Source organism: Leptodactylus fuscus, chromosome 6 (assembly GCF_031893055.1).
Source record: "Leptodactylus fuscus isolate aLepFus1 chromosome 6, aLepFus1.hap2, whole genome shotgun sequence".
In the NCBI taxonomy this organism is placed as follows: domain Eukaryota; kingdom Metazoa; phylum Chordata; class Amphibia; order Anura; family Leptodactylidae; genus Leptodactylus; species Leptodactylus fuscus.
This window is the reverse complement of record NC_134270.1, coordinates 130330291-130402379: the sequence shown is the minus strand read 5'-3', so window position 1 is coordinate 130402379 and position 72089 is coordinate 130330291. Positions and strand designations below refer to the sequence as shown.

At 43.2% G+C, this 72089-nt stretch overlaps 2 protein-coding genes across 4 annotated transcripts; both read right to left on the bottom strand.

The window, feature by feature from the left end:
* Positions 1 to 12039: 12039 nt before the first annotated feature.
* DHX58 (DExH-box helicase 58) lies at positions 12040 to 27482 on the bottom strand. The gene is made up of 13 exons (XM_075277217.1): positions 27398 to 27482; positions 25858 to 26025; positions 24477 to 24681; positions 23291 to 23481; positions 23098 to 23214; positions 21867 to 21993; positions 21215 to 21406; positions 17329 to 17585; positions 16241 to 16390; positions 15971 to 16132; positions 15708 to 15895; positions 14866 to 14959; positions 12040 to 13146 (listed from the first exon to the last, which is right to left on the bottom strand). The coding sequence occupies exons 2-13, from the start codon at positions 26023 to 26025 to the stop codon at positions 12955 to 12957; spliced, it is 2043 nt and encodes a 680-aa protein (XP_075133318.1). The 5' UTR covers positions 27398 to 27482; the 3' UTR covers positions 12040 to 12954.
* Positions 27483 to 29928: 2446 nt separating this feature from the next.
* On the bottom strand, positions 29929 to 55375 carry KAT2A (lysine acetyltransferase 2A). Of its 3 annotated transcripts, none has more exons than XR_012716894.1 (19): positions 55125 to 55375; positions 53731 to 53854; positions 52835 to 52980; positions 51951 to 52040; positions 50696 to 50877; positions 50200 to 50391; positions 48380 to 48486; positions 47346 to 47456; positions 46062 to 46198; positions 44500 to 44708; positions 44268 to 44394; positions 43515 to 43625; positions 40095 to 40238; positions 37927 to 38041; positions 37813 to 37849; positions 36651 to 36714; positions 35160 to 35244; positions 32944 to 34064; positions 29929 to 32584 (listed from the first exon to the last, which is right to left on the bottom strand). XR_012716894.1 is itself a non-coding variant. In XM_075277216.1 (18 exons), exons 1-18 carry the CDS (start codon positions 55365 to 55367, stop codon positions 33871 to 33873), a joined length of 2418 nt encoding a protein of 805 aa, XP_075133317.1. In that variant the 5' UTR covers positions 55368 to 55375; the 3' UTR covers positions 29929 to 33870. The 3 variants fall into 3 exon arrangements, 1 of the variants encoding a protein (XP_075133317.1); XR_012716895.1 differs by having other exon boundaries at positions 29929 to 32579; XM_075277216.1 differs by having other exon boundaries at positions 29929 to 34064.
* Between the last annotated feature and the right edge of the window lie 16714 nt (positions 55376 to 72089).

The window sequence follows — 72089 nt, the reverse complement described above, 5'->3', positions numbered from 1 at the left end:
TTCCTGTTTTCTGCAGCAATCCCGCTATGTATGACCCTGCCATCAGGGGATGAAGCTACAAATAATGTTAACATAGTTAATTCTAATAGTGCTGTGGAGAGCTCTCAATTATGTATATACCAATCTAAGCTATAAAGCCAAGTACAATATAACAATTGTTATTAGCACAGGCGAATATACTGATGAGTACTTCAGTAAGTTCATCTAAAGGCTGGCCTGGTGGATATAAGATATTGTACTGGATATTGGCTGCCGCCATGTGTGCTGCCCATATGTAATGGAGACACTATCGATTGTTTAATACTCCACTGACACTGAGCTAACATGTGACTGTAAATGACAGACACTTACCAGGAACACTTTAATTTGTAATTCATTCAGCCTGGAGAGTCTTATCCTAGCAGTGTGAATAGATTATGATTGCAAATCAAGGAGTAGATGATACAGTGTCTACTGGCACGGCAAGGAAGTCAGTCTGCACCATGCTAGATAGTGCGAAACTGGAAGGTAAAGTGTACATATGGCAAGAGCTCCAGGACCCCCAGAAATCATGGTCATTTCCTTTGGCAACCTATCAAAACAAAAGGTTGTCACCAGCCTTGGAGAAAATCTGTACAATTGTTATTTATTTATGTTTACAAAAATGTTTCCCTTTGAATTGTCTTCCAATGTAAATATGTTTGTGGGAAACCCCTTTAAGTAACCTGACGCATCTTGCATGCTGGCACATTTGTACCCTTATGTGGGAATAGTAAGTCCACTTCACACAGAGGGATGACTGTAAAACACACATTACTGCATTATTTATCCCCATTGTAAAGCTTTATAGTCTGCCCATAACAGTGAAAGGTACTTGCAAGTGAATGGGACTGAGCTGCAGTATCAGGAGTGCTTATCTATACATCTGCAAATGGACCTTCAGTATGGAAGTCCTGTAGAATCCCCTTGAAGGTCCGCTCTACTGACTCTACAAGTTCTAATAGAACATATGACATGGGTTATCTCTGCAGCGAGGTTTATTTGTAGCCTGGGCACCTCTTATGATTCTAACAACAGTCTCTAATTGACCACCAATTGTTTTTTGGCAACCCTGCTGATCACAGTTCTGTACCCTTGGCTGCTGGCCCCATATGTAGACATCATCCTAACCTACCTTACAGTGATCTAACCAAATGGCTCTCCATGCTCTCACATGTCACTTTTACAATCCTTTACTGTGAAGTGAAAATGCATCTTCCCCATTATGGACACAGGCTATAAAGTTTTACAATGGTGATAAATAATGCAGTAATGTGTATTTTACAGTCATTCCTCTGTGTCAAGTAGACTTACTATTCCCACATAAGAGCATAAATGTACAATTAAAAAAATATGTTTGTATAGTTCAAGGGAGTCTGTCACCAGAGCCCAGTACATCAACCCAGCCCTGTAGATAGATAGGTTAGGGCAGAGGTCCCCAACCACCAGCCCATGGATCACCTGGTAGTTGGCTGCAGGGACCCTCAGGCAATCCCCATACTCTGGACTGTACAGTTATTGTACTTACAGAGCAGTGATGGGGTGGATGAGACCTCCTCTTGCACTGCCTGTGCACATAATTTATGTACGTCCCAGCAGTACCATAGAAAAGGGGTCAAGGTTCTGGGGGGGGGGGGGGGGGGGAATAGAAGATGCACACGGACTGTGTGCAAGAGGAGGTCCTGCCCAACCCATCACTGCTCTGTAAGTATAATATAATTATACAGTACAACATAGTATTGAATGGTATGTGGGGGAGGGGGACTATTACATGTGGGGGGCACTATTAGGTCACTATTACTGTAATAGTGCCCCTCATATGTAATAACATTACCTATGTAGGGGAGAGGTGATCTTAGGGCAATGTTATAGAAATAGTGCCTTCCCCCCAAGTAATAGCATTACTTATGTGGGGGCTATTACCTATGGAGGGGGGCACTATTAGACCACTATAATTATAATAATGCCCCCCATATTTAACAGCATTACTTATGTGGGGTGGAGAACTACTACCAGAGTGGGGGGTGCTGTTATGGCGCTATTAGTGTAATAGTGTCCCCTAGCGGATGCATAGCTAGGGGTTCAGTACAGTGGGGCAAACAAATCCAAGTGGGCTCCCAGCTCAGATATACCACATTATCACTATCCAGTGACTGTAAAGTGGTAGATACCGACTCTACACAGATCTGTGAAAACCATGTAAATAAATATAGTACAGGTACATGGCTGTGACTTACAGGTGACGTCTCTGACTGTGATCGATCATGTTTCCCACCTCTTCCATCGGGACCGCCATGACCCCTTCTACCAGCTATGACTTGCCTCTGTAAAGTTTACAACACAAACATCTTTGGCTCCTCACTTTTTCAGATACCTCACCCACATTGTCCTCGCGTACACAAAGCCCCTATCCTGCTAATATAAGCCCCATCCCCAGAATAAATAATACTGCCAGGTACATCTGCGTTGCAACATACGAGGCGTGATGCTGTGACGTCATCACATCCACCTGTGCCGAGAAGCAGACATCTTGTCTATGGTCTTGGCATCTTGTAAAGCAGGATGCATTTTAATTCTAAAGGTATAACAAGTATTAATGGAGGCTCCAGGGTGAGCCCCCACAGAGGGTCCCGTTGCCCATCCTACTATCCATCACTAGCTATGCCACTGATAGGGCCAATGATGTAGTGAGGTCTGACCTACTTACAGGTTGGGGATGTGTTACTTTTCACAGAATATATACATGTATTCATTATATATATTCGGGAAATACCAGCATTTCTGTAGGTATAACCGACATGTGGGGATTTACAAAAACGCAATGTTTTTCGAAATCGTAGCATGTTGGCTGGGGATATTTTTCTGCAATGTGTAGATGGGACAAGCCAGAATCCCATCCACTATGCAGGTACTGTCATTCGCAGTGTTTTTTACCGTGGCAATTCCACCGTTGCCATAACCCTGCGTATTCACAACATGGGGCCCTGGACTAAAGAAGATAAAGATAATTTTTTTCAAATCTACTACTTGTTTTAGCTTAAAAAATATAAAAAAACAAAGGTGTGAACAAGGCCTGGAGAAGTTTTACGTCTTATTCACACATCCACTTCCACAGTCTATGTTTTTCATGGACAGCACCCTACCCGGCTCATGATGGTTGATCTGATTTTCATATCTGTGAAAAACAGATCAATTTAAAAAAAAAAAAAAAAAAAAAAAAAAATTCTATATTTTGAGTGTTTCTAGGTCTGTGCAAAAATGAATAACGCATGGACGTCATGGAGCCTCAGTGAAAAAAAAGGATTTGCGCAAAAAAATACTGACGTCTGAATAAATACATTGGCATCAATGGGTGATTGAAATGCAGACATGTGAATAAGGCCTTAGAAGGGGTCATTTTTGAGACGTCAATGAGCTCAGGTCTGGCAGATGGGTTCCACAGAGACGGTTATATACTGTTGGTATATTCACTGAATAAATGGGATTTATAGAAACGAATAAGTTAATATAGTTTTTTATCGAAGAGGAGGTCAGATATGACTGTCCATAAGACTAGCTTCACATGAGCTTAATATGACCTGCCTAATGACGCCTACTAACAACATCATGGCATATATGATGCCGGTAGCGCGCGGGTTATTACACCTGCAGTCAGTTGAAGCTTTTTAGCAACAAAAAAAAAAAGCACTTGTATTATATGTGTGTGTGAACAGAGCCGTGATTTATATTTTTAATACAGTTCAATTTTGTGACTGCAGAACTCTTTACCATAAGCTCCGCTGTGTCTTCTTATCCTCTGTGCCACAGAACTCAGGCCGGATTGGATCTTAATCATGTAAGGTTACGTATTATTGTCTACGGTTCTCTACAAAGTCACACCAAGGGTTAACAAATCTTCTTTTCCCAATAAAATCTGCAAGAAGCTCACGCCAATTGTACAGAGGGATTTGTTCTGTGTTGGGGATAAACAGAGGCTAGAAGGATAGCCGTTCCCTCATTACGATACAGCCGAGCGCTACACAATCATATGTATAGTCACCAGATAAAGCCCTCAGCTCCAGCCGTCCGACCGGATTGACTCCATCTATTTCCAAGGGTTATTCATACATGAGAAAGACAAATCCAAACGGCAAACCTATCTGTGGCGATATCTTATGTTTACATATTATTATCGGACGTTTCCACGTTAGACTGTGTTCACACTGGCTTCTTTTTAGTACACTATTCAGATCGGAAGGATCAGAGGATCAAAATAACAGACTGAAAGGCTGACAGAATGACGAGTGCAGACAGAGGACATGGGGTCAAATTTATTAAGATTGGCGTATCGTCAACCATTCTTAATAGACAGCCCGACTGGCACAGGGAACGGGAGATTTACGACGAGGCTGCGGATGGGTGCAAGGAAGGGTCTGCGCCAAACATGCGCCTCAATATAATCTCTCCTAAGCAGAAAACCGGTGTAGAGGGAATGATGTATTCTCTCCATTCTGTTTGCATCCGTCATCATTCACTGCAATGTATAAAAGACGACAGAAGCCTCCTTCCATCTTGTATGTTATTGTTTTAGACAGAAGATAAAATCGTATGCGCAGGACTTTATCTTCTGTTTGAGAAGTAACAAGACAGAAGAAAGCTTCCATCTTGTATTGTACATTAAAGTGAATGATGACGAATACAAACAGAATGTGCTCCATCCGCACTTGTCATTCTGTCAGCTTTATAGTCTGTTCTGTGAACTTAAACTTAGACAATATTGTATTTACTGTATGAGATCATTCAGCACCCATTGTACTCGAATCGGACATGTCAAGGAGATACGGCATGGACCGCATGTGTCCCAAGTATGCATAAAGTAAGCCGATCTTCCCTATTACTTCAAGAGGTTTTCCTAGCATGTAAGATCGATGAGCATCAGTCAAAGATTGACAGGTTCTGACACCCAGGACTACCACAGGTCATCTGCTTGAAGCAACAGCAGTGCTCCATAGTGGCCATAGGACATCTGTTTGCAGCTCAGTCCCATTCAAGTGGATAATGCGGAGCTGCAATACCAAGCACAGCCGCTGTACAATGCAGTGGAGAGGCTGCAGTGCTTTATTGAACACAAATGTGGACTGGCATAGTGTTGGCATAATTCAGACACTAAACTAGTGATCCATAAGGACATGCTGGTGGCTTAAGGTGACAAGCACCATTTAGGACGGGGCCCCACGGGATGGAAATGCTGCAGTTTTCCCGTGGCGGAAATCCCAGAAGAAAAATTGCGGCATTTTACAGTACAGGCAAAGTGGATAGGATTCTAGTGAATCCCATGCCCACTTTGCAGTAAAAAACAACAACGTGCGGACATTCGACAATTTCCAAAACTGGCGCGGAACGTCAGGTGGGGCCTTAGCCTAAAAGAAGCTGTCCAGGTATTTTTTTTTTTTTTTTTTTTAGAAACAGCACCACTCTTGTCGATAGGCTGTATGTAGTATAGCAAAATGGAAATGAGAGCTGCTAAGACTACGTTCACGTTGGTGCACTTGTCAGCCGAAAAAAAAAATTCAGCTTTTTTGTCCGCCAGTTTCAGCTTTAAAATAAGACACCCAACAGACCCCATTATAGTCAATGGGTTCCAGTGGTCTCCATATGTATCCAGTGTTTTAGTGGTCTACCTGTCCGTTGTTCTGCCCTCCTGATGAGCCAGGTTGCGCCATTGTAAGTGACATAGCTGTCTGCCATGGTGTGTCACTTCCATTTCTCCATAGAAATAAATTACCATTAATTTACTTAATTTCTCTTTTGTTAAGTTAATAAAAAGGCTGTTTCATCATTCATGTCCATATGACCTCGCTCCGGACCCCCATATAAGCTAGAATGGAGAACCCCTAAGTAAGGCAGACGTCTTTTACAAACTCGCCCACTTGTCATATATTACATGGTTTCCACTTTCACCCTTAAGAGATGACAGCTCATAACAAGGGGATTCTGGGATATAGACCAATAACAATTATCTGATCAGTGGGGGTGGTAAAAGTCGCTGGCCCCTAAATCACCTAGAGGGGTTTTCACCCAACTTCCCCGACTGAACTTGGTGAGTCAGTGAATATCTATAACGGGGGTCTCAAACTCAATTTACCTGGGGGCCATTGGAGATAGAGCAGCCTGCAAAAGAAAATCACTGCAGACCGACCAGGGAACCTTTACAAGGCTCCCGGCTGTCATGCCAACGTGATGTCGGCCCTGGAGCATGCTCCGGGTGCCGGCGATCACTGGCAAAATGGCCTAGGCGCCTGAGGGGTTAATGCCTCCGATCAGTGTGGGCACCGACCGGGGGCATTAGTGCTGGGTGTCTACTGTCACAGTAGACACCCGGCAGCTATGGTGGCTGCCTGACTCCCGGGTGGCCGCCATAGTTAAACACCTGTTGCCCGCCGGGGGCCGCAAACTATCATCCCGAGGGCCGCGAGTTTGAGTCCCCTGATCTATAACCTTATTCAAGACGACTTGTCATTCGGGAGTCAGGGGAAAGCTACATGACAATCATCGTGAAAGGTTTATACGGTGACTATTTTGGATGCTGTCACCCAGCTTTTCCAAGAATCAGATATAAGAGGACAAACTAAGGATTTCTATCTACCTGTTGCTCTTTTGTATGTGTGTGCGGAGATCACATCACTCTCTATAATATACTCACTAGAAAAATTCTGCCTCAATTGATGCTGTCGCTTTCTTCTTGACCCTCATTCTGTAGAAGTGATGGATAGGTTGGTGATATGAAGGTGCTGGGGTGTCAGTGACTTTGAGAAAGGCCTCTGGAGAATGTAAGAGATTACCCAGCGCATTAACCTGTTAAATGCCAAATGGATGAGCATTGCGCTCAGGTTGTTGTTCTCTCTCTCCCCAAACCTCATCTACTTACATCAGACTGTAAATCAGCGCACGTTTCCAAGCGTAAGTCCCGAATCGTAAAGGTGACCCGGGATTAGCCGTCAGCTCAATTTTGCTGTTCTTGGCAGAGGCGCTTTATAAGCATCTGAAAATAGACTGTGGTAATCTGAAATCGAATGGCACAAAAATCAGCGGCAAAGCTGTGAATTTTTTGCCCGGGCCGGAGACAGTTTCTTGATTGCCTTCTCAGCTAAGCTGTCAGCAGGGAAGCCTGGGGGGAGTAGGTTGTGTTAGCAGAAGGAAGAAAGAATAACCCTCACGCTAAGAAATGCCGCTTACTGCAAGCTGCATATATATCTCCAATACGCTCCTGTAATAAGTGATCCAAAGACAGACAGACACCGAGCAGATCCCAAAGAGACAGATGGCAGAGGTCAAACTCACAATAGAGATCATGATGCTGATAATATGATGGATGTGTATGTCAATACAGAACTAGGCAGAATTGCCATGTAGGAATCTTAGAAAGGTGGGTGACAACTCTTGTAGGAGCTATAATACCAACTATATTAGAGCGATGTGAACCCTGGATAAAGACGTTATCTGTTCTTATAAACAGTGCCCTGTCTGTCCAATGGCTGTATCTGGTATTGCACCTCAGTCCCATAGAATTGAATGGGATGAGATGCATTGACAGACACAGCCATGGACAGAAGTGGTGCTTTTATATTATATATTAAAGATGAGGTTAATATTGAAGGATAGGGCATCAATATCAGATCATTGAGGGTCTGACAACTGGAACGCCCACAGATCAGCTGGCTGTAGATGGCTCCGTACACTGTACTGTACTGTAAGCATGCTGGGCAATTTCAGCTCAGCTCTCATTCCCATTAAATGTACAGTCCTATGAAAAAGTTTGGGCACCCCTATTAATCTTAATCATTTTTAGTTCTAAATATTTTGGTGTTTGCAACAGCCATTTCAGTTTGATATATCTAATAACTGATGGACACAGTAATATTTCAGGATTGAAATGAGGTTTATTGTACTAACAGAAAATGCGCAATATGCATTAAACCAAAATTTGACCGGTGCAAAAGTATGGGCACCTCAACAGAAAAGTGACATTAATATTTAGTAGATCCTCCTTTTGCAAAGATAACAGCCTCTAGTCGCTTCCTGTAGCTTTTAATCAGTATCTGGATCCTGGATGAAGGTATTTTGGACCATTTCTTTCTACAAAACAATTCAAGTTCAGTTAAGTTTGATGGTCGCCGAACATGGACAGCCCGCTCTCAAATGATCTGAAAACAAAGATTGTTCAACATAGTTGTTCAGGGGAAGGATACAAAACGTTGTCTCAGAGATTTAACCTGTCAGTTTCCACTGTGAGGAACATAGTAAGGAAATGGAAGACCACAGGGACAGTTCTTGTTAAGCCCAGAAGTGGCAGGCCAAGACAAATATCAGAAAAGCAGAGAAGAAGAATGGTGAGAACAGTCAAGGACAATCCACAGACCACCTCCAAAGAGCTGCAGCATCATCTTGCTGCAGATGGTGTCACTGTGCATCGGTCAACAATACAGCGCACTTTGCACAAGGAGAAGCTGTCAGGGAGAGTGATGAGAAAGAAGCCGTTTCTGCACGTACGCCACAAATAGAGTTGCCTGAGGTATGCAAAAGCACATTTGGACAAGCCAACTTCATTTTGGAAACAAAGATTGAGTTGTTTGGTTATAAAAAAAGGCGTTATGCATGGCGTCCAAAAAGAAACAGCATTCCAAGAAAAACACTTGCTACCCACTGTAAAATTTGGTGGAGGTTCCATCATGCTTTGGGGCTGTGTAGCCAATGCCGGCACCGGGAATCTTGTTAAAGTTGAGGGTCGCATGGATTCCACTCAGTATCAGCAGATTCTTGAGAATAATGTTCAAGAATCAGTGACGAAGTTGAAGTTACACCGGGGATGGATATTTCAGCAAGACAATGATCCAAAACACTGCTCCAAATCCTCAGGCATTCATGCAGAGGAACAATTACAATGTTCTGGAATGGCCATCCCAGTCCCCAGACCTGAATATCATTGAACATATGTGGGATGATTTGAAGCGGGCTGTCCATGCTCGGCGACCATCTAACTTAACTGAACTTGAATTGTTTGTCCAAAATACCTTTATCCAGGATCCAGGAACTGATTAAAAGCTACAGGAAGCGACTAGAGGCTGTTATCTTTGCAAAAGGAGGATGTACTAAATATTAATGTCACTTTTCTGTTGAGGTGCCCATACTTTTGCACCGGTCAAATTTTGGTTTAATGCATATTGCACATTTTCTGTTAGTACAATAAACCTCATTTCAATCCTGAAATATTACTGTGTCCATCAGTTATTAGCTATATCAAACTGAAATGGCTGTTGCAAATACCAAAATATTTAGAACTAAAAATGATTAAGATTAATAGGGGTGCCCAAACTTTTTCATAGGACTGTATGTTTAAATACTTCTTCGTGGCTGCTACCAAGTGCAAGTTTTGCATGTTCATATCAGCTAACGCGTTTTTTCCGCAGCGCTTTTCACAAATAGTGCACAGAGCGTTTCCATAGGTATAATTGACATGCTGCAATTTACAAGAATGCGACAACATGGGAAATTACAGTATTTCTGCTGCTGAATTTTTTCTGCAATGCTTGGGTCAGATTAACCTGAATGCCAATCCACTTTGCAGGTACTGTAATACGAAGTTTTTTGACGCAGTGTTTCTACCACAGCCAAAATGCAACACATATTCCCAACCTGGGGCCCCTGGCCTTAAAGAGGTATTCCCATGCGGTTTAATTTATGGTTACAGCCACACTGGGAGCTGTAGCTGTCTCAAGAATGGAGGATCCAATGTGTCATATCTCATAGTGAAAGGAGAGATAGCAGTCCTCCCATATAAGTGAATGGAAAGAACTGCGTATCTTTTACCCCGAAAAGCAGGACCTCCATCTATTGACAATTTATAGCATATCCTATATGGAAAGATACAGCCATAAACATCCACATAAGAATACCCCTTTAAGAAGAACACCTCCGTCACGAAATACTTGCAAAAAGGGGAGTGAAATTTATTAAATTTTTTTAGTGAATCCCATCCACACATTGCGAAAAATATGTGCGGTAGATACGCTGTGAGTTCCAAAAATGTTGCAGTTTTGGAAGTTGCAGCATGTCAAACTCCAGAGGTTTCCCTATAGGTGTAATGGAAGCAGAAAGTCTGCAGGGAAAACCTCTGCAGACTTTCTGTGAGAAGCACTGCGGGAAAAACTGCAACGCACTTTCACTGCATTTTTTCTCGCAGCGCTTTTTTGCTGCAGCCCGCTATGTGGGGTCTTAGCCTTGGGCATGAAAAAGTGCCAGAAAAACTACATGTGTGATCCCAGCCTGAAGAAGATTAACAGGAAGATATAAAAAGGTAGAATAGTTATAAAATAAATGTATAATATATTTACCTTCATGATTCTGTCTCCATGTTACAGCCACCTTACAGTCCTTACCCCCTTATGATTTACCATCTTCTGTATTTTGGAATATTATTACAATTGTGTTGACTTCACAAAAGACAAGATTTCCTATTTTATTACATATACCTCCTCAGATATTCTTGGTGAAGCCCTCATGTTCTTTGCGCTTTACTGTTTGTGTTACACTGTAACAATGTGTTTTCATTATCATTTGCTGCCCCCTACTGACATACATTGTGATATTGCAATGGCTGCCAGTAACTATATCCAAGTTTTTAGAATTTGCTTCAATTAACAGGGCAGCGGAAAGATCACTTGATCTGTAGACCAGCTGCTCAATTGGATATATCATGTATTCTGATATGTATCCCCTTGTATCCCCTTCAAACCTAAAGCAGTCATATTCTGCCAATATCTCCCGCTGAATATTCAGAGCAAAACATCATGTTTTCACATATATCATCTCACTGACAGCCTAAAGGAGCACAAAAAAGGACTACGATTTTGTTGTAAATAAAAATCTTTAGTTAAGACGCAAAGTAATAAGACATACAGTATATAACAAGAAATTGTGACCTGTTCCCTAACAACAGAACACCAGGGAGGGGCCATTGGATTTGACTAAAACATGACACATAGCCCAAGATCGCAGTGTAGCGCTGCCACCATTACAAGTAATGAACGTAAATGCAGTCAACTCACAACTCAGTAGTCATAAGAAATGCAAATCATATGGATTTCTTGCAATTTACATGTCATAGGAATGTGGCCACGTGGCATGTGCACCTGCCAAAGTGTCATGTAGTTGTAGACTACCATGACGGTAATTCAGATGATGTGTTCTCTAATTAAAATTGCTTCTTATGATAGTAAAGGGGATATCCAACTTTTTGAGAATTCTGTTCTATCTATAGAATAGGACATCAATTTTAGATTGTCAGGGGTCCGGTTGCTGGGACCCTCGCATATGATCTGTTTCCACATGACTGTGCGAGCTGCACGGCTCACTCAGTGTACTTTTCATAGCGGTGGTTGTGAGTAGAGATGAGCGAGTAGTATTCGATCGAGTAGGTATTCGATCGAATACTACGGTATTTGAAATATTCGTACTTGATCGAATACTACTAGCTATTCGCAGTAAATATTCAATTCAGAATCAGCGTTGAATGGCCGAATGCTATACAGTGTATAGCATTCAGCAAATCAACGCTGGTTCTGCAGCAGGCTCGTCCCTGCTAGTCAGGAGAACTGGCAGCTTGCTGTTACGAGGGAGCTTACTTTTTCTCATAGGAATGAATTGACCAGCGTTGATTGGCCAGTGTACAGCATTCGGCCAGTGAACGCTGGTTCTGCTGGAGGCTCGTCTGTGAGGAGGCGGAGTCTAAGATCGGACCACAGCAGTCTCCATTGTGGTCCAGTCTTAGACTCCCCCTCCTCACAGACGAGCCTCCAGCAGAACCAGCGTTGATTTGCCGCAGGCTTGTCTTTGCTAGTCGAGAGAGCTGGCAGCTTGCGGTTACGAGGGAGCTTACTTTTTATTAGTGCAACTGCAAGCGCTGTGCAGTTATAGCGCACGGACCCCATAGACTATAATGGGGTCCGTGCGCTTTAACTGCACAGCGCTCCTCTTAAACACTCTCCTCTCCTCCTGCTATTCATGGACTTGGTGACTCTCCTTTAGTCGAATAGTGGTTTCCCCTGAAACAAGCATTTTTTCCCATAGACTATAATGGGATTCGATATTCAATCGAGTAGTCGAATATTGAGGCTCTACTAGAAACGATTTTCGAATCTCGAATATTTCACTGTTCGCTCATCTCTAGTTGTGAGTATTGCGGCCATTACAGTGGTTGTGAGTACTTAGTGGTTCTGCCCCATTTATTACTAAGTGATGGGCCGAAAGATACAAAAAAACTGTAAAATTATTGGGTAGTGCAAAAGCGCCAACTCACATCATATAAAGTGCATTGAGTTTTTCAGTCGTAACATTCTATACGTTGACTATAAATTGCCAAAGTTTCCAGTTTAAAGTAAAATGTCCCATATTATAAAGGATAGTACTATAGATAAGTCATTCAAATGGAAGACATGCCTATAAATATAGTGCCTAAAAATCTTCATCCTCGCATTACTATGGCATAAATGCCAAAAGAGCTATGGCCGTACAGTAGATAGCCATCAGTTAATAACTATTGCAACCCAACCCCTGCACAAAGGCATACTCGGCTTGGCCTACGCATGTGGAGAAGAAGGAGGAGAGGGGAAGGCCTACTTACTAGATTTAAATGAGGCGCGTCCTCCACCAATACAGGGGATATGATGACTGGCATTATGTTTCTTGGACAATTCAACTACAAAGATGTTTAATATATACCCTACACCTACAGTATATTAATATAACATTATTTTTAGGACACTGACGGACCGTGCTTTATAAATTCATACCTCCTGAGATCATAGAAAGATTTACTATTATAATGTAAAACGATAAGAGAGGATTTCAGCGACAGGATGTTCTGAGCGTCGGATTGTCCATGTCTCCAGAGTAGGCCGATCACTCATCATCTGTATCTAAGAGGTGATCTTCACTGTATTCACTATAATTAAACTGCTCCAAAGGAAAGGGCACATCCTTCCATTTCTTGTAAGTTTTGCGGTTTTCCGGAGTTTGTAACACAAAGTTCTTGATGCTTATTATGGGAAGACTTGTCAGTCCTCTGTAGATCATCATCATACCCCAATTCGCCTGCAGGAGGGAAAGAAAATTCTTCTGTCATATAGAACCTTGTGTCAGAATCCCCCTTTGTCTGTACGCAGTAGAAAAGAGAAGGATCTGAGGGTTCGGAACCAGCTACATTCATACCACAACATTGAGAGAGGTCCTCAGGCGTCTATATCCACTGCTCTCTGAGTGAGGCGCGTGTGGCTTATCTGCCACCATTACTTCAATCTATAACTCAATGTCTATACACACAGTAGATTTTGCATTTTTCTATGAATACCTTAGCTAAACTGTTTCACGAGAGTACTAGGGAATCTTCCAGTAGGCCCAGATTCTGAACAAGTAATGCCCCCCTTCCCACTGGCTGCAGGGTTCAGTAGCAGTTGCCATGTCTGCATCTCATGTAGCCCCCTATACTGACTGTAACTAATGCCTACCAGTCCAAAATAGTGTACGTGCAGAGGCTATCTACCCCAGAGGACCTGGAGTGCATCCATACATATGCACATTATTTTATCTTGCTTTTTACCTACACAAATCTACGGTAATACTGTTTAACTTGACTTTAACATCACTTCCTGGCGCCGCCTTGAGTGGCTGCCTCGATACAGGGCTCCAAGCTGGGAGCAACCTTTATCTTTCCTTTTTCACTCTTTTTCTCTGTATCTTCAAGAATCCTGTAACTAAGCAAACTAGCACTATGAATTAGCAACTATAAATCGAATGGAAGATCCTGTGGAGTATTTTGTTCCTTTTGTTTCTATTGTTTAAGCATGGACAATGACTCAAGACCTGTGTGCACATGTGCCTGTTACCATCCCCCCAGGAGCTAAGGACAGCATGTCTCACCATGTGGCATGGAGGAGAAACCTACATGGAAGTGTGGACTTCTTCTTTTCAAGGAGATGATTTTTGGAGTCTATTGCTGATGTGTGAAGATGCTACAGCTGACTGGTATTTCTTTCTTTTACTGTGGACACGTGGGACTCTGTTACAACCTGGGAACCTACCATCACCCACCTACCCCATGTGTTTATGGAGGCTTGGCAAGAGAGCAGCACCCTGTCTACCTGGATGGCTTCAGACCTCTCTGGGCAGTAGAACACAGTGGTAAGAAGAAAGGAGGAGGGCTTGTGATGAAGGATATTTGGGGCATTTTTTTGTGGTTAATGGACAATAGCACTGATGCAAGATACCGAACTATCAGCTGTGAGCAGGAGATCTCACTACCTACCAAAGGAACTGCCACATGTTATCATGATAGCTGCATATGTCCCCCACCTCTGCAAAAAGACGTTTTTTTTTTGCCTGTTATATTTACATGCTGTGACCCCCCTCCTCATGTCCTCCAACCATGGTCGGGCTGTATTATTAACATCACTTCACACAGAGAACTAAATGATCCTGCAGTGTTTCTGTGTTTCTTTCTTTTTAGTTGCTATGATTCCTAGGATTTCTCTATCTGCCATGAGCTGGTATGTGTTTCTCTCTTGTTATATACTACTGCACCATCTATGAAACTGTATCACTGAAATTTCCCCATTGTGGGACTATTAAAGGAGTATCTTATCTTTATCTTATCTTTCTGTAGCATCATAAGTTTCTGTGCTGTGATGTTTCAGAAGACAACAAGAAACAATGAAAACCCACTGAAAAGAGTCAAGTTATCACATTATGCCTCATGTTAACCTTTGCTACATCGGTGTCTATATATCTGGAGATTTGTATGTTTCGATTTCTTACCTTGCAAAAGCGACATCGGATTTCACCTCCAGGAACCCAGTTCTCCATCTTCTTTCCCAAGTTAACAGGTAATGTGTATTCTTCATAGTACACTCTATTATGTAATAATAAATCAGGTAAAGTATATATAAGAATCATGTTTAGTTATAGGGCGATGAACTATATAGGAATGAATAGCTACTAGGCTAAGCCATATGACCATATGACTGTCAAATTTTGATATCATGAGAAACCATAGTGATACCTGGGTCATAAGACAGGGATCAGATAGATTGCAGTGTCCACCATTACAACACACTTGTATCATTATGGAGATATTGTTTATCAGCACACCTCAGCAATGAACATTCAAGTACTTCAAGAACTACTTTCCTCTTCACTTGACTCGTGCGGACACCGCACGGAAAACACACGGACCCCATTATAGTCTATGAGGTCCGTGTGCTTTCATTGTTCACCACTTTTTAATGCGTTTGGTATTCCATTCGGGGGAGTCCTCAAGCGGACTCCCCAAACGGAATACCGAACGCAGATGTGAACCAGGCCTTACTCTTTTATACACCAATTCACAGTTTCACTTAAAGGGATTGTACAGAATTAGAAAACACTTTTTTTTTTATTGTAGAACCAGCACTACACCTGCTAATCCCCATTCACTTCAGTGGCCCCAATACCGGGCACAATTTATGGAAAGGTGTGGTGCTATTTCTAGAAATAAAGAAGCCATGTCTGTGTAAGGATTTGATGTGTAACTGGATTTACGCTGGGCCCAAAAGCTCTAGTTCACTCATACACCCAGGGTTTGTTAGACAGTACACTATGGTTCCATATTATAAACTTACTTAAATGTGGGGTTAATGTTTACATGATGAGTATCTTCCACCACACGTATGTCATTCCCATAGGCGACGGCAGCAGAGCAGTTCCGACAGTCCAACCGGACGTCCAAGCTTGAGAACTTCCTTTTGCTCTCTGCTTTGGCTTGTTTCACCAAACGCTCAGTGAGAGATTCCCTTTGCAGATCTTTAATCTGTGTCAGAAATCCAGAATATTAATAGGATGATAGTGTTATGTAGTACAGTAGCCGGATGTAAGTGTTACTCACTTTTTCTTCATATTCTTCTTCTGGCAAATCTTGCACATACTTTATGGCGCGTTTCATCAGATCTTCCAAAGACTCATTGGTCATTTCTCTTCGGCTCTCTTTTCCTCCAGATTTGGCCAGGAAAGAGTAACAGCTATCCTCTGCTCTGGCTCGGCCTCTGGCCTAAGAACAACCCCATCAGAATTGTTAGTACAAATATTATGGGGTTGAGCATGACTATAAATTGCTATACCTGCAGACAGACAAACAGATTTACAACAAAAATCTTACCTGCACCATGGATATTTCATTAGTCATCAGGCCATACCGGACAACAATGTTGCATTCTGGGATATCCAAGCCCTCCTCAGCAACGCTTGTTGAGATGAGCAGATTCAGGGCACCTTGTCGAAATTTTTGAATTACATCCTTCTGTTCGTTCTGAGAATGTGAGCGGGAAATGAAGATTGGACAGTTAGGGCCCCTTCATACGGTGTAAGCGCACCGCTCATTTAGACACGTATACACGTGTCTGAGCGCGGTGCTTCAAAACAGAGCCCATTGATTTCAATGGGAAACACGCGTATATCGGCATATACGTGCGCTTCCCATTGAAATCAATGGGCTCTGTTTTGAAGCGCTGCGCTCAGACACGTGTATAGGGGCCCTTAGGCTGGATTAACATGACTATGACATTTATCATGGGCCTGATGTCGTGAAAAACAGACATGTTGGATACTGACCATTTGGCTGTTTTTGAAAAGCTATAACACGGACATTTTAAAACCCATGAATGTCTATGGATCTATTCACATGGCTATTTTTTATTTCTGTCTATAAGGACAAAGATAGAACATGGTAGTTTTTGAAAAAGAGTCCATTAAGAAATGGATATGTGGATGGACTCAGACATTCATGGGTTTTAAAACGGCCTTCACAGGCCATTATTTACTGTCGCATGAATAAGGCCTTAAGCCTAGGGGCAATGGTGAGGTTATCTAATCTGTGGTATTGTAACATCTACCCTACTGTGTTATAGGGGTATATGTAGACTAATATTAGCAGGAAATCTTGGCAACCAGTAGGACTTTAGCTTCTATGGGGGAAGGACATCTGACGAAGGCTTTTTATCCACAACTTTGAGTCACTGTTGGAGAAGACAACCAGGTTGTCCAAAACCCAGTGTAGAATACAGTATATTCGCTATAGAGGACAACTATCTAGATAGCGGTGTCTTCTGGTTGGTGGATGTCAGGTTAGAGGTAAGTTGGTAATTGCTACAGCACAGAGAAACTTGGGGATAGAAGAGACTGTAAGATACATGCTGGAGTTGTATTTGCCTTTATGCAGTTTTCTTAAGATGCATCTGAATCTTTTACCTGGGTCATATGTTTACTTTGATTGCTGAACCCAGCTCCTGTTAAGGTCGCACACTTGATGTTTAGCCCTTTAAGAGAAGCATTGCTGTTGATCCACTGAAGCAGAGAGTGGGTACTTTGTCTTGTACGGGTGAAGATGATCCCATGGGAGCTGGAGGAGTTCTCGAAATGTTTCTTCAAAATTTCTTCCAGTCTCTTCAGTTTAGGGTTTTCATATTTCATGTTTTTACTCAGTTCTAAAAGTTCATTACAGTTATCTGTATGAGAAAAGTAGATGGGAGTATGAGGAATAATTATAAAGGCTGGAAGTATTATAGACTTTGATAAAACATGGTCAATAGCAGACTTTTCCAGACTGTCGGGAGTCCCATTGGGATCACATTATAATCTTGATGACTTTTAGAGGGCATTTTCACTCTTATAGAATCACTTTATGGACTTATAATGCTAAGTGGCCAGAAATATTCTAGCAATGTAAGCTGTCTCATACAATCTCAGCCTTTCCTAGCATCTCTCAGAGTATCCTCTTCCCACCCAACTTCCCCTTCTTGTTTCTCTGTATTTCCCTCCATACATCTCTATGCTGATGACACCGAATTATACACATCTTCCCATGACACCACCCCTGCACTCATACAGAACACCAGTGACTGTCTTTCTGCTGTATCAAATATCATGTTTTCGCTATATCTGAAACTAAATCTCTCCAAGACTGAACTACTACTGTTTCTACCATCTAATTATAGACCTGTCCCTGATATATCCATTGCAGTCTCAGGCCTTACTATAACTCCTAGGCAGTAGGCCCACTGCCTTGGGGTTATGTTTGACTCAGACCTTTCCTTCACCCCTCATATTGAATCACTCACACACTCATGTTACCTCCACCTCAAAAACATCTCCAGAATACGCCCTTTCCTTACCAGAGATACAGTAAAGACACTTACTATCTCTCTGATTCATTCTCGCCTTGACTACTGTAACTCCTTACTAATCGGTCTTCCCCTCACTAAACTCTCCCCTCTACAATCTATTCTGAATGCAGCGGCCAGGCTCATCTATCAGTCTAGACCAGTGATGGCGAACCTATGGCACGCGTGCCAGAGAGGGCACGCAGAGCCCTCCATGCTGGCACGCGTGCGGTCGCCCGGATCGCTCACCAACAGGGAATCCGGTACAGGATTCCCCGTTGATGAGCGATCACTGCCTTCAGTTGTATGTGCAAATGCACATACAGCTGAAAGCTGTCAGGGTAGGCCGCGGATCGCGCGACCGCAGCCTACACTGGCTGCAGAGTTTGACCTCTGCCCCGACGCGGGCGATGACGTCATCAGCGCCGCCAGTGACAAGAAGGTGGATGCCGGCGGCTCTTCAGGGGTGAGTATGAGAGTGGCTCACTGTGTATATGATGTTGGGGGGGGAGCTTATAATACTTGGTGGGGTGTATGATACTGGGGGGGAGTGTATAATACTGGGGGGGCTTATAATACTGGGTGGGGTGTATAATACTGGGGGGAGTGTATAATACTGGGGGGAGTGTATAATACTGAGGGGGCTTATAATACTGGGGGGAGTGTATAATACTGGGGGGGCTTATAATACTGGGTGGGGTGTATAATACTGGGGGGAGTGTATAATACTGGGGGGAGTGTATAATACTGAGGGGGCTTATAATACTGGGGGGAGTGTATAATACTGGGGGGGCTTATAATACTGGGGTGGCTTATAATACTGGGGGGTGTACTAAAGAGCATATAATACTGGGGGGGGCCTATTTATAAGCACACAATACTGTGTGTGGATGCCACTGTGGAGCATATAATCCTGTGGGGGGGGGACACCTACTGCGGAGCATATAACACTGGGGGGCTACTGTGGTACTGTGGAGAATATAATATTGTGTGGTGGGCCCACTGCAGAGCATATAATACTGTCTGGGGTCCCCTCACTATTTATATCACACAGTATCTGTTTTATAGCAGACGTGATATTAGTACAGGATGTAAGAATATTACACGGTAACTATAAAACAGATCCTGTGCGATGTAAATAGTGAAAATTAATTGTTCAAAGTACCAAATGCTGAGACCTTTACATTTCAGTACAACGTTGTTTGTATTATTGAAAGCTCTGTAAAGCCCCACATGACTGTAATTTTTGGTCAGTAACTGTCCGCAATTGTGGATCCGCATAGTATTAAGTCTATATTGTCGTGTTGGCACTCCGCGAAAATTTTGTGGGTTTTGGGTTGCAGTTTGGGCACTCGGTCTCTAAAAGGTTCGCCATCACTGGTCTAGACGCTACAGCGATGCCTCTGGTCTGTGCCAGTCACTACATTGGCTGCCTATTCATTATAGAATAAAATATAACGTTATCACCCTCATCCACAAGGCTCTCCATAATGCTGCACCTCCATATATTTCCTCCCTCATCTCTGTCTACCGCCCAACCCGTGTTCTCCGCTCACTCAATGACCTAACACTTACATCCTCTATTATCAGAACCTCCCACGCTCATATACAAGACTTCTCCCGAGCTGCACCACTTCTCTGGAATGCTCTATCCCGGACAATCAGATTATCTCCCAATTTCTACAGCTTCAAGTGCAAACTAAAGACACATCTTTTCAGACAGACCTATCACAATTCCTAATGTAAACCCTTCCGTACTATAATTAGAATCCCCAAAATTTAACCCTCCTCTGTCCCCGCTCCCACATTACCCCACATGATATGATGCCATCTCAGGCTAACTTTATATGTCCAAGCTCCATCCACATGTTAAAGGTCATGGCTGGTGACAGCTCATAAAGTTTTATGTTTGTGTAATGACAGTAACCTCTATTACAACATTGTCTGACCTCTGTATAAGCAATGCCGCCCCTGCTACCTCTTGTGTCACCCCCCTCTACCTCATAGATTGTAAGCTCTTGCGAGCAGGGCCCTCAGTCCCATTGTGTGAAATGACTTTCTTTGTAATGTATCTTTCTGTCTGTATTTGAACCCTACTACTTGTACAGCGCTGCGGAATATTTTATATTATTTCTGCCCCATCTAAGGAACCAGGAGAGCCATAATATAATAGGAGCGTCTATACAGTGATTGTACTGAATCTCCTGCAGGGTCACACTGCTCCTGAGCCTCCTGCTTGTAAGAGTTGACAGGGAGAAACCTTCCATAAGCAGGAGACAGGCTGAAGTTGAATCTCATAGGCATCACACACCAGGCGTGTGCATATGATTGACTGAATTTGGCTGATCAAACCATAGACATTTATTTTTTTTGTCAACTACAGTCAAAATTTTCTAACTTCGTTGATTGACCAAAGTTTGCATTTGATCATCACAGAAGACTGCATAAAAGATTCAGATAATGTTTGACCAAAAACAGCAGTTTTACACAACCTTATCCTGTGTGTATGAGCGCCTTTGGTTGGCTATGAGTCAGATAAGTGCACTCTGATAAGACTAAGACTAGGCAAGCCAATAAGAAATGTAGCCTGCATTAGTGGAACCATATGAGAGGGGGAAGAAGGAATCAAAATGGCCGATAACCCATTAATAAACCCATCACCGTTTACATGCCAAGTGCTGTGCAGATTATTCTCCGTATTCTTGATAGCGGTGGTTGTGGGTATAATGGCTGTATCTCTTTCAAGCCTATCACCCAAAACCATATACTAAACTATAGGGATGTGCGTAGGGGCCCACAGGACTTTATTTACTCCACTCATTGTCTATAAAGTTAAATAGACCAATGTTCTTGGGAAAACCTTTTTAACCATTTTCGGCTTTTACAGCGGATTCTCCCCCTGTGATGTCTTTGGGTCATATGGCATATTTGTAACATATCATACAATAATGTTATTATTGACTCCTAGTTCATACCATTGAATAATTCATAGAGGAAGACATCGGTTTCATCTCTAGACTGTTTCACAAATTTTTCCATAATGTAGTATTCCTCCAGAAATTCATAGGCATCCTTCATTCTTACTGTATCATGGAGGAAGAGGGCATCATTGTATTTGCGGAGGTGAATTGCACAAGTTCGTTTCCTCCTGTTGGAGGTCTCGGCCCCTGAAATACATAACATGGGAGGGTTATTATGGTAAAGGTCACCTAATATCCTACCTGACCGTGAATTTACAAACTACTGTAAAATCTAAAGTGTTTAAGACTTTTTAACCATTTCTCAAGGATGACTCCAATAGTGATATTGTAAGGGTAATGATAATCACTTCTCTGTTTTGACATATGTACCGGATCCTAGGAGGGCTCACGTTCTGGCCTCATCCTACAATTATTCTTGAAGCAAGAAAACGCCATCTTGGGAGCCTTCTCTGGGGCACTCATTAGAATATCATATAAATGTGAAGTCTGTCTAGTGCCAAATGCCCATTAATATTTTGCATTGTAGATTTAGACCGTATAGACTGGTTCATCACTGTAGACATTTTTACAGCACTGGCACCATATCAGCTAGGGACATTGTAAAAATGAATATATAGTACTGTATATACTGTACAATAAAACTCACCATCTTTTTCCATCAATACTACTGCCTGTTCGTAGATTTGGGTGCCGATATCTGTGATGAAGTCAAGATCACCAAGATACCGGTGTATGGTCACCATGAGCTTCTTCAGCTTATCTCCAAAAGGATCCTAGACCAATGGAAAACACTGATCAATTCTTAGGAAAGCTCACATATAGTACAATGTACGGCACAATACCTGGAAGGTTTATATTAAAGGGATCCTATCTTTTAAAACACATTTTTTTTCTACCTAACATGTCGGAATATCCTTAAAAAAGGCTATTCGTCTCCTACCTTTCCTTGTCTTCTAAACGCTGCCGTTCACCTGTAATCCCGTTTTTTCTCGATATGCAAATGAGCACTCTAGCAGCACTGGGGGCGGGCCCCAGTGCTCAAACAGCACTGGAGGTGTCCCCAATGCTGCCAGAGAACTCGCCAGCGCCACCTCCATCTTCTTCTGCAACGAGGTCTTCATCGCGTCTTCTTCCAGTGGTGGCTTGTAACTTCTAGGCCTTGGGCAAAGCTGAATGCGCATGCCCGTGGCCACAAAAAAAAATGGCCGCTTCCACAGTATTGTAAGCGGCCATTTTCTCGTGGCCGGCGGCCCACTAGATGGAGTTTTAGCCTACAGGCCGCTTTACATGGAGAAATGATCTGGCCAATTATTGAGAACAAGTGTCTGTAGAAACGCTCGTTCCCTACAATTGCCCCGTGTCAACCAAAATGAATCCCAGTGGTAAGTTCCAGAATGCTCAAAGTCAGAGTCAAGAGCGCCGGAGATCTTTCCCATTGATTTTAATGAGAGTCAGTCTGACATGTTTTTTAAGCGCTATTTTTTTATTCACCGAGCTGAAACAGCATTGAAATCAATATACGGCTGAAAAAAAAAGCAGCATGGGCCAGGAAACAGTGCTGAAATCAGTTTCTTTTTTTGTCAGCTTCAGCAAAAATAAATCAGTGTGAACATAATCTTAGACATCGCCTTTGGTATGGCATAGGTATTAGAGATGAGCGAGTACTGTGGGGATCAGCCGATCCGAACAGCACGCACGCATTGAAATGAATGGACGTAGCCGGCACGTGGGGGGTTAAGCGGCTGGCCGGCGTCAAAGCGGAAGTACCAGGTGCATCCATTCATTTCAATGCGTGCGTGCTGTTCGGATCGGCTGATCCCAACAGTACTCGCTCATGTCTAATAGGTATTACTATCATACTGGTAATAATGTATTACCTCAAGCCTTTGTGGGACCAAGTCATATTGTTTAATGGGCTGTTTAGCTTTGGCTTCAAGCCCTTTGATTGAAGTCTGGGGTGACATTATCTTCCGTGTGTCAAGATTTGCGCAGATCTAGAAAAAGATAGGCTTATCAGAAAGTCACATTGTAAGGCTAAACACCAATATAAACAAGGATACATGGCCTCACCATTAAAATATGGTCTACGGCATTCTGAAATGTGCTAGCGCCACCGGTCCCTGGGGAGGCAGTCAGTCCCAGAATTTGTGGTAGATTCCTGTGTCCGCTGAACTTTTTCTGGAGGTATATCTCCATCACCTTGTTATACACCGCATCCTTTTGGGTGTGGTGACACTCGTCTATGATGAGGAGGGTAAAATCTGTAGGAGAAGACATATATAGTCCTAAAGGTCTGGTGGAAAAGGAAGAGGTCTTCATTTCTGTCATTCATAAAACATATTCATTGTAAGGCTGAGGCCCCACTTTGCGGAAACGCAGCTTTTTTTGGACCAGACCTCTTCCCTTGTTTTACTGTTAACCTCAGACATTGAAGTGAGTCAGAACATCTGTTAACCCATTTAACCCCATTTTTTGATTTTTGTTTTTGTCTCCCCGCCTTCCCAATCCCATAACTTTCTTATTTTCCCATTCACATATGAGAGCCTAATGTTTGCAGGACAAATTGTACTTCATAAAGGTACCATTTAATATTCCGTACTGGGAAGCTGGAAAAACTATTCAGAATAGGGTGGAATTGGAGAAAAACTTTTTGCATGTCTTACTTACAGGCTGTTTTTATAGCAAAATGACACCTGTATCTGTATTCTATGGGTCAGTACTATTCTGGCAGGTAATATCAAATTTTCTGTATCTTCCATGTGTCAAGATTTTGTGTAGTTCTTTTTTTTACATTTTAACCCCTTAAAAATAATCCAAAACTTAAAAAAAAAAAGTTTAGACCAGGCATTTTCAGGCACTGGGAGACATAATGTGTATGTGCTTCACTTTATGTACTTTTATGTGTTCTATAGAAAGGGGGATGATTGGAACTTTCAATTCATTTGTTTATTTTTTTTCTATTTAAGAAAGAACTTTTATTACAGACTGCATAGAGCAGCCTGTAATAGAAGTGAATGCCAAACAAGCCATTAATAATGTCTGCGATCAGTGGAGACACGGCAGATATGGCGGATGCCCATCTCCAAAGTGCTTTTTTTAAGTGACCATTGACAGTCTATTGCACATTGCTCTACATATAGGAACGGAGCACAGAAGGTAGATATACAGTAAGTACCACGGCCTGGGGACTGGGAACAGCTGCTGAGAAGATCTGTCACCTCTGTGTTTCCTAGGTCTTGTAACAAGAAGTCCTCACCTGTCAGCTCCACATGCTTTTCTTCACTGTCACTCCGGAGCGCATTGTGCAGGATTTGTGCAGTGCAAATAACTACATCATAGTCCTTAACAAAGTTAGCAAAAAAGCTCTTTGTTTCGGAGTCTCCACTTATGGGAATAATCTTGAATTTGTCTTTGAGATGTGGCTGGAACTCCTTGCTGTAGTGCTGATGGACCAGATGCACCTGCCAGATGGAAGAGGAAACCTTACACATCTGAAATGGACCTGGTTCAAGTTTAAGTGGGCCATACACATTAGATTTTAGACTGCTGTACATAAACCTACAACGGTTCACCCCATACAGCCAACTATCATTGGTCAGAACTAAAATCTGTTGTACTGGATTTTTTCCTGCTGTGACCAGTTGTGTAAGGACTAGACGGACAGACCTGTGGGAGACTTTTGTGTTGTGGCCATGTTAGTACACTACTAAGGCTTGGTTTACATCTGCTTTAGAGACTCAGTCCTAGGGACTAACAAAAATTGTGCAGGACTCTTTTCTCTGCCACTTTCAGTTTCAAAACAGTGGACACTGGATGGACCCCATTATAATCAATGGAATCCGCTGGGCTTTGTGTGTAACCACTTATGTAGCAGTCCAGCTCTCCGTTGTTTGAGTCCCCCAATGGACCCGAACGCTGGAGAGCCTGGCCCTAGTGTGAATCCTGCGTAACACACACACACACAAAGTGTCTGTCATTTCCTGTTTTCAGCATTTTATTAGCACTGAATTACTTTCATCTGTTAATTTTCTAAGTGTCTGGGATAGTCGCACAGTTGGCCGTATGACTAAACTCTATTGTGTATGGTCAGCTTTAGGACCTAGTCACACGACAGGGTTGTTTTTCACAGACTTAATATACATTACAAAAACGGCAGTGCCAATCCGTTGAAAAGGGTTATTCGCATAACATTGAATAATGGCTGTTTTCAATGGTCCTTACATGGCTGGTTTAAAAACCCATGAGGGCCTATGGGTCTATTCACACGGATATCTTTATGTCTGTCAAAATGGATAAAGATAGAGCAGATCAATTTATTGATGGCCATGAATAAAACAGTCTGTCAAAACAAAGACGTGTGAATATACCCATAGACATTTATGGTTTTAAAAAGGGTCTTGTGATGGCCATTTTTTCACTGCCATTTGAGTATAGCCCTATTTCCATATATTGGGTCTATCAGTTGGGACTGTGTATGGTATGTTGACTAATGGTTTACCCGATATGGTATAAATGAGCTGAGTTTAAAGAGAAACCTGTCCGACCTGTCCAACCATTGCAGAATTGGTCACCACAAATAACATCAATATAGCAAAGGAGGGAAAGCTCTGGATTACAGGCCAGAAAATGTCACATACCTTGTTGACAATCATAGCAACCTTGGCATTTTTCTTCATCTCTAGGTGCCGCATTGCCACGTACAAAGCTGCCCTGGTTTTACCAGTCCCTGTTGGAAGCCATATTATGATGTTTTGACCTTCCAGTGCTGGGCCAATGACTTCCCACTGGTAGTCCCTCAGCTCCATCTGTAAAATATAATGCAAACATCGGGTTCTAGGTAATATTAATATACACTACAGATAGCTTATATATGGCCATGGCTATACACATTAATATACACTGCAGATAAGCTGTTCCAACAGTGACCCCTGCACCTAGTACCCTGTGTACTGCTTCTGGGCTCATGTATATGTGACATAGATAAATGACAGCAGACCGTCCATCATGGACTAGTTGATCACTACAAACAGGTATTTGCTTGAACAGGTCACTATGTACAACCAAACATCGACATTAAGAGGGTCGCATAAGATTAGGGAAATAAAAATTACTCTTATCCTAATAAACAGGACTGAGCTGCAATACCAGACACAGCCATGTGAACAACAGTGGCGCTGTATCTCAGCAAAATGCTGACGTTCTTTCTAATCTGAACAACCCCTTTAATAATAAACTATAACAAATTATTTTGGATGTATCTGCTATCAGTGGTACAAGTTCTGGACAGCCAGGTAGCGGTGGAATTATATGGCACATTGTTGGAAGACGTTTTGTAGGGATGGGACTAAACTGAAGTTCTACACTTGATGGTAGATTTCCATTTAGCGTCTATGGACAGCTTTAGCTTAAGGGCTTCTTGGTTTTAGCTGAAGTCTTCCATATTGTACGTGTACCCTAAAGTAGAATTTGACATCTGAAAGAGAATACCTCCTTACAGGGTTGTAAAATCTTAGAAAAACATCTTTCAGAAACAGCACCAGACTGTCCATAGGATGTGTCTGATACTGCAGCTCAACTCCAATGAAGTGAATGCGACTGAGCTGCAATACTACACAACCCGTACACAACTGCGGCACCTTTTATAAGAACACATCCATGTATTTATAATCCAGTACCACCTATTTTCCAAAACTTTTATATTGATGATCTATCTAATGATCTTTAGGGCAGGTGATCCATATTAGAGTAGGAGGAGGATCACTCTGGACACCCCTACTGATCAGCTGATTAAAGGGTAATGTTGTGGCCTCTTCTTAGTAACAGTGACCACAGTTCCCTCAGTCACGTGGTGTGGTGTGGCCTCAGCCTAAGGCAGGATTTACATGGCTGCTATCTAGATCACCACAGAATCTCTATGCTATATCCTTGTTATTACTTTACTATATAAGTGCATGGGACCTGTCAGTAGATCACCGAGATTTATAAGCAGTAGATCTCAACCTAAATGTAGAATAGATTCTAGACAGATCTATTAGCTGTATTATTTGCAGCGTCTCTACCCCATCTATACAACTCATACAATGTTCTAGTATGTAAACAACAAAGCAGATACATGACATATAGCGAGATACAATGTATTCAGTTCTGCGGCTGTCCTTTGTAATTCATAGAACTTACCTTTGGTTGGTCCCGGTCACAGTAGTGCTCTCTGGTATTAAGCTATGACTTGCCCCAGTCTTCAGTCTTGCGACCTCTCTGCTGAGGCCCGGCCTCTAGACTGGAGCCTGCTTCAGTTTCCTTCTCACTAAATAGAAAGCTAAGCAGGGGTGACACTAGGGCCTCTGTGAGGTACAGATACACATGGATAGTACACATTAGTCTATTAGCTGTCAATGCTATGACACCAGTCTGAAGAAACCCACCCAAAGCCCCCCCCTCACAGATGAAAAGCGAAACTGAAACAGAGATTTTCCTTCATATATAGTTTATGTTAGTGATAATGACGTAAATAGGAGGAAAAGCACGGGACTAATTCACATGAAAAATCTCACCTGTGTTCTTTCCATACAAGTAATTGGACTGGTCGCATATTAATTTCTTTAAATGGGCTCTATTAGCAAAATTATACTGTATGAGCCCCACATATGCGCGAATAGCCTTTAAAAGCCCCCCCCCCCCGTTTTAAAATAATATCCTAAAAACCAATGCGCAAATTATACTTACCCGTGCACGGTGGGCAGTCATGCACTGTTGGACGTCATCTTGCTGTCACACCTTCTTCCAGCGACACCCTCCTGTCCTGGCTCTTCGACGCCTTGATCTTCTGTTCTTCCGGAATGCAGAGGTTCGCGATCGTATTGCGCATACGCAGTACGCTCGCATAGTTCTAAGGAGAACTTAGACCTACTACAAAAATGGCCCTGGAGCGTGCGCTACTGCGCACGCGCAGGATTTGAACCAAACCCATCAGAATAAGAGAAGGTCAAGGCTGGGAAGAGCCAGGACAGGAGGACGTCGCTGGAAGAAGAAAGAAGAGGAAGGTGTGACAGCAAGATGACGTCCGACAGTGCACGACCGTGCACGCTAAGTATAATTTGAATATTTGTTTTTAGGGTATTATTTTAAAATAGGGGGGGTGGGGGGTTAAAATAAGATTAGCGGTGTCTGAATAGCCTTTTTAAGGACTATTCAGGCATATGTGGGGCTCATACAGCATAATTTTGCTGATAGAGCCCCTTTAATGGATCTGAGTGTCCTTTCCAAACCAGACTTGGCCATTCAAGTATAGGAAAGCATGATCAGGATAGCAGACGCATGTGATGTCCATTCTTTAACCCCTTCCTGACATCCGCTGTAATAGTACAGCACTGCCGGGAAGGACTTCCCGCAAACCGCCATAGTACTACGGCAGCTGCATGGTGCGCACACAAAATCTGTGTGCGCACCATGCCCTGCGAGTGTCAGCTGTAACATACGGCTGACAATGCCCTGTAACACCCACGGTCGGAACCGGGTCCGATTGTGGGTGTTAACCCCTGAGATGCCAGCGTGGCATTCCGCTCCGGATTAGGCCCAAATGAATGGGCCTAGTCGGGAGAGGTGTCACGAGGTGGATGTCCGCGGCTGAATAAGCTGTGGAATCTGCCTGAAGAAAGGGCATGCCGCTTACGGAAAAAGGAAGTTACTGGCTCCCATTGATTTCATTGGGAGGCGTTTTTTGGTCAGGATTTTGACACAGATTCCGTGTCAAAATCCTGACCAAAAAAAAGTCTGAACTCAGCTTAAAGGTGTTGTCCCATCACAAGGATCCTATCTATACTGCTTGTTAATGTGGATGTAAGACTTTTCCTAAATACACTGCTTCAGCAAAACTGCTTTGTTTGTCCACTATATTACTTTATTCAATTCATTGTTGACACAGCCCTTGACTTATCTGTTCAAAAGTCAAGTGATGTATCTGCTGCTCTCAGGGGGAAGGGAGGAGGGGCTAAGTGCACGGGAGCAAGCCTGTGTTTCTAGCTATTCCTGTGTTTGCACCACACGTGCCCTAACTTGGGGGGGGGGGGGGTCGTATATATATATATATATATATATACCACCCCACCCCCATACGTCAGTCAGCAACTAATGGGAAGAGGAGACCCCACAAACTGTTATACTTTATATACATAACGTCTGAGATTTATATTTGGGAAGTATGTGAACGCTGGGGGACTGGTCTCACCATTCAAAGCACTGTATGTCCGATGCCTAGCTGCATCGGGAGCGCGCACACAGGGCCAGCGGCATAGAAGGGACGTCATCTCGCCGCTGGCTTTGCATATGTAACCCCGCCCACCAATGACGCAAGAAACCAGGAAGAAAGACGATTTTACAGCAGCGAAGACTGGTGAGTATGCGACGTGGGAATACCCCTTTAAGGCTTCACATTGCAGAAATGCCACGTTCTTGGTGCAGATTTTTTTTTTTAGCCAAACCTAGTAGTTGCTACAGAAAGAATGGGAACTCTATAGGAAGCTCATATAGGTCTCCCTTCTACTCAATCTAATCCTGGCTTTGGCTCAAAAATTCTTTCTAAATCTACTCTGGTTTTGGTCAAAGAAAAAAAAACATCGAAAGACATAGTGTTACTCCTCACACACTGTACTATCGATTTATGCAAAGTTTGGTGAAAGCTTACGACAGATATCACATTAATCCCATTTTGTGTAGCAGGTTTTACACCAATCTTTATTGAACAGTGTGGACAGTATGACATTCCTATGTACTCACAGTACATGACCAAGAATATATTGAAACAAAACACTGATGCCAATGGGTGCAAGGCAAAATACGAAACAGGCAACCAATGCATGGATGTTATGCAGTGTACATGGTGCAGTCTGGTACATACCGAATTTCAAAGAGCAGAAGTGACAAATACTCTGAGCAGAGCCATCACAATTGATAAAAGTAAGAAAAAGTGAATTGAACAATTTCATAGGTCCCTATGAGGACGGGTTCACACAATGCATATCAGATCAGGAAGATACCTCCGAGACAGGAGAAGAGCAACACTTTACAAAGGAAAAGTATCCATCCCCCTCTCTGTGATCTGGTTCCACTAGAAATGAATATCCCTACATAGGTCACATCCTCCGCCCATCACCTATAGTCAGTCATTCAGGTCAAGACATTTTCTTATTCTAAAGTATCTAAACGTCAGTCACATGTATTTTTAATCTGTATTGTAATATGTTCCAACATGACCAGCTAAATTCAGCTTTTCATCCTCGAGCACAAGTCCGGCGCGGCCTGCCAACCATCATCACTACACATTTACTCTTGGCAGTCATAACCATAACCATAGGCAATTTCATTGTAACAGGATTTAGCATGAAAGAATTTTTAACTGCTTTATCCGCAACAGCGCCACTCTTGTCCATGGGTTGTGTCTGATATTGCAGCTCAGCCCCAATCAAGTCAATTAAGTATACAAGTAGGTACAAGAACAGCCATTCAATAGCCCCATAGTGTCAAATATGAGCTGAAAAGAAAACACTCCCTGAGGATTCCTAAAGTGTATCACTATTAGGGAGTTCTCTTCAGAAGCCCTGTCTGGAATTTTGGCAGGCTGCTCAATGGGTGCTTACTGATTTATCTCCAATAGGGCAACACTCCAATTGGCCCTTTCAGGGATGTGCAATAAGCCTTTAGAGGGAGACTTTTTGGGATCATTCCCATGTAGTGTATCAAATGTGCCTTCCACCCTTTGTAAGAAAGGCTTTCTATCTTTTGTGCAATTTCCAAATTTTACTTGAAAATAGCAACTATAGAAATAATCAAAATTCCTAAGTACTGACCTGTAATACTGTAAAGTATAAAATACAATATTATTCAAGAGACGTAGCGCAGTGATAAACCATAAACCTGGCTCCCTGTATTAAGGAACACATAAGACAATACTGTCATCTTCAGGTTGGGATGAGGGGGTGAGGGAAGACCACTAACAGTTGTCAATGGTCCGCAGCTGTCCGCAAATTATGTGAACAATTAATAACATGGCGCAGCTTATAGAAGAATATATCTTATATCCTGTATGAAACAGATGTGGGGGGTAAAGGGGCTGTTTTTTTCAACCTTTCGACTCGATTGGTCATGTATGGAGTCTGGATGACAATGCAGTGCTGATATTTTACTTCTGCGCGGCCATGTTCCTTCTGCACATATTTCGTTACAGCTGTGTATCTGGCCTGTGTGGACTGCTCTTACGTGACTGTCACTATACACCAGCCATAGACATATGGCCGTCCCTACAGATACAATTCATGGAGCAGCATATATTAATGTGTAACTAAACATTGACAACTTTTGATTTTCTAGAAGTATTTTTGTAATGAATAAATCAAACTTTGGCTCCTTTCTGTGTAATTTTGCATTGCTTTATTCTTCCCTGGCTTCTTTATTGAGAGCTGTTCCTACCCCTCACTGAGTAATGGTGTATGGAATACGGGGCTGTGTAACCTACAGATAAAATAAGGGTAGAGGATGGTCACGTCAAAGAATTATATCTCCTGCGTTATAAAACCGTAGAAACCGACTTCTTTCATGGAACACTAAGGTTGCAGTACTATCTATATTAATACCAGAGATATCACTGGTTGAACACAGTCAGGCTTGGGGAGTTTGTAAGATTTAAAGCACTGGAGATATAACTGAAGAGACCCTTCCCCTCAACAGCTTTCAGTACTGAAGCCAAGGGACAAATAAAAAAATGCTAAATTTCACATAAAGGAGCCAAAATATGTTAATAAAGTATATTGCAGAATTTATTAATGACACAAATCCTTCCAGAAATCAGAAGTTGTTCTACAGCTTAGTCACACATTAAGCCAGTCTCGCACACTAAATAATGGTAAACCAAGCTTGCTACGGTCATGTTCGCATCTGGCAACCCCCAAGAGAAAATAGTCAATGGCTCCCTTGGGATCTGTTGTTGTTAATCATTAGATAGATCCATCTTAAGGTTTAGTCCATTCTGTCCCTACGATGGATCAGAAGAATGGACGTAAACAATGCAGTGTGAGCCCAGTGTTATTTAGGTAGAGTCAGTTCATCATCTAAAGCAGATGAGTCTAGACGGATTCAGCCCAACTACATCTAACGTTCCTGATCCTTTGTAACTTCAAGGAATAAGTTGTAGCCAGAGGCGTCTCTCCAGGCATGCTTCTTAATGGAGGGTTCATAATAGAGAGCCATCTATCAGAACACTTACTCAACTGAATTGAGTTAGTTTGTTGTCCAGGATTATAAATTGTTCACTGCTTGCTTCAAGAAACAGCTGCATATCGGTCCATGTGAGTCTGGGGTTACAGTTCATCTCCACTAAGGCCTCATTCACATCAGCGCTTGTATTCCTTCCAGGGAAGTCCGCATGAAGACCCCCCCGAACGCAACTGCAAGCGGTGTACCACTAAACGCACACGGACCCCATAGACTATAATGGGGTCCGTGTGCTTGCCGCCAGATCTCCGCAGGGATCATGCGGACAGGAAAGTAGTTCACAATCTACTTTCCTGTCCGCATGATTCGTGCAAGCAGCGCGCGGCAAGCACAAGGACCCCATTATAATCTATGGGGTCCGTGTGCTTTCAGTGGCACACCGCTTGCAGTTGCATTCAGTATTCCGTTCGGGGGGTCCCTATGCGGACTCCCCAAACGGAATACCGAACGCAGATGTGAACGAAGGGTAAAGGAGCCAAGATGTAATACTACACGCAACCTGTAGCCAAAAGTGGTGCTCTTTTTGGAAGAAAGCAGCCATATTTTTCTAATTCTGGACAACCCCTTTACATACACAGTCCTACTGGTTTAAAAGAGCAGCCATGCTTATTGAGAAAAATAAAGTATATCAAAGTGACATACCCATGTCGATATATCCTGAGCTACATGGGTACAATGCTACCATTCAAGTGGCTGTGGAAGCTGTTGTGAAAAAAGTTGATGCAAGATGGAACCACATTGCTATTCTTAGCTCCCCTATAAGCAAACACATTTTCGGGTTTGCCTTTTTCAGTGAAATCTAATACTCATAAACCCGTCCTGATACAGCACCTTCTCGAACTTGACTGTAGATATTCAGTGGTAGTCTGCTCCTGGCATATTGTAAACCAAACAGATTCACTAGTACGTTGAACCTTTAGATGGTTCCATTTGATCAAAATGCAGCAGGTTTTTATAATAATAAAAAAGACATGACCTGTATTTGTACGTTTGTGTGTTTTCGAATATATTATTCTTTAAGTTTTCACCATGTTCTTAAGGATCTTGTGGAATGAATGGATGCTCCGTTAGTCCTGTAAACAGTTGCAGTTGTGCCGTCTTGTGGCACAAAATAAAGTGACACAGCCCCCAAAAGTGCAGAGAGCTTTAAGAAATAAGGCTCTGGCACCTCATTCTTCTGGGGTAGGACTGCCACACACTAAGGTGTCAGTGGCATTTCCCTTCTTGGTGAAGGAGCTCTCACCATTTGGAGAGGGTAGTAAACTTACACAAACACAGAGAGTTTTGCGTATTTCATAAGGCAATCTTGCCATTGAGGATTTTTGGCAAGTCAAAGTTCATGATGTTGGAATGGAATAAATGATGTGGAGTTGGAATTATCAGGATAGCTATTTATCTATCAGGCCGCCCTCCTTCAGCTTGAAGTAGAAGAACTTTTCCAGAGTGTTGGCACATTTGCAATAATCGCTGTCTGGGGGGTTGTACTCTCGACAATTGGTGATGATTCTCTGTAGGTCAGCAATGAAGATCTTCTTGGTCACGTAGTATCTGTTCTTCAGCCTTTCTGTCATTGTCTTCAAGTCTACAGCGAGGTTTAAAACACAGGTATGACTTACATACAAATAGTTACAGGGAACACATCACCTACATCTGTAAGATGTTCTGTAGTCTCTAGTGATGACAGTAAGACACCATTATCTACATCTGAGAACCGAATAAGACTGCGGCACTGAAAAGGGTATTCCCATGTTAAGGCATTATCACTAGAGATGAGCGAACACTGTTCGGATCGGCCGATCCGAACAGCACGCACCCATAGAAATGAATGGAAGCACCTGTGACACCGGCCAGCCGCCAGCAAAGTCAGTGTCACAGGTGCTTCAATCCATTTCTATGGGTGCGTGCTGTTCGGATCGGCTGATCCCAACAATGTTCGCTCATCTCTAATTATCACCTATCCATAGGATAGGAAATAATGACAGATCAGCACAATGTCGGGTTTCCTGTTAGGTGCCCCAGGATTGGAGATATTGGTGCCGTTAATTTCATCACCAATCTCTCCCCACTGTCAGAAGGGCGTTCCTGACAGTCTAGCGTCATCACTTGGCTATGAGGAATACCCCGTTGACAGTATTTATCCATACATACTTGGAGGAAGGGTGGGTGCGTTCCTCGCAGCTCAGCGTCACTGCTGGGCGATAAAGAACGACCCCTCTGACAGTAGAAGGCTATGTTAGGGTACTGTCGGGAGTGCCTCACAGCCCAGCGATGACGTTAGAATGTCAGGAACACCCTTCTGATAGTGGGGAGAGATCGGTTCCTAAAATTAACAGCACTGATACCTTCAGCCCTGAAGCACATAATGGGAAATCCGACTGAGCGCTGAATTCAGCACACTCTTGTCTTTCTAGCAGTATATAAAACTGTGTGTGGCCCAGGACGTGAACGGTCCTCTTTAAGAAGGGAATAACCATTTAACTTGTCTAGTATCCATTGTATTGGTATCCACTGCAGCAACAAGTTGCTTTCCAGACATGGACGACATATAAAAGTTCCCATAACCCCAAACTTTCCTATGCCTGTCAGGGTAACACAGGAGTAATAGTAGTGCAACAACCAGAGAGCCACAGGCTGCTAATCTAGGTATTCTTGCTGGGTACAGATACAGGTCTCTTACCAATTGGAAATCTGATTACTTCATAGTAATCTGGAGCTTCAGATTTCTTGACAGGTTCCATGAAAGGCCAAGCACTTGGGTGTGTCTAAAGACAAAATGAAAATTCATATTAATTTCTTTACTGCTTCACATAAAACTATTTCAGAATCTGTTCTTCCTGGATAAAAATGCCATATCTGTGCACTGCTCCTGTGTGATTTTGCAGTTGCTTATGTGCAATTTTCTTGCAATACCAGACACAGTCCACAGATACATATGGAGCCGTTTCTGGAAGCCATGTTTCATTTTTTCAATTAAAAGGAAGAAAAGGGTGACTTGTGAGATAGAACAATCCTCTATAGCAATGGTCCCAAACCTTTGTATATGATAGACACTTGTCCCTGCCATGTGCAGTAAACGAAATTAGATTTTACCAGGCAGATGTCACTTGGAGCCCATTTCAGCATTGCATCCCATGAAGCCATGGTCAGTACACCTTTCCTCACTCAATGTACGCCCAATGTACAGGACATCTGAACTGAAGTGAGGCATACTGAACTTGACTTCATTGGGTGGGTGCAATACACATGCACCGATGCACATAAGCATAACTAACATGTTCGCATGCATGGTAGCCGCTATGAGGTACAATTAAGGGTGACAATAGGATGCATTTAGTAACATGTGTAATGTAAGAGAGTGTGGAAAACTTAACGTGCCTTCATTACTTTACTGGGAGTTCATAATTTCTGACATCATTATATTTTCTTCATATGCTGTGACGTCAGAGTATACTGTGATCATTTTATGTGTGCATCATCCCTGTACTGTGACGTTACAGTGTGTGCATCATCCCTGTACTGTGACGTCACAGTGTGTGCATCATCCCTGTACCGTGACGTCACAGTGTGTGCATCATCCCTGTACCGGGACATCAGTGTGTACAGAATCCCTGTACCATGGTGTTGCAGTGTGTGTATATTGGACTTATCTGCTTATTAACGTGCAATTTTATTTACAACACACTGCATATCTGAAACCCTTAAACCACAGCTGCATACCAGAACGCTGGAGGTTTAGTGTCCCCAAATAAGATGACTTGTTTCCTTTAATCACCAGTTACGCTACCTAGAAGCCATATTGGGCACTGCAGTAATATACAGCATCTGCAATTGTATGATAATAAATAGCCAGTGATTACACGAGCAGCAATACGGCTGTATGGGAAGGATAGTGTCTGAGCGCACAGTGTGCAGATATCATTAGGTTTATCAGGAATCTGTCTTCTCTGTGAGAGCTCTGTCATTAACAGGACTCTAATACTAGTCCAGTTGTGAGGAGCCCTCTCAGCGGAGCGCAGCACAACAGGACACATAAGATAATGAGCTCTACAGCAGATTTATGGATTTAAGTACAATCTCCCTGCTTGCAAATTATACCTGAAACAGAAGGTACAATTTAAGCAATACATTACCCAAAACACAAGTCGCAAGCTTTGCCAAGCATTATTACCTTGATCTGTGCTAGCAAGTTCTTCAACACGTTGTACAGTTGGTCAGGATCTTTAATTTCCTTTCTTTAAAAAAAAAAAAGTTAAAAGGGATTTTTCAGACAACATTGGTCTATCAATATCAGATGGGTGGAGAACTCACAGCACCCCTGCTGATCAGCTACTTGAAAAATCTACTGTGCCACCCACTTAAATGGAATAAAGCTGAAAATTCGGGTGTATGAAGCAGCTTACACAACAGAGACCAGAGCGTTAAAGAAGACCTTTCATGGTTTGGGGCACAGGCAGTTCTATATACTGCAGGAAAGCAGACAGTGCGCTGAATTCAGCGCACTGTCGACTTTCCCGATCTGTGCCCCGGGTAAAGAGCTTACGGTCCTGGTACCATAGCTCTTTACAGTCAGAAGGGAGTTCCTGACAGTCTGTCAGGTACGTCCTTCTTCAAAGCAGCACCTATCACACTGTACAGTGTGAGCGGGGAGGAACGCCCCCCTCCCCTCCTGATAATACTCGTCTATGGACGAGCTGTGTGAGCAGAGGGAGGGGGCGTTCCTCCCTGCTCACACTGTGCACCACGATAGGCGCTGCTGGGAAGAAGGACGTACCTGACTGACTGTCAGAAACGCCCTTCTGACTGTAAAGAGCTACGGTACCGGGACCGATAGCTCTTTACCCGGGGCACAGATCGGGAAAGCCAACAGTCTGAATTCAGCGCACTGTCGGCTTTCCAGCAGTATATAGAACTGCCTGTGCCCCAAACCATGAAAGGTCCTCTTTAAGGTGAACACTACGGCCCTTTCAGATGACTCATTTGCCACAGAGATCAGAGTCGGATCCCAACTAATCTGATACTGATGGCCCTTTTATAGGTAGGCCATTAAAATTGTTAACCCAGAAAGTCCTTTTAAGTAGAGAGAACTAAAGCACTACATGGTGCCCATGGATATTAATGCATACAGTACTTTTACTATTCTAAACATCTCATAAGGATGGAGGTCGTCTAAAGAAGAGGGGGGAGAAACACTTGCGTGCAAGCTAATAAATAAATCTACAGTATGGATATGTGCTACTGCTTTTTCCTTACACAACGCCACACCAATATCTGCATGCCAGTAGGCAAAGATGACCACTGGTTAGTTGGGGACAAGCCGCATACTTACTCACCCTTTCTCTTTACAAGAGGGTTTCCACCCAGTCTCTCCTGAAACAAGAGCAAACGTCAGTTCTGCAGCCCTTTGATACAGACCTCTACAAGTTATATTATACTTCTATACTTACGTATGCCTGGTATACATTCCACTGGAATCTGTCGCACTCCTTCTTTGAAGCATGTGAGTCCGGGATACACTTTGCGAATCTGAGCTTGCCTACGTTCAATGAGCTTCTTAATGATCTGAAAACAATTAGAAACATAATAGGTGTAGTCCGGTTTATGAAAAATGCTCAACTAGAAAACGTGGGGAGTGGGGGTTTGCAGGGTATAGAAGACTTTATTAATGGTGAACCAGTCTATGGGAGGATGGCAAAAGGAACGCAATAAAGTGAACAAATAAGCAGAGTTTTCTGATAAAGGAATATTACAAAAGTTTAGTTAGTCACCACTTAAGTCCCATTGTAAATTGAGGGCCATCCTGCTGCGAATCTAGTACATCCTATGGCCTGAAAGAAGCCAATGACTACATGGCTGCTGAATACCTTAAAGGGATCCTATCATTAAACTGACATTTTTTCTCGATAACACGTAGGAATAGTCTCCTCAGCACTCAAACAGCACTGGGGGCATCCCCAATGCTACGGGAGAACTCGCCAGCGCCGCTTCTATCTTCTTCAGAAACGGCCTCTCCCTGCGTCTTCTTCTGACACTGGCTTCAAACTTCTAGGCATTCGAAGTCGGCTCTGCCGTCGGGCCTCAGGCAGAGCCGACTGCGCGTGCCCGCCTGGTGTAAGTGGCCATTTTCTTTTTTTAAATGTAGATTGTGAGCCCCACATAGAGCTCACAATGTCACAATGTACATTTTCTCCCTATCAGTATGTCTTTGGAATATGGGATGGAAATCCATGCTAACCACTGAGCCACCGTGCGGCCCCAGCAGCCATTTTCTTGTGGCCATTTACATAGTTAAGCTGGGGTAAGCGGCCACAAGAAAATGGCCGCGCGCATGTGCAGTCGGCTCTGCCCGAGGCCTGATGGCAGAGTCGACTGCGCATGCGTAAAAGTTTGACACCAATGCCAGAAGAAGACACAGAGAGAGGCTGTTCCAGAAGACGGAGGCGGCACTGGAGAATTCTCCCACAGCTTTGGGGACACCCCCAGTGCTTTGAGAGAACTCATTTGCATACTGAAGAAAACCGGGATTTCTACCAAACGGCGGCGCGGAGAAGGCATCTAAAAGGTAGGAGGAGAAGAATAGCCTTTCTTAAGGCTATTCCTACATGTTAGTCAGAAAAAAAACAAAAAACAAAAAAAACTAATGATAGGATCCCTTTAAAATACAGGAGTTTGTTTATTAAGGGGATGTACCATTATAAATGGCAAGAAGTACTAAGAACTAAATAAGCATTGCAGGGAGAGAAATAAGAAGGATTGTGTAGGACGGAGCAGCGCAAAGTGGCGAGATGGTTCTATAACTGGTTTTCTTGCACTCGGTACCAGCAAGTCTATCCTTCATAAAGGCTACAACCAATGCTGGGCTTCATTTCTGACAAGCACAATGGAAAAGTAAATCTCTAGAAACAAAATGACATCCCTGCTTTCTCTGAGGATTTAGAAGAAAAGTTGTCTTATACTGGGCATTAGAGATGAGCGGGTAGTATTCGATCAAATATCGAATTATCATTATAGTCTATGGGAGAAAACGGGAATGTTTTTCCGGTTTCCATGAAAACCAAAGTTCGACACATTGGATCCTCCAAGTTCAGGAAGTAGCAGGACGAGGAGCACGAGGAGGTTTCTGAATTGAATTCAATGGAATTTTCCTGCGTGGTATTCGGCCGATACGAGTATTCGATCGAATACTATTCGCTCATGTCTACTAGGCATGTATGACAAGCTAGAAAGATGTGCACGCACAGTCTAACCACCAGATGGTGCTATAATAAAATAACATTTCTAGAAGAGGTTTTGTGTTTTTTTAAATATAATATTTAGAGATGAGCGAGTACTATTCGAATGGCAGTTTCGAATAGCACGCACCCATAGGAATGAATGGACTCCATTCATTGCTATGGGTGCGTGCTATTCGAAACTGCCGTTCAAATAGTACTCGCTCGTCTCGAATAATATTACTTTAATAAGTCACTCTACAATGTATATTTCCATTTACAGTGATGGAACTGGCCCTTTTACATGCGACTTAACTGGCAGATTTGGACGAGGCATGGTCAACTGTGTCATATTTCATGTTTCCTAACCAGAAAACTAATCATAATGGGGTCATTGTACAAACCTCTTTTTGTTTTTTGATGATGTGGGAGAGCTCGGTGTAAGGAATGCGAGGGTTAAGCTCACACTCCATCAATGTGGCTCCTTCATAGTCCTTGATATAACCCAGGTACCGGCTCTTAGGGACCTTAATGTCTTTTGAAAACCCCTAAATGGGAATGAGGATAAAAATAGATTAAAAGGAGATCGAGAAGCAGCAAATACGTCAATAAGAGTGGGAACTAAATGAATAAACACATTATGATCCTCTGCCACAAACCTGCAAAATAAGATGCGAGTCAAATTTAGAAACAGTGTAAAAAAAAAAAAGAAAAAAAAACAAATTGTCCACAATATAAATCAACATATTGCTTATCATACACATTGCGCTTAAAACTTCTCCAAGTGGATATCATTATCCTGCTATAAAGTCACTGCGTGAACCCAGTTAATGGATATTATTAGGCCTCAAAAGAGATGTGTGCAGACAGCGGGTAGACACAATGGGCTTACTAGGGTCACAGCACAAGCTTTATGGCCACATTATGAGGGACACCTAGCAACACAATGGACTACTTTAGGCTTCCTAACCACAGCAACACATGACAGTAAATGCCAATATCATCCATAGGTATCAAAGGATGTGCCAATAAAACATTCCCCGCACCATATGGATGATTCAGACAAAAGGAATTAGACACTGATATTAATCATGCAGAAAATTACCGTATTTTTCGGACTATAAGACGCACTTTTTTTCCTCCCAATATGGGAGGAAAATGTGTGTGCGTCTTATAGTCCGAATGCAGCGTGCAGCGTCTGTGTCCTGTCTATGAGAATCAAAAGGAGAGCAGCACGGTGCCTGCCTGCTCTGCCCCTCCTTCCCTGTCTGTGTCGCGTGTTTGCAGGAGCGAGATATGAGAGGCAGGGAAGTAGGGGCGAGCCAGGCAGGTGAGGGAAGCGTGGTTTCAAGCTTGCCGAGAAAACCACGCCTCCTTCTCCCGTCTGGCCTGCCCCTCCTTCACTGCCTCTCAGATCTGGCTCCAGCAATGAAACCACACAGACAGGGAAGGAGGGGCGGGCCAAACGGGAGGAGGAGGCGTGGTTTTCTCGGCAAGCTTGAAACCACGCCTCCTTCACCCATCTGGCCCGCCCCTACTTCCCTGCCTGTGTGGCATCATTGCAGGAGCAAGATCTGAGAGGCAGTGAAGGAGGGGCGGGCCAGACGGGAGAAGGAGGCGTGTTTTCAAGTTTGCTTAGAAAACCACACCTCCTTCACCCGTCTGGCCCGCCCCTTTTTCTCTTCTTGCATAGCTTCACTGCAGGGTGTCTCTTTCCATCCATGGATGAGATTAGATAGATAGACAGACAGACAGACAGACAGACAGACAGACAGACAGACAGACAGACAGACAGACAGACAGATAGATAGATAGATTAGATAGATAGATATGTTCAAATCACCCCCATATCCCTAGAATACATATAAAACAAAAACATTACTGTGAAACACATACACATTTGGTATCCCTGTGTCCGAAAGCCCCCGGTTCTATTTACATTGGTGAAATATTATATTATTAGGTTATTAAATATTTCACCAATTTTTTTTCCTTAAAATTTTTTTTTTCCCTATTTTCCTCCTCTAAAACCTTAGTGCGTCTTATGGTCCGAAAAATACGGTACATTTCTGCTTCAGGAATTTGAAGAAGATTTTTGACGCTGATTTTGAGGCAGATTCTGATCATCTGCTCAAAAACATGTTTCGAAATCAGCTCCAAAATCTGCCTCCTATTACAGGAGTTTCAGGCAGAATCCACCTGAAGAACTGCTAGCTGAAAAAAATCTGCCTCCCATTGTAACGTACGGGAGGCAGACTTCAGGCAGAATTTGGTGCTGATTTTGAGGCATGCTGCTTGCAATAAATTTCACCCCTGAAATTAGACCGGTGCAATAGAAATCTGGATTCATCTGGCTAGGCAATGCTTTTCCACTGTCCAATGATGCAATTTTTGCATTCTTTCACCCACTAGGGTCTTTCCTGTTTCCATTAGCTCTCAAATCATTATAGCACAATGGAGGTTTTCCCTCGATCCCATAATCTTCAGTCCACTCGACACCTTTGCATGAGAAAACCCCACAATGTTGGCAGTTTTTGAAATTCTGGCATAATAACCATGACATTCAGTGTGTATATATACCTGTCAGAGAATAAAAGGGTGCCCTATAAGCAAAGTAGTTGCAAGACTAAGTCTTGGCATGGAACTAGAACTTATTCACTGGAACATCCATGTAGTATCCCAAAAAGCTCATAAACATCATAGGCATTGTGCAATGCTCTAGTTAACCTGTGGTGGCGCTGATGATGCAGAGAAACCTAACAAAATTCCACCACATAGCAAAACACCCAGCTTATTGTCAATGGTCTATTCATTAAAAAAAATAATAATAAATAAAAAAATCTATAGTCCAAAGCAAACAACCGATTGAGTAAAAACGGAAATGGCAAACTGACAAGTGCAGACAGAAAGCCTGGTGGTTTCCAGTAACAAATTAAAGTGAGATGCTGTAACCCCACTTGTCCCTGAGTATTGTTTAAGTGTATACCTGCTATTTGATACAATCTTACACTTCTATTCAACTGCGTATTAGCATTTTATCCTTTGTTTAGTGAGTGACATCTTGTGCAGGATCAGAGGGTGATATTAGGCAGTGGTACAATTGCTGAATGCCTCATGTATAAAGCATTGAATTCCTACTATGTTAGATGTAGTGTAAAGCACAAGGAGGCACAATGACAGGAACAACTTGAACTTCTGATAATAGAAATGACAACAGAGGGTTAGGACTTCAACATGCTACTCTCTTACCATGTGAACACCTTAAAATAGGCAAACCATATCAGATAGAAGAGGTCAAATTAAAGGGGCTGTTGCAGTGCAATCCCTTGTTTAGCAGGCACTGTTGTGTCTATTGTGTGGAGCTATGCCTTCACTAACCTGATCCGCACTGATCTAATAAGAACTAATCCTAAAGGTACACAAACAATATTAAAAGGCTTGGAATAACCTCTTTAGCATAACACAGATTTAAAACCAGGATATGGAACTAAAGAGTAAACATTAAAGATTATGAAAACCCAGGGGCCACATGGTGGCTCAGTGGTTAGCACTGCAGCCTTGCAGCGCTAGAGTCCTGAGCTCAAATCCCGCCATGGGCAAATAACCCATCTGCAAGGAGTTTGTATGTTCTCCCCGTGTTTGCATGGATTTCCATCCCATATTCCAAAAACATACTGATAGGGAAAAATGTACATTGTGAGCTCTATGTGGGGCTTATAATCTGCATTATAAAAAAAAAAAAAAAAAAAAAAGATTATGAAAACCCAACATGAAATTGCCTACATCCCAGCAGTGCGTACAAATTAGGAAATAAAGACCTTTACCTGCTTTTTAAAATACCCAATAGCATATTCATCTGCATATGTCAGAAAGTACAGGATGTTATGTTTAATGTGGTATTCCTTCAGATGGTTCATTAAATGTGTCCCGTATCCCTGTAAATGAAACAAACACTAATTAAAATAGCATAACTATCATAGCCGAGCTCCTCTCCTCTCCCAGAAATGTAGGGGCGGTTAAAATATAATGTACTGCACCTGTAATTAAAGGGAGTCTGTCACCAGGAAAATCGGTATCAAACTAATGGAAGTACCTTGTAGGGAAGCTTTTATACTTTCCAAAGCTGCCCTTCTTATTCTGCATTGCAGCCCTACTTTCATGAAAATAAGAATTTTATTCTTATGCAATTTAGCTGAAAAGAGCTAAAGCCTAAAGCCCTGCTCAGCTAATTTGCATAAGAATAAAACGCTGATTTTTATAACAATGGAGCTGCAATACAGTATAAGAAAATCATCTTTGGAAACTGTTAAAGCAGCCCTACAAGGTACTGTCATTAGTCTGTTACTGATTTTCCTGCAGACAGACTCTCTTTAAAGGTCTCTATTCTGGATGCCACCAACACGAAGGGAACATTACAGTCATCAGTATGACAACCCCATCAAGTAACTCTTTTTAGGTCAGCTCTGGGACCCAAGTAAATGTGACTTAGGAGGCGCTGGGGTTGACAGTAACTATTCTCTAGGTTTCTTTTTTTGTGACATAAGACAATGCTAAAGAATAACAAAGGCAATACGGACCTTGACTTGCTCATTAGATGTTACTGCGCAGAACACAATCTCTGTAAAGCCTTGAGTGGGAAACATTCGGAAGCAGATACCTCCAATAACACGTCCATCTTTAATAAGAGCCAAAGTTTTGTGCTTCCTGACAAGACAACAATATGCCTCTGATATGTGATCTTACTAGACATGGAGGTAGCTTCTCAATAACACATAAATAAAGTGTCTGTAATGGCCACATGTCACTTACGGGTCAAACACCAGCCGGGTGATGTACTCCTTGGGCATTCGGGGAAGCTGATGGGAGAAGACATTCTGCAACCCAACAAGCCACATGAGGATCTTCTTATTGGACTTCTGAGACAGAGAGTTTCCAATGACATGAAACTCTATGATCCCCCTGCGTTCCTCTAAGCGAGCAGTCTCATCTCGGGCCGCATTAGCCGACAGTAAGCTTGTCTGTCACAAGGTAAAGAAAAGCTGAATGTGAAACACTTTCAATATATATTGAATCAATTATTTTGTTGCTAATCCCCACGAAACAAGAGTATTTTTTTTTTTTTTTTTTTAACTCCACATTGTGCCAATCTGGTTATTCCTCCTGGAAATGTAAATTAACAGTTGGGTGTTATACCATACAGTGACAATAACAGGACTGATTTGACATGGTCAGTAGGTGTAGTGACTTGCCTTGTTGACAAGTGGTAACACCCAAATGGCAATTTACTCATATATTACTAGGAGGAATAACAGATCTAAGAAACAAGACATCAGGCGTGACATGTTCTCTTTAAACATAAAAAACTGTAAGAACTCCAGTTCTGTCTAGACTCCTGATGATGTGTCTAAACTAGTATGTTCTGCCATGTATTACCCTGAATACCCTGTTTAAAGGGAATGTGTCATAAGACAATGTGATTTTTAAGATTTTTTTAAGCATCAATTTATTATTATTATTTTTTTTTATTCTCATGCCCCAACTCTGGAAACTGAAGCCTAAAATAATTGATGAGCCATAGACACAATAGCCTATTGACTTAATTGAGGGATTTTTCTTAGGCATGCTCTATGAGCTGCTCAGAGAGGGGAGCAGATAATCTATGAGCTCACCTACAGTCACTGGAGGATTGTGCATCTTATCTACATATACATGATAGCGGTGATAACCATGTGCTGATAAGTGGCCACTGCAAAGAAATTTCCTACAGAACAGGAAGTATAAGCAGATGATTTGGCTTTGTGCCGTAGGAAAACCTCGCCAAAGATACTTTAAAAAATAAAAACTTGATGTAAATTAATTTATCTGGAGACACATTCCCTTTAAATAAAACCTCAACCTCATTCTTATAGGCTACCTTCAGACCACATTTATTGTACATCAGGCAGGAATCCATTCTCGATAAAAACTGGACCAGTCATAAAAACACATACAAAGGTTTCACAATTTTATGATGGCTCCATCAAAAAAAAAACCCAAACACTAATCCAGTATACTCATTTGCAATTTTTTCTAGTTATTTTTTTGTGTAAAGATCAGTTTTTTGGCTGGATGGAATAGACACGTGTATCTCTGTCCAGTTATAAAAACCAGAGAGGAACGAAGGCCATAGAAAGGCATGTTTGTCATCCATTTTCTGTACAGAAGCCTATGTATCCATTAAACAAATCTGCTCTTATTGTGTTTTCTATGTAAATGCAGCGGCATATAACATACAGTGGAGTGAAAGTAGCCTAAAAATATAATCACAAATTGGAATTTACACTGACTAAAAAAGAAATCTACAATTACACAGCATGTGAGAGCAGCCTTACATCTGGGCCCAGCATGGCGGCTGGATCAGTGATTGTTAGCATGACTTCATTCACTAACTCCATGGGAATATCGCCCATCACACGGATTCTTTTTGCGTCCTCCAGTGTCAGGCTTTCTGACAGTTTTCTTTTTTCTCCTGTGTTTAAATAATGGCGGTAACTTAGCAAGGAAATAGCACTACAAGTCCTGGTCTCTACACAAAATAGTTCAATACATATGTAAAAGATGCTTTGCCAAAGTAGTCAGTCATCTCCCATCCCCATCAGAATTATTTTCATACATAGGGCCTCAATTGACTGTTATATTTTATTTATTGACAATAGGAACCAATCAGAGCTCAGCTTTTATTTTTTCAGAGCACTTTAGAAATGAAGGCTGAGGCCCAGTTCACATCTGCACATGGGTTTCCGTTCGAGGAGTCTGCTTGGGGAAACCTCCCAACCCCATAGACTATAATGGGGTTGGTGTGGTTTCTGCATGAAAAATGCGGAGAAAAAAACTGCTGCTTGCAGGACATCTCTCTCTGCAGTTTTTATGCAGAGAAGGGAACGGAATAACCTGAACGCAGATGTGAACTAGACCTGAGCACCGATTGGTTGGCTTTGGTCACTATTAGGCTGAAGACACACTGAGTTGTTGTTACAGGTTCTGCCGGATTTTTTTGAGTCAAAGCCAGGAGTGGATTCAGCAGGAAGAAGAAATATAAGTCCTTACATTGTATGTCCCATTCCTTTTGAATCGATTCCTGGCTTTGGCTCAGAAATGCGCTGCAAATTCTTCAGCAAAGTAGCAAGAAAAATTCAAAAGGGTCTTCATTAGAGATGAGCGAACACTATTCGGAACAGCCGTTCCGAATAGCACGCTCCCATAGAAATTAATGAACGTAGCCGCTTTCATTCATTTCTATGGGAGCGTGCTAGTCGGAACGGCTGTTTCGAATAGTGTTCACTCATCTCCAGTCTTCATACATCGATAAATGAAGCCTTACTATTGCTCTGACATGCTGATTGCAAAGTATTCAACCCAAGTCCCATGGAAGATCCAATTCTCATTAATTCATTCTCTCTCTCCACACTTACATACAGATTTTTCTTAAAAAAATATACATATACATTATACATATAGATTTTAAATTAAGTCTAGATAGTCTAACGCTGTACCCGATTGATCATCTAGAATCAGCCACTAAGCTAAATCGGGTGCATTTAAGGCCTGCATAAATTATAAACAGCATTAGTAAATCTGCCCCAAAGTGTAAGAGACATGCAGCAGCTGAACATTACCTGGCATGGGCTCGGAGCTGCCAGCATCTCCATTGGATGTTAGGGAGGAACTGTTATTCAGACTATTGCTGAAAAGTGGTGTACTTGGTGCGGTGGTAGTATTCACTGCAGCTAGGAATACAAACAGAAAGCAAAGTCAGCTCACAGCAAAATCACATAACTCATAGTGGATTATCACAAAACAGGCTTAGTCATATATATTAGAAGTTGTTTCTACTGTTGTATCTAACAACAGCCCCTTTCTCCCCAACATGCTAGAGTCAAATAAATCATTAGATACACTTATCTAAAATAATTGTATACTTTAGGTTCTGGTTTGCATAAAAAAATACCGCATCAATCGTATATAAGCTTCCTTTCAGCTGTAGGCAGGGTACAAAGTGTTGCCTTGCAACCCTGGGGCCAAGGTTTTAATATAATGTTCGCCTGGAGCTTATACTTTTACTAAAGTGGAACTGGATTCTGTGCAAATATCAAAGACTTATATGGAGATTTACTGGCTACTTTAATGACTTATGACTGACAGCTCTGCTGTACATAGAACTGATGTAAGAAGAAGCTTCTGTGTCAGAGATAGAGCAGGTAGCAAAGTGTTGCCATATGGCTATATGTCATGTACTGGCAACCTTAGTCTAATCCATTTGCCCTAAAAAAGCATAAGGAGATCACAGAGGATAGGGAAATTGGGGAGACTATCTCCCCCTGTAGGAGCCAAAGTGACTCTCACTGTGAAGTATGGTTTGAGCAATACATCAACAGCCACTCAGAGGAATGACCGCCATGCAACATTACATTCCTCAGTCTGGCAGGCTGTTGCTGCCCACAGCAAAACCAGCTGTTTTATTAGGAGCAGGATCCGTGGGGATCAGCGGCTCCCATGTTAGAAATTGTTTATGATGCAACGACCCCTTTTATGTAACAAAGTAATGCTGCAATATCCTTCAGAGCACTATAACTTTGATCAATGTAAATCCTTGAAATACAGGCTGCATAAAAATAATATAACTAACAATATCCAACCAATTTAAAGTTACCTGGACGAGACACTAGCTGAGGACCTTCGGTGTTAGATACAGTAAAATCAGATTCCCAAATAGGAGAATTTTCACCATATATTTCTTCTTCCAACATAGAAAGAAATCTACAGAGGCAAAGCATGCATGGAATGAATACACACCTGATTTTTGCTACCATATTTAAAGGGATTTCCTTACACCAAATTACATTTTCATATTCAATACCCAGACACCACACACATCATCTTACTGGAAGCTGCTAGTAGACATGTAACACCACTCCTATTCTAGAAATAGGAGAGGCCTTGCAGTTCCCTGGAAGCACCATTATGCACTGAACTATTGCCGTTTCCACCATCTAATAAGTCTGTCCCTGATATATCCATTGTAGTCTCAGGCCTTACTATAACTCCTAGGCAGCAGGCTCTCTGCCTTGGGGTCATGTTTGACGCAGACCTTTCCTTCACCCCTCATATTGAATCACTTGCACGTTCATGTCATCTCCACCTCAAAAACATCTCCAGAATACGCCCTTTCCTTACCAGAGATACACTAAAGACACTTATTGTCTCTCTGATTCATTCTCACCTTGACTACTGTAACTCCTTCCCCTTACTAAACTCTCCCCTCTACAATCTATTCTGAATGCAGCGGCCAGGCTCATCTATCAGTCTAGACGTTACAGCGATGCCGCGGGTCTGTGCCAGTCACTACATTGGCTGCCTATTCATTATAGAATAAAATATAAAGTTATCACTCTCATTCACAAGGCTCTCCATAATGCCGCACCTCCCTACATTTCCTCCCTCATCTCTGTCTACCGCCCAACCCGTGCTCTCCGCTCACTCAATGACCTAACACTTACATCCTCTATTATCAGAACCTCCCACGCTCGTATACAAGACTTCTCCCGAGCTGCACCACTTCTCTGGAATGCTCTACCCTGGACAATCAGATTAACTCCCAATTTCTACAGTTTCAAACGCAAACTAAAGACGCATCTTTTCAGACAAACCTATCACAATTTCTAATGTAAACCCTTCCGTACCGTAATTAGAATCCCTAAAACAAACCCTCCTCTGTTCCCGCTCCCACATTACCCCACATGATATGATGTCATCTTATGCTAACTTTATAGGTCCAAGCTCCATCCACATGTTAAAGGACACGACTTGTGACGGCTCATAAAGTTTTATGTTTGTGTAATGACAATAACTTCTATTACAAAATTGTCTGACCTCTGTATAAGCAATGCCGCCCCTGCTACCTCTTGTGTCACCCCCTCTACTTCATAGATTGTAAGCTCCTGCGAGAAGGCCCTCAGTCCCATTGTGTGAAGTGATTATTTCTTTGTAATGTATCTTTTTGTCTGTATTTGTCTGTACCCTACAAATTGTACAGCGCTGCGGAATATTTTGGCGCTATATAAATAAAATGTATTATTATTATTCAGTAGTTGGGGCTGCTATGCTGCTCACTAGCAGCTCCCAGTACATATAGGCTGCAAGAACAGATGATCTGTGTTTTCAAAAGTTACTCTAGTCATCAGTCCATGTGCCAGAATTTGTATCAAGCAGCCGTTGTGCATGTGTGCTGCTGCCCCTTGCAATTCTAGAAAAATACAGGAAATAGCTAAGTGCTGTTTTCAGCTTCTGTTTGGAAGTCCCATAGAGATAAATAGAGCAGTGGCACACATGCGCAATTGTTTAACCATATTATAACACTGGGACTAATAATTGGTGGGATTCCAGTGGTTGGACCCTCAGTGATCAATCACTATTCTGTGGATATTCAATAAGCTTAATTCAGGGTACAAATAAAATGTCACGTATACTGACTTGGGAAAGTGCGTAAGAATAAGTGTCCTCTTCTCTGGAACCAATTTGTCTTTTTCCACCCTGAACTTTTCTAGCAGCTGTCTGCGTGTAACTGTGAAGATAGAGCGGAGCAAGCTTCTCCCAAACACATGTGTGGTTTCATATCTTGGCAAGCTATCACAGCTCTGCGGGACATGACAGTAACACAGCCACCTGAAACCAAGAAAAGAATTATACACAAACATCGGTAGGAGCGACAAATCTCCCGACTTTTCATACTACTATAAGAAAGCTAAGGTTGTCATTGTAACTTAGATGGAACCAGGCCACTTAATAGCAACCCTGCTCAGTTATGAAATAAGCAATATGTTTCCATATTAAAATCCTTGTAGGCCTCTCAGAACATATGGGAAAGAGTTGCCTAACCTTGAAGCCCCACTTAACCTTATACCTGGAAAGAAAGGAGTCCATTAGACAGTACACAAAGTATCCAAAGACATTGCATAAACCCACTTACCTTGTGTAATTGACCTTATACGTTGCCACATCCTCACTTTGTGACCTCTGACGGAACTGGGAAGGAGTCTCCAACTTCCAGTAATTTAAGCAAAGAAGAAACATTTTGGAGAGTTCATACATTGTCTGCCGCTCTTTGGGTTGCAGGTGGCTAAACTTGTACTGCACAAAATTCAACACTCCCTGGAAGAGTCAAATAAGAACAAGTCAGACATGAAAGATAATTTAAAGCTAATGTATTTATTTACAACCAAGGACTGTAGGGTGCTGTTAGGGTGTTGTGCTTGGTGGTGACCCACAAAAACGGGTGCTTTGAGGGGCCACACGGTGGCTCAGTGATTAGCACTGTAGCCTTGCAGTGCTGGAGTCCTGGTGTTCAAATCCCGCCAGGGGCAAAAAAAAAAAAACATCTGCAAGGATTTTGTATGTTCTCCCCGTGTTTGCATGGATTTCCATCCCATATTCCAAAAAGACATACTGATAGGGATAAAACGCACATTGTGAGCTCTATGTGGGGCTCAAACTCTACATTAACCCCCCCCCCAAAAAAAAAAAAAAACAAAAAAAAAAAAACAGGTGCTTTGGCAGGCACAGTACGTTAGCATAGTGAACACATTTGAACCAAGAACTGCTACTATTATTCTCAGGGGTCTTTTCAGACCAAAGAGTATAATAAAAAGCAGCTCAGGGGAGGTGAGCAAACCTAAAAAAGCAAAACAGTGTCACTCACCTCTCCTGGGCTATGTTGTTGCTGCCTGTTGTGAGGGACCGCTAAGGCATGTGACTGGGCCTCAGCGGTCACGTGGCGTTGCAATGTTTACTTTTATGCATCACAAAGTCACAATATGCTGATGCCCAGTCATAGGCATTAGTGGTCCCTAACGTCAGTCACAAGCACCAAAGACAGCATAAAACTGAACCGGGGGCCCAGGGGAGGTAAGCAACCCTGTTTTTTTCTTCTTTTTATGTTTGATCACCTTCTGGGGGCCTCTGCACTGAAGAGATCCCAGACTAGAACAGCAGTTTTGGTTCAGCAGACTAAAAGAAACCACCGGGTGAACCTCATCAGAAGAATCTTGCAATGTTCACTCAACATTTAGGGGCGTGGTTTAAGAAGGAGGTAACCTAAATACTTGCTATTAATTGTAATAAAGGTAAAATGTTGATACTAATAAATACTAGAACTCCAGAATTGTTTAATATTCATTTGTCTAATTTAATCTATAAAACAGTGTGCATTTCCACAGCACAGTCACCTGTTCGATATTTGGCTTTTCAAAAGGAGGACTTCCCAGAGAGCCTTCAACCACTGGTCTGTTCATCTGCAGGATACACTTTCTAAGAAGCTGTAGACAATAAAAGAAATCATTTACTACCAAAAACAATCAAATTACACAACGGCTAATAAATAATGTTAATTAAATATAAAGGACCCATGTCATCCATGTTGATAAGGAAAGTAGTGAGTGCACTAAAATTGTTACGGCCCCCATAGACTATAATGGGGTCCATGTGGATTCCACTCTGTTTCCTGCATGAAAAATTGCTGCTTGTGTTTTGGAAATTACAGCGTGTCAGATGCGCTTTTTGTTGCAAAGTTTTTGTAAATCGCAGTGTGTTCAACCTGTGTATTTTTCCTTAATTTTTGGAAATCGCAGCATATTCAATGTGTGTATTTTTCTACAGTTTATGAAAATTATAGTTTCCAATGTGCATAATGTTTGGCAGTTTTTGGAAACATAGAATATCCAATGTAGAATATCCTCATTCAAATCAGCGTTTGGATTCCATCCGGGGGAGTCTGAATGAGGACCCCCTTGAACGGAATACCAAACACAAGTGCTGGTGCAGTGAAAGCGCACGGACCCCATAGACTATAATGGGGTCCATGTGCTTTCCACAAGATCTCCGCAGGGATCTTGCAGACAGGAAAGTAGTTCACCATCTACTTTCCTGTCCGCATGATTTGTGCGAGCAGCGTGCGGCAAGCACACAGACCTCATTATAGTCTATGGGGTCTGCGTGCTTTTACAGCACAGTGCTTGCAATTGTGTTTGTATTCCATTTGGGACTCCCCCGGACAGAATCCAAACACAGTATATGGTATATAGAGATATATAGTAAAAAATCTAAATCTCACCTTAAACAAGTAAAAGTAAACTTGCTTGGTGTCGGTGTCCTCCTCCTTATGTACGGACATGAAGAGATTCTCAACATCCACCACCATGCCCAACAAGCGATTGATTTCATCTTCAGATACATTCTCTAAATGCGACACATGGTCAGCTACAGGTACAGAGATAGAAAACACGTTTAGTAAATTTTCCTGTTCTACCCTGCAGAAACCTATCAGTGTCAAGGATGTCTTATGGAACATACAAGGGGACATTAAAATATATTATAGACACAAATACATATACAGAGTACAATCCCTTTTATCCATAAGATGTCTTAAAGAGGATTCAGCATCTTTCCTGAATCCTAACCTTAGGATGTGTCATCCATGTCTGATCATGGGGGTGTGATATGCATTACCACGACAGATCAGCTGCTTGAAACAGCATTCAGGCGAGGATTGTTTCCACTTCACATACCACCAATGTCACGTTTATTTGTCACATGGCCAGATTGCAGCTCAGTTGCATTCAAGTGAAAGGGGCTGAGCTGCAATACCAAGGAGGGCCCCACACAATGTACGGTGCTGTGCTTGGTATTCAGTGAAGAGGTCACACAACTCATCCAAACACTCTGGGCTCTTCAAACACCTGATCAATGGAGGTCCTGGGTATCTTATCTACCCGACAATGATAACTTATTACAGTCTTGAAAACCTGTACAACCCCTTTAACATTGCATTTTGCCATTCCTCTGTTATTCCTCCTGGAAATATGATTTCTGAATGAACTAACAACTGTGCAATCTCATTGTGTATTGCATTAAGATGTCCCACTTCATCCTCTCTACAGTCTAAGTACAAAATGAATGAGTGACTCAGGATCCAATAGATTCCTCATTATTGCAATGATCATTCCATACCCAGTGAGTGACCGCAGCTTCGGCAGGGCTCACTCAGGCTGGCTGCAGGCTGCTGAAGGTCCATTCTAGGAGCAGTTTGTGGGTTGGGGTTCTTCCATCCATTGCATTTACAGACATCATTTGCCTGAAATATAAGCAATGATACATAATCCTACATTTCTATGAAAGCCAATGACTTCTCATGAATGACAAGTAGCATGTACTTACAGTAATGGAACCCCAAGAGATGGAACTCCAATTCACGCCCAGGAGGAAGGGTTCCTCGCACATCTTTGGCCCTGACATTTCTCATGGAAACTTACTGGTTTCAATGGAATATAAGCGATCAGTTCCTGTAACTACCAGCAATGTTCCTATCATATAGTAGCATGCAACTTCATTATTCCCAGCGTTAGATATAATCGATGACCGGAGCTAAATGTCTATATACAAGGCCTCATCTAAGATGCTTTTAGTCATATATTTCAGCATGACGCCACACCACAAGTCATCAGATCACCCCTTAGTAACCAGAGCATTTAATCCTTTAGGTGCCGCTGTCAATAGCAAACTTAGCATTTATATGGTCTTAGAGGAGAAGGTTCCCTCTGTCTGGTACTGGCACTGCTACAAACACACTTGTGGGGCGCCGATGCACCTATGCTAAGTTTACATTAGTGTCAGCTCTCCGTTGTTTGGATCTCTTGAAAAGCTGCTAAAATTTTGGTTACATATGGAGAGAGTCAGGCCTGAAGTGCTGGTTTTTGTCTGTCTGCCACTAAATGAATGTCATAAAAAGTGATCAAAATAATTCCCCTAATAATAATAAATACCAATATTAATATCAGTTCTTCCCGCAAAAAAAGGGAAAAGAAAAAAAAAATCATGGTATTGGAAAACAGGAATGTGCTAATATTATATACATATAAGAAAAATGGGTTTTATAGCCCAAAAGTAGTAAAACTGAAATAATTAGTATAGCAATAATATTATAAGGAATCACTATTACTGTATCAACGTGAACAATAAATGTATTATTTGATTGCAGTCTATTCTCTCCCAGAAAGGCTTAATAAAGGTATATGTACCCCAAAATGTACCCTACAACATAATACCCTACCCCATAATAAAGTAAGCTCTGCCATATTGACACTGACAGAAAAATAAACCCCTTATGTGTCTTGGTAAGCAATGAAAAATGGCTTGGGGGCAAAACAGGGCAGCCATTATAATGGGTTAAGCCCAGGCTGAGACCCCTGGTAGATCATATGCAGTATCCCTGCCCATACAGTGCAGAGAGCTCCTACCCCTATGAATGGGACAAAGGCTGGATTGAGTGTATACAGCCCACCCCATACAGAGCATCTGCAGCTCCATCCCCTCCCTCCCCCGCAGCCCCTGCCTTTATTATTTACCTTACACGCCGAGAACACTCCGAGCTTCTCAAGCTTCTTGGCCCGGGGAAGGGCCCTGACTTGGGCTTTCCTTTGGCTCGCTCTCTGCTGCTGGCTCAGTCCAGGCCTCGCCGGGTCGCTGCTGCCCGCGCTACTTCCAGCGGCTGCTGCGGCGGCGGTTGCAGCAGAGGTTCCGCTCTGTCCAGTTGCAGGAGGTGACTGTACACTGCTCCGGGACTGCGAGGCCTGGACCAGCTCAGCCATAGCAACGATGTACGCCGCGTGCTGTATCGATAAAGTTGTGCAGTTCAAGGGAGGCCGACGGTATGACTCTGGGCATGCGCATTACGCAAGGGACGCTGGGAGTTGTAGTTTTTGTCTCCTGAGCCAAGGAACTAAAATGGTTGCGTCTAGAATGGAGTTGCTCCTGGTAGGTCCTCCCTCCAGCAACTCCAATCTAGTCACCTCACTAGTGAACGGGCTAGAATGGAGTTACTGTAGGGAGGACCTACCAGGAGCAACTCCAATCTAGACAATTCACCAGTGAGGTGACTAGATTGGAAGTTGCTGGAGGCAGGGACCTGCTAGAATCAACTCCAATGTAGACTGTTCAGTACTGAAGTGACTAGAATGGAGATGCTAATAGGAGCTGCCGCCAGAAACTCCAATCTAGTCACCTCACTACAGGAGCAGTTACTGTAGAGTGGAGTGTCTATAGGGAGGAGCCAGAACTGGCCAAGAGAGACATTGTATATGTATATTGTATCAATAAGAATATAGGAAAAACACATTCCTGGACATAGATACATCCTGTGAAAGTTTGTGAGTTTGGATGTTTGTGGGTTTGTATGTTTGTTACTCAATCACGCAAAACCCGCTCGACCGATTTGGCTGAAAGTTTCCACAAACATAGTTAATACACCCGATTGCGCAATAGGCTACTTTTCGTCACAATAGCGCACATACGTTTGTGCCAGGACCCCCACAAAACCCAAACTCACACCACCATCTCTGCAATCTCACACACTTTGGACCATAGCAAGCCACAAAATTCATATTGCCCTCTGCAGCCTCGCCCCTAACCCCACACAATCACATATACATATACTTTACCACTTTGCCCCTCACCTTAACGATACTCCAGAAGGCTCTCTTTAACGCTCCGGAGCAGCCATGTTTGCCGACCCCCACCACTCTGACAATCCGCGACACCGCCCACCCATGTCAATACCCCTAGGCGGTCTAATAAATGCCAAAAAAAAAGTAAAAAAAAAAGTAAAAAATATATAAAAACAAATGAAAAGGACTAAAAATTCAAATCACCCCTCTTTCCCTAGAACACATATAGTACATATGTAGTTAAAAACTGTGAAACACATACATGTTAGGTATCCCCGCGTCCGACATCGCCCGCTCTACAAAGCTATACAAATATTTTTCCTGTTCGGTAAATGCCGTAGCGGGAAAAATGGTCAAAAGTGCCAAACCGCTGTTTTTTCACTGTTTTGATTCTGATAAAAATTTGAATAAAAAGTGATCAAAGCAATAACATTTCCCGAAAATGGTAGAACTACAAAGTACACCCGACCCCGCAAAAAAAGACGCCCTATACATCCCCGTACATGGAAGTATAAAAAAGTTACGGCCGTCGGAATATGACGACTTTTCAAAAAAAAATTTTTTTAACACAGTTTTGGATTTTTTAAGGGGTCAAAATGTAAATAAAACCATATAAATTTGGTATCCCCGGAATCATAACGAAACACAGAATACAGGGGACATGTTATTTTGGTTGCACAGTGAACACTGTAAAACCAAAGCCCGTAAGAAAGTCGCAGAAATGCATTTTTTCGTCAAATCCACCCCATTCTGAATTTTTTCCCTGCTTCCCAGTACATTATATAGAATAAATAATGGTGGCATCATGAAGAAAAATTTGTCCCAGGAAAAATTAAGACCTCATATGGCTCTTGGAGCGGAGAAATAAAAAAGTTATGGGGTTTGGAAGGAGGGGGGTCAAATCAAAAAATGCCATCGGCGGGAAAGGGTTAACTTCAAATACTTCTGTCCCAAAGACATTATGTAAAGTTTCTCACAACACCGTATATATAGCAGCTCAAATACAAAGTAACTTCAACACAAAAGTCTCACGTATTCTCTGAATTACAGCAAAAACAAGATACAAAGTTACATTTCATATCCCATCCCTTATACACAGTACGAAAACCTTACCCACGCCTGTATATACCCACTTCTACAATCACCGCAGACGAAGTCGCGGGTACCAGCTAGTATATTATAATTGTGAAATGTTTGTGTGTTTGGATGTTTGGCGGTCAATCACGCAAAACCCGCTCCACCGATTTGGCTGAAATTTTACACAAACATAGTTACTACACAGGATTGCACAATAGGCTACTTTTCGTCACAATAGCGCACATAAGTTTTTCCCAGGACCCCCACAAAACCCAAACTCACATCACTATCTCTGCAATCTCACACACTTTGGACCATAGCAAGCCACAAAATTCATATTACCCTCTACAGCAGAGGTCAGCAACCCCTGGAACACGTGCCAAGAGTGGCACTCCTGCCATATTTCACTGGCACACCAGCAGCACAGGACCTTCAAGAGTTAAATGAAGTCGGAGCGTCTCTTCAGTGCTCTGCTAGAGCTGAGGCATAAGGACACTCCCCTTCTCTCACTGCCCTCCAATGAGAGGGGTGCAGGAAACCCAGGGGGTGGAGCTTAATCGCTCAGGTCTCTGCTTGCTATAGTGATAGCTCCTGCCGTCTGCATCCTGCAAACGTTCCCAAGGAGGAGAGGAAGCTGCTAGCAAAGTGAAGAAACACACAGGTCCCTTCCTATAGTTCCTATTCTCATTAATGTTAGGCATTTGGGGTTATTAGTTTAGTGTTAGTAACTCCATGTGCCTCACATTAATAGGAATAAACCCCATCATGTCCCTCATATTAACCCCTGTGTGCCTCACATTAATAGGAATAAACCCCATCATGTCCCTCATATTAACCCCTGTGTGCCCCATATAAAGGTTACTAATATGTGAGACATATGGAGGTACTAATAAAAGACCTCAATAATGAAGATACTTAATTATTACCTCCTCACATATCAGTAACTCTTACACAAGGGTTAATGTGAGGGACATGATGGGGTTAATTGCTATTAATAAGAGGCGCATGGAGTTACTAAACTGTCATGCACAGGGACAGACTTTATGTGGCTTGCTCAAGAGTATCCTGTGCCCAAAATGTACATGTACAGGCAGAAAATAACAAATCATACAATGTCGTATATCGAAGTATATTAACCTGAAATACCTCTGTCCCAAACACACTATGTACAGTTTCTCAGAACACCGTATAGCAGCTGAAATACAAATTACATTCAACACAAAAGTCTCACGTATTCTCAGAATTACAAAAACAAGATACAAAGTTACATTTTATATCCCACACCTTATAAACACTACTAAAACCTTACCCGCGCCTGTATATACCCACTTCTACAATCACCGCAGACGAAGTCGCGGGTACCAGCTAGTGTGTATGTGTATATATATATATATATATATATATATATATATATGTATATATATATATGTATATATATATATGTATATATATATATGTGTGCGTGCCTATATATGTGTGTGTGCATATATGTGTGTGCGCATATATATGTGTTTGTGTGTGTATATATAGATGTGCGCGCATATATATATATATATATATATATATATATATATATATATGTGTGTGTGTGCGCACATATATATGCGCGCACATATACAGGGTGTCCAAAAAATGTATACACAATTTAGCAGCTGATAACTCAATTATATTCTTTCTTTACAGACTGAACCCATTAAACTGAGTGATGGCATACAGACTTGACTTTGAAGAAAGGAAATTTATTCTAAAATGCTACTGGAAGTATGAAAACGCAGTAGAAGTGCAAAGACAATTTAGGAGGGAGTTTAACAAAGAACCATGTCCTGGTTAGAGGACATCGCAAAACCTGGGATTGGAAGCAAGATGATGCTGCAGCTCTGTGGAGGTGGTCTATGGATTGTCCTTGACTGTTCTCACCATTCTTCTTCTCTGCCTTTCTGATATTTTTCTTGGCCTGCCACTTCTGGGCTTCACAAGAACTGTCCCTTTGGTCTTTCATTTCCTTACTATGTTCCTCACAGTGGAAACTGACAGGTTAAATCTCTGAGACAACTTTTTGTATCCTTCCCCTGAACAACTATGTTGAACAATCTTTGTTTTCAGATCATTTGAGAGCGGGCTGTCCATGCTCGGCGACCATCAAACTCAACTGAACTTGAATTGTTTTGTAAAGAGGAATGGTCCAAAATACTTCATCCAGGATCCAGGAACTGATTAATAGCTACAGGAAGCGACTAGAGGCTGTTATCTTTGCAAAAGGAGGATCTACTAAATATTAATGTCACTTTTCTGTTGAGGTGCCCATACTTTTGCATCGGTCAAATTTTGGTTTAATGCATATTGCACATTTTCTGTTAGTACAATAAACCTCATTTCAATCCTGAAATATTACTGTGTCCATCAGTTATTAGATATATCAAACTGAAATGGCTGTTGCAAACACCAACATATTTAGAACTAAAAATGATTAAGTTTAATAGGGGTGCCCAAACTTTTTCATAGGACTGTATATAGAGGGTGTCCCAAAAAAATGCGCGCGCACATGTGCGCAGGTGTCCCATATATATGCGAGCGCATATATATGCTCTCATACTGATTCTTGCTCTGACCTCTCATACCGATTCTGGCTCTGACATCGCATATATATGCGCTCATGCTTGTGTCCCATATATATATGTGCTCATGTATGTATGTATGTATGTATGTATATATATACAGGGTGCTCGCATATATATACTGGGTGTCCCAAAAAAATGCGCGCGCACATTTGCGCGGGTGTCGCATATATATTGACACCTGCGCACATGTGCGCGCACATTTTTTTGGGACACCCTCTATATATATGCATATATTTATATATATATAAATATGCGTGGGTGTCCCATATATATGCGAGCGCATATATATGGAACACCCACGAACATGTGCGCGCGCATTTTTTGGGACACCCTGTGTGTATATATATATATATATATATATATATATATATATATATATATATGTGCGCGCATATACAGGGTTTCCAAAAAAATGTATACATATGTGCGAGCGCATATAATAAAAAATAATAATAAATAAATAATAAAAAATTTTCCCAAAAAATGCGCGCGCACATGTGCGTTGGTGTCCCATATATATGCGCTCGCATATATATGGGACACCCGCGCATATTTATATATATAAATATATGCATATATATAGAGGGTGTCCCAAAAAAATGCGCGCGCACATGTGCGCAGGTGCCCCATATATATGCGCTCGCATATATATGCGCCACCATAAATTGCAAATAAATTCTTACAAAATCTGACAATGTGATTTTCTGGATTTGTTTTCTCATTTTGTCTCTCATAGTTGAGGTCTACCTATGATGCAAATTACAGACGCCCCTCATCTTTTTAAGTGGTGGAACTTGCACTATTGGTGACTGACTAAATACTTTTTTGCCCCACTGTATATATGCGAGCGCATATATATGCGAGCGCATATATATATGGGACACCCGCGCACATGTGCGCGCGCATTTTTTTTGAACACCTAGTATATATATGCGAGCACCCTGTATATATATATATATATATATATATATATATATATATATATATATACATACATACATATACATGAGCACATATGGAACACCCCGCGCGAGCGCATATATATGCGATGTCAGAGCCATATATATGCGAACGCATATATATGCGAACGCATATATATGGGACACCCGCGCATATTTATATATATAAATATGTGCATATATATAGAGGGTGTCCCAAAAAAATGCGCGTGCACATGTGCGCAGGTGTCCCATATATATGCGAGCGCATATATATGCGAGCGCATATATATGCGACACCCGCGCACATGTGCGCGCGCATTTTTTTAGGACACCCAGTATATATATGCGAGCACCCTGTATGTCAGAGTCTGTCAGAGCCAGAGTCAGTATGAGAGGTCAGAGGAAAAATCAGTATGAGAGATCAGTGCCAGAATCAGTATGAGAGGTCGGAGCCAGAATCAGTGTGAGAAGTCAGAGCCAGAATCAGTATGAGAGGTCAGAGCCAGAATCAGTATGAGAGGTCGGAGCCAGAATCAGTGTGAGAAGTCAGAGCCAGAATCAGTGTGAGAGGTCAGAGCCAGAATCAGTCTGAGAGGTCAGAGCCAGAATCAGTATGAGAGGTCAGAACCAGAATCAGACTGAGAGGTCAGAGCCAGAATCAGTCTGAGAGGTCAGAGCCAGAATCGGTCTGAGAGGTCAGAGCCAGAAGTAGTATTAGATGTCAGAGCCAGAATCAGTCTGAGAGGTCAGAGCCAGAATCAGTATGAGAGGTCAGAGCCAGAATCAGTCTGAGAGGTCAGAGCCAGAATCAGTCTGAGAGGTCAGAGCCAGAATCAGTATGAGAGGTCAGAGCCAGAATCAGTCTGAGAGGTCAGAGCCAGAATCAGTATGAGAGAACAGAGCCAGAATCAGTATGAGAGGTCAGAGCAAGAATCAGACTGAGAGGTCAGAGCCAGAATCAGTCTGAGAGGTCAAAGCCAGAAGCAGTATGAGATGTCAGAGCCAGAATCAGTCTGAGAGGTCAGAGCCAGAATTAGTATGAGAGGTCAGAGCCAGAATCAGTCTGAGAGGTCAGAGCCAGAATCAGTATGAGAGGTCAGAGCCAGAATCAGTATGAGAGGTCAGAGCCAGAATAAGTCTGAGAGGTCAGAGCCAGATTCGGACTGAGAGGTCAGAGCCAGAATCAGTCTGAGTGGTCAGAGCCAGAATCAGTATGAGAGGTAAGAGCTAGAATCAGACTGAGAAGTCAGAGCCAGAATTATTATGAGAGGTCAGAGACAGAATCAGTCTGAGAGGTCAGAGCCAGAATCAGTCTGAGAGGTCAGAGCCAGAATCGGTATGAGAGGTCAGAGCCAGAAGCAGTATGAAAGGTCAGAACTGGAATCAGTATGAGAGGTCAGAGCCAGAATCAGTATGAGAGTTCAGAGCCAGAATCAGTCTGAGAGGTCAGAGCCAAAATCAGAATGAGAGGTCAGAGCCAGAATCAGACTGAGAGGTCAGAGCCAGAATTAGTATGAGAGGTCAGAACCAGAATCAGTACAAGAGGTCAGGGCCAGAATCAGTCTGAGAGGTCAGAGCCAGAATTGGTCTGAGAGTTCAGAGCCAGAATCAGTCTGAGAAGTCAGAGCCAGAAGTAGTATTAGATGTCAGAGCCAGAATCAGTATAAGAGGTCAGAGTCAGAATCAGTCTGAGAGGTCAGAGCCAGAATCAGTATGAGAGGTCAGAGCCAGAATTAGTATGAGAGGTCAGAGCCAGAATCAGTATGAGAGGTCAGAGCCAGAATCAGACTGAGAGGTCAGAGACAGAATCAGTCTGAGAGGTCAGAGCCGGAATCAGTCTGAGAGGTCAGAGCCAGAATCAGTATGAGATGTCAGAGCCAGAATCAGTCTGAGAGGTCAGAGCCAGAATTAGTATGGGAGGTCAGAGCCAGAATGAGTATGAGAGGTCAGAGCCAGAAGTAGTATTAAATGTCAGAGCCAGAATCAGTCTGAGAGGTCAGAGCCAGAATCAGTATGAGAGGTCAGAGCCAGAATCAGTATGAGAGGTCAGAGCCAGAATCAGTATGAGAGGTCAGAGCCAGAATCAGACTGAGAGGTCAGAGACAGAATCAGTCTGAGAGGTCAGAGCCGGAATCAGTCTGAGAGGTCAGAGCCAGAAGCAGTATGAGATGTCAGAGCCAGAATCAGTCTGAGAGGTCAGAGCCAGAATCAGTATGAGAGGTCAGAGCCAGAATCAGACTGAGAGGTCAGAGACAGAATCAGTCTGAGAGGTCAGAGCCGGAATCAGTCTGAGAGGTCAGAGCCAGAAGCAGTATGAGATGTCAGAGCCAGAATCAGTTTGAGAGGTCAGAGCCAGAATTAGTATGAGAGGTCAGAGCCAGAATCAATCTGAGAGGTCAGAGCCAGAATGAGTATGAGAGGTCAGAGCCAGAATCAGTATGAAAGGTCAGAGCCAGAATGAGTATGAGAGGTCAGAGCCAGAATCAGACTGAGAGGTCAGAGCCAGAATCAGTCTGAGTGGTCAGAGCCAGAATCAGTATGAGAGGTAAGAACCAGAATCAGACTGAGAGGTCAGAGCCAGAATTGGTATGAGAGGTCAGAGCCGGAAGCAATATGAAAGGTCAAAACTGGAATCAGTATGAGAGGTCAGAGCCAGAATCAGTATGAGAGGTTAGAACCAGAATCAGACTGAGAGGTCAGAGCCAGAATCAGACTGAGAGGTCAGAGCCAGAATCAGACTGAGAGGTCAGAGCCAGAATCAGTCTGAGAAGTCAGAGCCAGAAGTAGTATTAGATGTCAGAGCCAGAATCAGTCTGAGAGGTCAGAGCCAGAATCAGTATGCGAGGTCAGAGCCAGAATCAGTATGAGAGGTGAGAGCCAAAAACAGACTGAGAGGTCAGAGCCAGAATCTGTCTGAGAGGTCAGAGCCAGAATCTGTCTGAGAGGTCAGAGCCAGAATCTGACTGAGAGGTCAGAGCCAGAATCAGTCTGAGAGGTCAGAGCCAGAATCATTATAAGAGGTAAGAGCCAGAATCAGTATGAGAGTTCAGAGCCAGAATCAGTCTGAGAGGTCAGAGCCAGAATCAGTCTGTGAAGTCAGAGCCAGAAGTAGTATTAGATGTCAGAGCCAGAATCAGTCTGAGAGGTCAGAGCCAGAATCAGTATGCGAGGTCAGAGCCAGAATCAGTCTGAGAGGTCAGAGCCAGAATCATTATGAGAGGTCAGAGCCAGAATCAGTATGAGAGTTCAGAGTCAGAATCAGTCTGAGAGGTCAGAGCCAGAATCAGTCTGAGAGGTCAGAGCCAGAATCAGTATGAGAGGTCAGAGCCAGAATCAGACTGAGAGGTCAGAGCCAGAATCAGTCTGAGAGGTCAGAGCCAGAATCAGTCTGAGAGGTCAGAGCCAGAATCAGTCTGAGAGGTCAGAGCCAGAATCGGTATGAGAGGTCAGAGCCAGAATCAGTATGAGAGTTCAGAGTCAGAATCAGTCTGAGAGGTCAGAGCCAGAATCAGTCTGAGAGGTCAGAGCCAGAATCAGTCTGAGAGGTCAGAGCCAGAATCAGTCTGAGAGGTCAGAGCCAGAATCAGTCTGAGAGGTCAGAGCCAGAATCAGTCTGAGAGGTCAGAGCCAGAATCGGTATGAGAGGTCAGAGCCAGAAGCAGTATGAAAGGTCAGAACTGGAATCAGTATGAGAGGTCAGAGCCAGAATCAGTATGAGAGGTCAGAGCCAGAATCAGTCTGAGAGGTCAGAGCCAAAATCAGAATGAGAGGTCAGAGCCAGAATCAGACTGAGAGGTCAGAGCCAGAATTAGTATGAGAGGTCAGAACCAGAATCAGTACAAGAGGTCAGGGCCAGAATCAGTCTGAGAAGTCAGAGCCAGAATTGGTCTGAGAGTTCAGAGCCAGAATCAGTCTGAGAAGTCAGAGCCAGAAGTAGTATTAGATGTCAGAGCCAGAATCAGTATAAGAGGTCAGAGTCAGAATCAGTCTGAGAGGTCAGAGCCAGAATCAGTATGAGAGGTCAGAGCCAGAATCAGACTGAGAGGTCAGAGACAGAATCAGTCTGAGAGGTCAGAGCCGGAATCAGTCTGAGAGGTCAGAGCCAGAAGCAGTATGAGATGTCAGAGCCAGAATCAGTCTGAGAGGTCAGAGCCGGAATCAGTCTGAGAGGTCAGAGCCAGAAGCAGTATGAGATGTCAGAGCCAGAATCAGTCTGAGAGGTCAGAGCCAGAATCAGTATGAGAGGTCAGAGCCAGAATCAGACTGAGAGGTCAGAGACAGAATCAGTCTGAGAGGTCAGAGCCGGAATCAGTCTGAGAGGTCAGAGCCAGAAGCAGTATGAGATGTCAGAGCCAGAATCAGTTTGAGAGGTCAGAGCCAGAATTAGTATGAGAGGTCAGAGCCAGAATCAATCTGAGAGGTCAGAGCCAGAATGAGTATGAGAGGTCAGAGCCAGAATCAGTATGAAAGGTCAGAGCCAGAATGAGTATGAGAGGTCAGAGCCAGAATCAGACTGAGAGGTCAGAGCCAGAATCAGTCTGAGTGGTCAGAGCCAGAATCAGTATGAGAGGTAAGAACCAGAATCAGACTGAGAGGTCAGAGCCAGAATTGGTATGAGAGGTCAGAGCCGGAAGCAATATGAAAGGTCAAAACTGGAATCAGTATGAGAGGTCAGAGCCAGAATCAGTATGAGAGGTTAGAACCAGAATCAGACTGAGAGGTCAGAGCCAGAATCAGACTGAGAGGTCAGAGCCAGAATCAGTCTGAGAAGTCAGAGCCAGAAGTAGTATTAGATGTCAGAGCCAGAATCAGTCTGAGAGGTCAGAGCCAGAATCAGTATGAGAGGTGAGAGCCAAAAACAGACTGAGAGGTCAGAGCCAGAATCTGTCTGAGAGGTCAGAGCCAGAATCTGTCTGAGAGGTCAGAGCCAGAATCATTATAAGAGGTAAGAGCCAGAATCAGTATGAGAGTTCAGAGCCAGAATCAGTCTGAGAGGTCAGAGCCAGAATCAGTCTGAGAGGTCAGAGCCAGAATCATTATAAGAGGTAAGAGCCAGAATCAGTATGAGAGTTCAGAGCCAGAATCAGTCTGAGAGGTCAGAGCCAGAATCAGTCTGTGAAGTCAGAGCCAGAAGTAGTATTAGATGTCAGAGCCAGAATCAGTCTGAGAGGTCAGAGCCAGAATCAGTATGCGAGGTCAGAGCCAGAATCAGTCTGAGAGGTCAGAGCCAGAATCATTATGAGAGGTCAGAGCCAGAATCAGTATGCGAGGTCAGAGCCAGAATCAGTCTGAGAGGTCAGAGCCAGAATCAGTCTGAGAGGTCAGAGCCAGAATCAGTCTGAGAGGTCAGAGCCAGAATCAGTCTGAGAGGTCAGAGCCAGAATCAGTCTGAGAGGTCAGAGCCAGAATCAGTCTGAGAGGTCAGAGCCAGAATCGGTATGAGAGGTCAGAGCCAGAATCGGTATGAGAGGTCAGAGCCAGAATCAGTCTGAGAGGTCAGAGCCAAAATCAGAATGAGAGGTCAGAGCCAGAATCAGACTGAGAGGTCAGAGCCAGAATCAGACTGAGAGGTCAGAGCCAGAATTAGTATGAGAGGTCAGAACCAGAATCATTACAAGAGGTCAGGGCCAGAATCAGTCTGAGAGGTCAGAGCCAGAATTGGTCTGAGAGTTCAGAGCCGGAATCAGTCTGAGAAGTCAGAGCCAGAAGTAGTATTAGATGTCAGAGCCAGAATCAGTATAAGAGGTCAGAGTCAGAATCAGTCTGAGAGGTCAGAGCCAGAATCAGTATGAGAGGTCAGAGCCAGAATTAGTATGAGAGGTCAGAGCCAGAATCAGTATGAGAGGTCAGAGCCAGAATCAGACTGAGAGGTCAGAGACAGAATCAGTCTGAGAGGTCAGAGCCGGAATCAGTCTGAGAGGTCAGAGCCAGAATCAGTATGAGATGTCAGAGCCAGAATCAGTCTGAGAGGTCAGAGCCAGAATTAGTATGAGAGGTCAGAGCCAGAATCAATCTGAGAGGTCAGAGCCAGAATGAGTATGAGAGGTCAGAGCCAGAAGTAGTATTAAATGTCAGAGCCAGAATCAGTCTGAGAGGTCAGAGCCAGAATCAGTATGAGAGGTCAGAGCCAGAATCAGTATGAGAGGTCAGAGCCAGAATCAGTATGAGAGGTCAGAGCCAGAATCAGTATGAGAGGTCAGAGCCAGAATCAGACTGAGAGGTCAGAGCCAGAATCAGACTGAGAGGTCAGAGACAGAATCAGTCTGAGAGGTCAGAGCCGGAATCAGTCTGAGAGGTCAGAGTCAGAAGCAGTATGAGATGTCAGAGCCAGAATCAGTCTGAGAGGTCAGAGCCAGAATCAGTATGAGAGGTCAGAGCCAGAATCAGACTGAGAGGTCAGAGACAGAATCAGTCTGAGAGGTCAGAGCCGGAATCAGTCTGAGAGGTCAGAGCCAGAAGCAGTATGAGATGTCAGAGCCAGAATCAGTTTGAGAGGTCAGAGCCAGAATTAGTATGAGAGGTCAGAGCCAGAATCAATCTGAGAGGTCAGAGCCAGAATGAGTATGAGAGGTCAGAGCCAGAATCAGTATGAAAGGTCAGAGCCAGAATGAGTATGAGAGGTCAGAGCCAGAATCAGACTGAGAGGTCAGAGCCAGAATCAGTCTGAGTGGTCAGAGCCAGAATCAGTATGAGAGGTAAGAACCAGAATCAGACTGAGAGGTCAGAGCCAGAATTGGTATGAGAGGTCAGAGCCGGAAGCAATATGAAAGGTCAAAACTGGAATCAGTATGAGAGGTCAGAGCCAGAATCAGTATGAGAGGTTAGAACCAGAATCAGACTGAGAGGTCAGAGCCAGAATCAGACTGAGAGGTCAGAGCCAGAATCAGACTGAGAGGTCAGAGCCAGAATCAGTCTGAGAAGTCAGAGCCAGAAGTAGTATTAGATGTCAGAGCCAGAATCAGTCTGAGAGGGCAGAGCCAGAATCAGTATGCGAGGTCAGAGCCAGAATCAGTATGAGAGGTGAGAGCCAAAAACAGACTGAGAGGTCAGAGCCAGAATCTGTCTGAGAGGTCAGAGCCAGAATCTGTCTGAGAGGTCAGAGCCAGAATCTGACTGAGAGGTCAGAGCCAGAATCAGTCTGAGAGGTCAGAGCCAGAATCATTATAAGAGGTAAGAGCCAGCATCAGTATGAGAGTTCAGAGCCAGAATCAGTCTGAGAGGTCAGAGCCAGAATCAGTCTGTGAAGTCAGAGCCAGAAGTAGTATTAGATGTCAGAGCCAGAATCAGTCTGAGAGGTCAGAGCAAGAATCAGTATGCGAGGTCAGAGCCAGAATCAGTCTGAGAGGTCAGAGCCAGAATCAATATGAGAGGTCAGAGCCAGAATCAGTATGAGAGTTCAGAGTCAGAATCAGTCTGAGAGGTCAGAGCCAGAATCAGTCTGAGAGGTCAGAGCCAGAATCAGTATGAGAGGTCAGAGCCAGAATCAGACTGAGAGGTCAGAGCCAGAATCAGTCTGAGAGGTCAGAGCCAGAATCAGTCTGAGAGGTCAGAGCCAGAATCGGTATGAGAGGTCAGAGCCAGAATCAGTATGAGAGTTCAGAGTCAGAATCAGTCTGAGAGGTCAGAGCCAGAATCAGTCTGAGAGGTCAGAGCCAGAATCAGTATGAGAGGTCAGAGCCAGAATCAGTCTGAGAGGTCTGAGCCAGAATCAGTCTGAGAGGTCAGAGCCAGAATCAGTCTGAGAGGTCAGAGCCAGAATCGGTATGAGAGGTCAGAGCCAGAAGCAGTATGAAAGGTCAGAACTGGAATCAGTATGAGAGGTCAGAGCCAGAATCAGTATGAGAGGTCAGAGCCAGAATCAGTCTGAGAGGTCAGAGCCAAAATCAGAATGAGAGGTCAGAGCCAGAATTAGTATGAGAGGTCAGAACCAGAATCAGTACAAGAGGTCAGGGCCAGAATCAGTCTGAGAGGTCAGAGCCAGAATTGGTCTGAGAGTTCAGAGCCAGAATCAGTCTGAGAAGTCAGAGCCAGAAGTAGTATTAGATGTCAGAGCCAGAATCAGTATAAGAGGTCAGAGTCAGAATCAGTCTGAGAGGTCAGAGCCAGAATCAGTATGAGAGGTCAGAGCCAGAATCAGACTGAGAGGTCAGAGACAGAATCAGCCTGAGAGGTCAGAGCCGGAATCAGTCTGAGAGGTCAGAGCCAGAAGCAGTATGAGATGTCAGAGCCAGAATCAGTCTGAGAGGTCAGAGCCGGAATCAGTCTGAGAGGTCAGAGCCAGAAGCAGTATGAGATGTCAGAGCCAGAATCAGTATGAGAGGTCAGAGCCAGAATCAGTATGAGAGGTCGGAGCCAGAATCAGTGTGAGAAGTCAGAGCCAGAATCAGTGTGAGAGGTCAGAGCCAGAATCAGTCTGAGAGGTCAGAGCCAGAATCAGTATGAGAGGTCAGAACCAGAATCAGACTGAGAGGTCAGAGCCAGAATCAGTCTGAGAGGTCAGAGCCAGAATCGGTCTGAGAGGTCAGAGCCAGAATCGGTCTGAGAGGTCAGAGCCAGAAGTAGTATTAGATGTCAGAGCCAGAATCAGTCTGAGAGGTCAGAGCCAGAATCAGTATGAGAGGTCAGAGCCAGAATCAGTCTGAGAGGTCAGAGCCAGAATCAGTATGAGAGAACAGAGCCAGAATCAGTATGAGAGGTCAGAGCAAGAATCAGACTGAGAGGTCAGAGGCAGAATCAGTCTGAGAGGTCAAAGCCAGAAGCAGTATGAGATGTCAGAGCCAGAATCAGTCTGAGAGGTCAGAGCCAGAATTAGTATGAGAGGTCAGAGCCAGAATCAGTCTGAGAGGTCAGAGCCAGAATCAGTATGAGAGGTCAGAGCCAGAATCAGTATGAGAGGTCAGAGCCAGAATAAGTCTGAGAGGTCAGAGCCAGATTCGGACTGAGAGGTCAGAGCCAGAATCAGTCTGAGTGGTCAGAGCCAGAATCAGTATGAGAGGTAAGAGCTAGAATCAGACTGAGAAGTCAGAGCCAGAATTATTATGAGAGGTCAGAGCCAGAATCAGTCTGAGAGGTCAGAGCCAGAATCAGTCTGAGAGGTCAGAGCCAGAATCGGTATGAGAGGTCAGAGCCAGAAGCAGTATGAAAGGTCAGAACTGGAATCAGTATGAGAGGTCAGAGCCAGAATCAGTATGAGAGTTCAGAGCCAGAATCAGTCTGAGAGGTCAGAGCCAAAATCAGAATGAGAGGTCAGAGCCAGAATCAGACTGAGAGGTCAGAGCCAGAATTAGTATGAGAGGTCAGAACCAGAATCAGTACAAGAGGTCAGGCCCAGAATCAGTCTGAGAGGTCAGAGCCAGAATTGGTCTGAGAGTTCAGAGCCAGAATCAGTCTGAGAAGTCAGAGCCAGAAGTAGTATTAGATGTCAGAGCCAGAATCAGTATAAGAGGTCAGAGTCAGAATCAGTCTGAGAGGTCAGAGCCAGAATCAGTATGAGAGGTCAGAGCCAGAATTAGTATGAGAGGTCAGAGCCAGAATCAGTATGAGAGGTCAGAGCCAGAATCAGACTGAGAGGTCAGAGACAGAATCAGTCTGAGAGGTCAGAGCCGGAATCAGTCTGAGAGGTCAGAGCCAGAAGCAGTATGAGATGTCAGAGCCAGAATCAGTCTAAGAGGTCAGAGCCAGAATCAGTATGAGAGGTCAGAGCCAGAATCAGACTGAGAGGTCAGAGACAGAATCAGTCTGAGAGGTCAGAGCCGGAATCAGTCTGAGAGGTCAGAGCCAGAAGCAGTATGAGATGTCAGAGCCAGAATCAGTTTGAGAGGTCAGAGCCAGAATTAGTATGAGAGGTCAGAGCCAGAATCAATCTGAGAGGTCAGAGCCAGAATGAGTATGAGAGGTCAGAGCCAGAATCAGTATGAAAGGTCAGAGCCAGAATGAGTATGAGAGGTCAGAGCCAGAATCAGACTGAGAGGTCAGAGCCAGAATCAGTCTGAGTGGTCAGAGCCAGAATCAGTATGAGAGGTAAGAACCAGAATCAGACTGAGAGGTCAGAGCCAGAATTGGTATGAGAGGTCAGAGCCGGAAGCAATATGAAAGGTCAAAACTGGAATCAGTATGAGAGGTCAGAGCCAGAATCAGTATGAGAGGTTAGAACCAGAATCAGACTGAGAGGTCAGAGCCAGAATCAGACTGAGAGGTCAGAGCCAGAATCTGTCTGAGAGGTCAGAGCCAGAATCTGTCTGAGAGGTCAGAGCCAGAATCTGACTGAGAGGTCAGAGCCAGAATCAGTCTGAGAGGTCAGAGCCAGAATCATTATAAGAGGTAAGAGCCAGAATCAGTATGAGAGTTCAGAGCCAGAATCAGTCTGAGAGGTCAGAGCCAGAATCAGTCTGTGAAGTCAGAGCCAGAAGTAGTATTAGATGTCAGAGCCAGAATCAGTCTGAGAGGTCAGAGCCAGAATCAGTATGCAAGGTCAGAGCCAGAATCAGTCTGAGAGGTCAGAGCCAGAATCATTATGAGAGGTCAGAGCCAGAATCAGTATGAGAGTTCAGAGTCAGAATCAGTCTGAGAGGTCAGAGCCAGAATCAGTATGAGAGGTCAGAGCCAGAATCAGACTGAGAGGTCAGAGCCAGAATCAGTCTGAGAGGTCAGAGCCAGAATCAGTCTGAGAGGTCAGAGCCAGAATCAGTCTGAGAGGTCAGAGCCAGAATCAGTCTGAGAGGTCAGAGCCAGAATCAGTATGAGAGGTCAGAGCCAGAATCAGTCTGAGAGGTCAGAGCCAGAATCAGTCTGAGAGGTCAGAGCCAGAATCAGTCTGAGAGGTCAGAGCCAGAATCGGTATGAGAGGTCAGAGCCAGAAGCAGTATGAAAGGTCAGAACTGGAATCAGACTGAGAGGTCAGAGCCAGAATTAGTATGAGAGGTCAGAGCCAGAATCAGTCTGAGAGGTCAGAGCCAAAATCAGAATGAGAGGTCAGAGCCAGAATCAGACTGAGAGGTCAGAGCCAGAATTAGTATGAGAGGTCAGAACCAGAATCAGTACAAGAGGTCAGGGCCAGAATCAGTCTGAGAAGTCAGAGCCAGAAGTAGTATTAGATGTCAGAGCCAGAATCAGTCTGAGAGGTCAGAGCCAGAATCAGTATGCAAGGTCAGAGCCAGAATCAGTCTGAGAGGTCAGAGCCAGAATCATTATGAGAGGTCAGAGCCAGAATCAGTATGAGAGTTCAGAGTCAG

Bases quoted from the DNA above. Each gene is read 5' to 3' on its own strand.
- DHX58 (XM_075277217.1), bottom strand. From the start codon at position 26,025: ATGGAGCTGAGGGACTACCAGTGGGAAGTCATTGGCCCAGCACTGGAA. The intron at 23,215-23,290 runs GTGAGGCCATGT...ATCTTTTTCTAG, and splicing joins CCGTAGACCATATTTTAATG to ATCTGCGCAAATCTTGACAC. The intron at 17,586-21,214 runs GTATGAACTAGG...TTTCTCATACAG, and splicing joins CCTCTATGAATTATTCAATG to ATAACTGTAATGAACTTTTA.
- KAT2A (XM_075277216.1), bottom strand. From the start codon at position 55,367: ATGGCTGAGCTGGTCCAGGCCTCGCAGTCCCGGAGCAGTGTACAGTCA. The intron at 50,392-50,695 runs GTAAGTGGGTTT...TCTTGGTTTCAG, and splicing joins TATAAGGTCAATTACACAAG to GTGGCTGTGTTACTGTCATG. The intron at 37,850-37,926 runs GTAAGTATAGAA...CTCTTGTTTCAG, and splicing joins GGAATGTATACCAGGCATAC to GAGAGACTGGGTGGAAACCC.